Here is a 52,306-nt window from a genome sequence, read left to right as displayed (position 1 = left end):
ACAGTCCCCCCCCCCCTCCACACACACACACACACACACCATTAAATAATTTCTAGCTCCCGTTGCCCCATCACTAGTAAATTGCATACAAGGTAAAGCCATTCCCCTGTCTTTGACGTTTGGTCCCTGCCTCCTCTTTGCCTGTCATCCTACCTATTCTGCCCCATTAGATCCTGCTGTCTACTGAAGTGGCTGTGAATGGGCCAGTGGTGTTTCGCATAATGGAAAACAAATCCTGGTGAATCAATAGTGAGAGTACGTCTGCAGTGGACCCGGGGCATTGGGGGTAGACTGGGATCAATAGGAGCACAAACACAGTGATAAGTGATCCATTTCTTAGTTTACTCTGGAAGAGATGTAGATAAAAGCTCTTGTGTGTCTGTTCTGCAGCGATCTTTTAGGTTCTATTCCATCACAGTCACCTCTCTTCCTTGGATTGAACTGTTCATATGTTCAGGGCATATGTGCATTGTTGAGGAGACAATATAGGGTGACAGCAGTTCACCATGATTTCATGTGATCTGTGAGTGCTTCATATGAATCTTAAGACTCGCATTGCCACATTGTGTCACTGTTAGACAGTGACTGTTTCCACATTTGAATAATGAATGATGTTGAAGTAGAATGTAGAAAACAGGATATGATTCATATTGGTCATTACAGTGCAGCTGTTGTATTAGGTGCCATCTTTGCAGTCGTCTCCAGATGAATTCGAGGATGTTTCTATGCATACCAGCAATCTGCAAGTCTTCTATTTTAATGTTTACTCAGTGTGCATTGTCTACATTCACTAGTTAATTACTCTGAATTTGTTTCAAATTAGTGAACCTTGCGAAAGAATGCTTTCAAGAGAAGCTTCTTATTTAGGGCCCCGCTGATGCATTAAATAGAAAAGCAACATAATTGATTCCTCAGCATTTAAGGTTCAGGCTGACACTAATTTGCTTCTCCCTGAGATTCTGCAGCATTTAGACCCAAACAAGCCTTTAGAGGAATTAAGTTGACTGCTGTCTCTACAAATGAAAACACAGCAATTAAGAATAATGAAAACCCAGGCCAATGAGAACCACACGCGCGGTGAACGAAACCACTTTCACACGGGGTCAGACACAGAGGTCTTCGTATAGCAAATATGTTTGTGGGTCATCTTGTGCGGAGTAGGATCTGGATTTAAAAAACGAATTCATTGCCTAGTAGACGGAAATTCATTTCGAATCACACAGCTGTCTTATTCTTCCACAGAGACAAGCTATAATCCTGGATGGGTGACCTGTACTCCAACCCCCTTGGCCAGTGAAGCCCTCCTTCCCATCTCGCAGTGTGCCCAGGCAGGGTCCCCCAGCTGAGCTGCAGACATGTACCAGGAGGTGGCCTTTCTGGCTGGCAGCACAGAGCACCAGTTCACCACCTACCATTTCAACCCCCTGGAGAGCACCCAGGAGGTCTCCTCTGCCAAGGGCCTGTTCTACAAGCGTGTCCAGTTGCTGCCCCAGCCCTGGCCACGGCCCCAGCCCCAGCCTCAGCCCCAGCCCCAGCCCCAGCCCCAACTCAAGCAGGAGGACCAGGATCTGGATCATGCCGACAGCGCCGCCATCATCAACGTGGGAGGAATCAAGTACCGCATCCCCTGGTCCACGCTGGAGGAGTTCCCCCTGACCCGCCTGGGCAAGCTGCGCGGCTGCAGCAACCTGGAGGAGATCATGGACGTGTGCGACGACTACGACGGCGCCCGCAACGAGTACTTCTTCGACCGCAGCCCGTCCGCCTTCCGCACCATCGTGACCTTCCTGGCGGCGGGGAAGCTGCGTCTGCTGCGGGAGATGTGCGCCCTGTCCTTCCAGGAGGAGCTGGCGTACTGGGGCGTGGAGGAGGCCAGCCTGGAGTGGTGCTGCCTCAGGAAGCTGAGGCTGAGGCAGGAGGAGCAGCGCGCGCAGCAGAGGCTGGAGGACGAGGAGGCGGAGCTGACCTCGCCGCAGTCCTGCGAGGAGTCCCAGCAGCCGCCCGGGGTCGGGGGCCCGGAGGAGAGCCGTAAGGCGGGCTGCATGCGCAGGCTGAGGGACATGGTGGAGAACCCTCAGTCGGGGCTGCCGGGGAAGATCTTCGCCTGTCTGTCGGTGGTGTTTGTGGCCATCACGGCCGTGACGCTTTGCGTCAGCACCATGCCCGACCTGAGGGAGGAGGAGGAGAGGGTGAGTTACCACTAACAACCTCCCCTTCTCTTTCGTGATCTATGGGGGAAGCCTGAGTCTGGTGCACAGAGCAGCCATATTCACTTAAGGGTCATTACAAACTGTGATTACATTGAACAAAACCATCAATAGGCGTTCTGTCCTTTTGTCTTTTTCTTCAGTACTGTAGTAGTTTGTTAGTGACAATGGAACTCCCCATCCTGCCAGTCTACATTTGCGATATTTTCAATATTCTACATTAAAGTGACTGAGAGAGCAGCAATGGCACACAGCGCAGTCTCAAGTTCCAGTCTTAGGAATGCAAACTTGAGTGTTGTCTTTATAGGACTAAAACGTTTTGTACATGGCTACGCAAGGTTTATAAATTAGGGCCGAGGTCCTTCCTTTGTATCAGCCACCTAAGCGCTCAAATGGGTTCAAGATATTATAGATACAGTAAGAGGGCAAAATATTAATTGTATCTAAATATATCTTCAAAACCGTTTACTTCTTGTGATTAGAAAGTTTTCCAATTACACCTCCTCCTAGCTACTTATGATTATAACACTAATCTGGCTAACAGCAGTGCATCCTGTGGTTCCTGGTCCTGTATTAATGATTAGAGAGAAGACTTCCTCTTGAGAGTCTGTCTCAGAGGAACTGAACCTTGCTACCTAGTGCTATTGATCTAACAACTGTAGTTTACCAAATTAAACTGAAAGATATCTTCTTCTAAGCCTCTTTATGTTTAGAATAAATATGGTTGGAGTTTGGAAAGAGAGAGAGTAAAAGAGAGAGAGAGAGACTGAGACCTTGAGCAACCTCTGAGTTGTAGCTCACTAGTGTCTTTGTGTGGGGTCGATTCACCTCCTGAATGACATCAATAAAGCTTAGGATGATTAAAGTAAGCCCTGTGGTTGCTCCCACTATCAAAGGAACACATCCAAATCAGAGAGGCTCGGGGAGAAAGAGTGAGGAAGTGCACCGTCTTCAAAGACAAATCCGTCACAGAGCGCTGGGGGGTGAAGCCCAAAGCCAGACCCTCTCATGGACGCAACTGTCTCATCTCCTGTTAGAACACCTCACATCTTCAGAGAACTGGGAACAATCCTTGTTTCCACGCCATATCAGAATCACACCCAAATAACCATTGATCTCACACGCACGAAGAGCTCGAGTTCATAAAGTAATCGTTCCACTTCAAAGGGATCGATTGAAACAAGAAACTAATGGTTTTCCCAAACCTGCAGAGGCTACAGAGGTATGAGCTGTCATATGAGCACTTAGCTTGTCTACTTTGTCCACACTCTTGGTGAGGTATTAAGAAGCTACACTTTCACAGGCCCCCATACACAAAATATCTCTACCTTCGACCTCGTGAGTTTATGTACCAGCATCCTGGCACACTGTGGAGAAATAGGACAAATCCGACAGCACTGAGTCTCTGTGGTGTACTTTCACACCTCGATATAAACGGGTCTGCTGTGAGACAGTGTCCATGTCCCAGAAGGGTTCGGGGTCCGAGCTCTCTGCTCCTGTGTACCCTTCTGTACTTTCTTGCCCAGGGTTCCTGCCCGGCCAGGGCCATAAATCCTGGCACTCCGAATGAAGATGGAGCCGTAAATATAGGTCTCCCTTGATTAATGGGGGGTTCTGGATCTGAGGTACAGTCAATAGGGTCAACTGAAGAGGAGAGAGGGTCTGTGTTATTTGCAGTGGTATTACTAAAGTGCAGGGATCTGATCATCATTTGTGATCAGGTTTCAGAATCCGGTGTTTGACTGTTGTAAACTGTGTGGTATACTGTTGTGGCGATGACAATCCTGCTCAATCAGTTCTAGGTCCAGTGTATATCCAAAGCTTCACACAGTGTGAGAGATTTGGGGTGTAAGTGAATAGCTCATTTATAGTAACACATGGCTTCAACTGTTCCCAGGTGCTAAAATGAGTGGAACTGCACATTCTTGTAAACAGCAACCATAATTCTGCCTCTCTTTCTTGCCGGATTTGATGTAAGCGCTACTGTAGTCATATATATTGCTCTCTACCTCCCTCTCTTTCTTTCTATGAACACACACAAACACCCAGTGTCAGCGAGCAGCAGTGTTGTCTGTCCGTCATGGTGCAGGAGCACAGCTCGGGGAGCTGAGATAGGCCTGGGATGCCCAAGCAGCTGACCACAGCCAGAATACTTCTGGCTGAATAGAACCTCAGAGGGCAGCAGCCAGTTTGACTTGACTGTAAGCTTGGCTGGCTGGCAGGCTGGCAGGCTGGCAGGCTGGCTGGCAGGCTGGCAGGCTGGCTGGCTGGCTGGCAGGCTGGCAGGCTGGCTGGCTGGCTGGCAGGCTGGCAGGCTGGCTGGCTGGCTGGCTGGCTGGCTGGCAGGCTGGCAGGCTGGCAGGCAGGCTGGCTGGCTGGCTGGCTGGCTGGCTGCAGAGGGATGCACGGGACAGGCCTTCCTCCAGCCCCCCACCCCCCCGGGCCAAAATCCAACCCTTGTAAATAAAAGTTGACAGGCAGAAAGACTGCTTGGACCAGAGCCAATGTCCTGAATAATGGAATTTAGTATGAGTTCTATAAGTTATTTCAGTGTATTGAGAAACGAATAAATGAGGACAAACAGAATGCATATTGGAATGGATTTGAAGAGATGCTCCTAAATTCATTTATCCTTCGTGGTTGCATATTAAGCCTCTTCCAAAGAAAATATCCATGATTTAGAGAATGATAGAAACAGATTCTCATGAGAATTTCTAAGACAGATTAGACTTCTCTGGCAGGGTCATTTTAAACACAGGAAACCACACGCATGCGCATACCCACTCACACACAAGACAGTGAAATGAGGCGTTCGTACGCAGTGGTGTGCTGAACCTCCAGTGTTGTGGAAAAAACATCACACTGTTGTAATTATGAAGATGGGTAATGATTATGGAGTTATATGATTGAAAATGAACCTCTTAATCAATTTTTCTTTACTTGTATATGCTATATTACTGAAAACCAGATGCAAAGCTGTTGACTGATGAGTATTACCACTAAAATGTAGAAGATATTAAGCCCAAAATGTGAAAATCTGGATAATTAGGGTCTGAGTGCGAGAGAAGTATATATGCTTCTTTCATAGAAAACTACAAGGTCCAGCTATCAGCAAGCATAGTTATGGCCCCATGCCCAGAACCTAGCAGCTGGTCTTCAAGGCAAGAGCAGGCCTAAAGAAGTGGGAGAGTTTTCTATGTAAAAAGGCACCTGCAATCATAATGTATTCTGTGACCAACAAGTATTGTACCAATGGCAGAACCTCATCAAATAATTGGGAAAATAGATGAGACGAATGTCCGGAGAAACATTCCAGTGTGATCCCGGGATCTTGCTCATGTTTGTCGGAGTCTCCGTCATTCTGAATTCTCACAAACACTTTGCTTCAAACTTTGCTGAGTTTCAGTGCTGTTTCAAACTTTGAGAAATTGGTAAAAAACCTAGAATATTTTAACCACTTCACCAGTGTCAACTCTGTCTGACACAGCTCAGGTTGCTTCTACACTCACACTTGCAGCTGGGCTGGTTGTACAGAACTGTTTACCAACATGCTGTTATATGGATGTAGCTGTCTGCTGAAAATGAATCATCTATGCGAGGCTCTGAATGATGAGGATTGGATTTATTTCAGGCTTCATTGATTAACACTGAAGTACTGGTGGTAGAAATATTTACAGCAGTGGTAGAAATATTTACAGCAGTGCTGAAAAGCTGTTAGCTCTGAACTCTTCCTGGTTGATGAGACGATAAATGATGAAAAGAGAGAAAAGCCATGAAATCCAATATGGCTGCCAGAGTAATATTACCACTCACACTCGGCCATCTCCCAGTAAAGGCCAGTGAGGTGAATAAAATGGGAGTGGTAAATAGGGTAAATCCATTAAAAGCTTCTTTGTTCCATGGAAAGAGCCTGCACTAAGCACAAAGCCTGTTTGTAAATCATGCCCACTCACCCATCTTGAAGATCAGAGGTTGCTGGTATCCTTCCGGCTGTTTGGGTGTGCTTGTCTACAGAGCAGTGGGGGTCAGAGTCCTGTTCTCGCCGGAACGGATAATTGTGTGTTTTTAATTTGATTTACAAGAGCTCAGTGTACAGCAGAACATTTGTTATGGAACCTAGCATACAAACAATACTCGGCTAGAAAGCTCTCCTATCAAAGGACGGCAGTAGTGAACCACTAAACTAAATGTTCCATGTTCTGACCAAATTTGACTTAGCCATACTGCTTCATTTACTTCTATTATAAATGTCACATGGACATACACACATATTGTACACACATAAATACACAAACACGTAGCCCACACATTCTATTTGGTGACATACTTTGTACCTATAAAGCACTGGCAGTCTGTTGGATGAACAGACGTGGAAGGCTTGTGCTGTGAGTCGGGATACAACTCCTTGGCTCTTTTGTGAATTATCATTTCGCTGATGTCTTCTGCCAACACAGCTTCGCTCATACAGCGCTGCCTAAATCACATTTAGTGAAATAAAAACAGTCCCCAAGCTCTGTTTTCTTTTCTTCTGTCTTAGAATACAGATGCAGCCTACTTAATTTCTCTGGGTATGCACACAGTGTATACAGTAGCCTACAGTACATATGCAATATAGTGTATGAGATTGTGTGGGCTTTCTGTTTAGCATCTTTTAATGGTAGTAATTTTGTATTAATATTCATCAGTTTTTTCTTTGTTCTTTAGCAGAGCAACATATGCTTACCATGCAGAGAACATATTGAAAAAGAAATGTTCTCAAAAAAATTCATAACAAAGACTGTAGACAATAAGTTAACAATAAGTTGTTACAGAGGACTGGGGACAAATGGATGTAAAACACTGAACCTCTATGGACACACACGCACACGCACACACACGCATGCCTGCTCACACAACACTCTTAATCTTCTGGGACTGTTCAAATCATAACCCATTAATCACATGTAATTAGACTTTCAAAAATTGATGATGCTCGTTTCACACAGGCTGGAAAATTGCTTACATTAAAGGGATTGGTGCTGATTCAGTGCGTCCGAAGTAAATGAAAGATTTGATCATATGGCAATAGTTTTCTTATCCCCAAAATCTCTTAATGAGCTGTGAATACCAGTCACTCAGACAAGGCATGACATGAGGGCTCTCCCCAAAATTGTTCTTAATGCATCGGCCCATTTTAAACCCCATTTCCTTCAACAACGCTCACATTCACTTTCAGCAATACTACCACCATATAGAATAGCAGACATGTACCCTGTTGCAACGTGGGCCCGTTAAAGTTGACTCGTCATCGCCTAACTCAGCGCTGTCTGTTGTTTGTGTGTCGTCCCTCCCAGGGCGAGTGCTCTCAGAGATGTCGCAACATCTTCGTCCTGGAGACGGTGTGCGTGGCCTGGTTCTCCCTGGAGTTCCTGCTCCGCTTCATCCAGACGCCGAGCAAGTGCGTGTTCCTGCGAACGCCCCTCAACATCATCGACGTCATGGCCATCCTGCCCTACTACGTCACCCTCATCGTGGACTCTCTGTCCGTGGGAGAGAAGCCCAGCGGCTCCGGGAACAACTACCTGGAGAAGGTGGGCTTGGTGCTGAGGGTGCTGCGAGCCTTGAGGATCTTCTATGTCATGCGCCTGGCCAGACACTCCCTGGGCCTGCAGACGCTGGGCCTGACCGTCAGGAGATGCACGCGCGAGTTCGGCCTGCTCCTCCTGTTCCTGTGTGTCGCCATGGCGCTGTTCTCGCCGCTGGTGTTCCTGGCCGAGAGCGAGCTGGGGGCCAAGCAGGAGTTCACCAGCATCCCGGGAAGCTACTGGTGGGCGGTCATCTCCATGACGACGGTGGGCTACGGGGACATGGTGCCGCGCAGCATCCCCGGCCAGGTGGTGGCGCTGTCCAGCATCCTGAGCGGCATCCTGCTCATGGCGTTCCCCGTCACCTCCATCTTCCACACCTTCTCCCGCTCCTACCTGGAGCTGAAGGAGGAGCAGATGCGCTCGCTGAGGCAGAAGCCCGACTCGCAGGACAGCACCAAGTCCCAGAACAGCGAGGACTCCCAGGACACGGACAGCTTCCACGGCATCACGGAGGCTGTCGCCATATCCGCCGCGCAGCGCAGGAAGTCGATGGCCCTCGCGTCTCAGAGGGCCTCCGAGATCGGAAGGTCCGTTCAAACTTCGAGTTGAAGTCTGTGTCTCGAGTCCATCGTGCTTGGCTGGACGAATGTTTGTAAGACTTGGTATGGAGTTATCTTCACAGGTGGCCACTCCCTTTAATATTTGTAATCTCCGTGCATGAGGGTTCATAAAATGAGAGGTTTTTAAGATTTTATAAGAAAGCCGCTAGCGTCTTTTTAAAGACGTCTGTGGTACAAAGTTGACCGGATGACAAGACTGTCGGAGGACAACACAGTATTTGACCAATGACAATAGCCTGACAATGAAGGATTATCCACACAGGATACAGACGGTGACTGAAGCCCTCCACAAAGCATGGGGACCAAGCAGAGAGAATGAAAATATATATTACTAGTATGCGCTCATTTAGGTTGGGGGGGGTAACTCTGGGACAGGTTATTTGGCTGTATTAGTATTTGACATTTTTAGTATTCTTTGCTTTTAGACTCAGGTTTAGCATCTTTTAATAAATGGCATTAAACCCTGCTTGTCAGGGCCCCAGGGTGATCCAATCTACACTTTGTTACATCCAAAGATGCATGGTGTTTGAGAAAGTTTCAGGGAACTGAAAGCTTCCACAACATAACCAAATTGTTTCTCTCTGCAAATCTGTCCAGGGTCTCTCTAGCTACACATCTGTTATGATGATAATGAGATGGCTTCTGTTTTCAGGAATGGTCCTGGACCAAGACAAGATGTAATCCGATAAAGGCTGAGTGAACCCATATGAATTGTAGAGCAGATATCAGGGGAGGACCCTTTTAACCCTTGTGCTGCCTTCGGGTCACATGACCCAAAGGTTCATAACGAACCATCGTTGTGTTTACCCAATTTTACTCAATTCATAAAGAAATAAAAATAATTTTCTTTTAACTCTCGCAATGTGGGGGGTCTGAGACAGCCCAACGGTTATAAGAAAATGCTTCACTTTGTTTTTGTATGCGGTAAAGTTGTCGCAATACGACGGTGGGTCACAACGACTGATGGGTCAGAATGACCCGAATATAACACAAGGGTTAAAGGGACCTCCTGGGAGCCAAACCACCTTCCAGCTGCTTCTGGACGCTACAGGCAGAGGAAGACACGCTCCTAAAAGACCAGAGAGCATCCCAATCATGTTCTCTAGGAGCACAACAGCCATACGGTATTATGTCATGTATTTGGGAAACCCTACTTGAAACCATTCCGCCAATATTCAATGATCATATATCTCACCAGTCATGGTTCCCTTCGTTGGTTATGTTTGACCCATTTCCTTTCAGGGCCGCTGCTGCTGTTTGTTGTGGAACATCTTCCCTCAAACCATTTGAATAATGCAGTCAGTCGGTGCCAACACACTGGTTATTGTGAAAGCACAGTGCATTACCATTTATGTGGTGTTGATTTCTCTGAGTGGCACAATGCCCTAACAAGGAGCCTTGAACAGAGCCCCCTTGACAATGGTGGCTCAGCAGGAACAATTCCAGCCTGGTCGCTCCTGTGCTGTTGAACCCATCACTCACACAAACATCACCACACGACACTGATGGGACAATAGCTTGTTCATCTTTATTGAGACAATGCCACAAAAGCTCTCATTGGCTTGTACTGATTCTAACCTGTTCAGTTTGACACCTTGTGGTAAAAAAGGAAAAGACAAAATAATGTTTATGACATCTAAAAACTAAACTGGCATCATCCTAGAAAAGATTTATACGTGAAAAATACAAATGAGAAAAATATATCAAGTTGAACATAAAATGTATTTTTTGTGTGTTTGTTTTGTGATAACGTTGAAAGGAATCGTTTTGGTGCATTAATTAGAAAGACGTGTCACAGTGTGTCATATACATCAGGATAAGAAAGGAAATTGGCTTTTCACCAAGGTTTACAGAACATTGAAATAATTTGGCTGATTTAACTTTTAAATATAACAAAATAAAAATTAAAAGGAATACATCAGAAATCTGAAATGGAATGGTTAATTGCGAGGGAGCTGTCATCATTCTGGCCCTGATTAACACTAGGGACATTCTGCACCTTCATACTGTTAAAACCTCAGTCTTCATTTGACAACATGCCTCATCTTTATCCTCACCATCATTATAATGATACAAATTGTCTGATATATACAGTAGCAGATGTGTAAAATGTTATTATACAGGCTTGTTCAAGATTATAAAAATAAAACTTGATAGAATTGCTCCATCCAGATTTATAACATTACCACAAGAGCAACCACAGCAGCTGATAACAGCACTAGCTGGTGTAATCTTGGTAGGCTTCAACAGTGACCAACCAGAACCTACTCACATGGTCGCATGTTCCTGGTAACTCAAGGTAGAGTCTAGACATGATTGTTCGTCATGTAATAGAATAGGGACTCATCACTCGGTAATCTTCCTTAGTAACCAACAGCAGACATCTACAACATTCTACAGCTGAGGAATAAATATTTGTATAAAATTCAAAAGAGAGATTGTTTACAACTGGCAAGAGGGAACATCTGACTAGTGATTGCCACAGATAACGCACACTCCTGAAGGGTTACTGTGGCCCTTACACATTATGAAATACAGACAAAAAAAGAAAGAAAAATGAAGGAACAAAGAAAAATGGTTGGAGAACATGGCCGCCAACCCCCCTGAACAGTAACGTAGGTCTTCCCCTTCCCTAAGAGCACCTTAAAAGAGATCTACTGCATCCAGTCATAAACCTGTCCCCCAGTCATGAGAGTCGCTTGGTCATTTCCCAGCACACTGGCCCAGACAATGGCACTTTTCCTCTCTGAGTTAAGGCCATTGATCCTTTGCTCAGAGACTGACATCCCCAAGCCAGTCTCTACTGTTCCCTCCCACCCCCTGCTGACGGGTCCTCTGGCAGAGCACCCAGAAGTCATGTCCTCTGGCAGCCAGTATCAGCTAAAACGGGAGGTTTTGGGTCCAGACAGACAGCCTCAGGAGGAGTCCCAGCAGTGTGCAGCAGTCTGCCAGACCAGTGGACGACCAACCAGTGTCTCTTAAATACAATTAAAATAAAACGCTGATCTAAATGCAAAAATAACATTGTCATTTTGTACATTCAGTGTTTGGTTGCTTTGAGACTTTCATAAATGTTTATCACTGGTGAGATGACCAACTCATTTTGAATGTCTTTTAAGGCATAGGTTTGTCATGCAACAATCGTTGCACATTTCCTGGAATGTGTTTCCTACACATTTGATGGCTCTGCATTTAGCATACATGTGCATACGTTTGTGTACATGCACAGGTACATGGATATATATTTATATATCAAATCGGGAGACTAGAATACACAAGCATACGGTATACAGACTAATAAATAACACCCCAAAGTCCCATTTGAAATAACATGTAACAAGTAATTGTTTCTTTAGGCAATCGAACACAAACACCTGTGTGTACTCATGCCAGATGAATTATGTTCAGATTGAGAATGTGTGTGGACAACCTTGGCATCGGTGATGTTGACTGTGTGTGTGTGAGTGATGGTTGTGTGTACAATCTCCTCAGAGAGCTTTGGCGCTGGTGGTGTGTGACACAGTGTGGGAGGCAGGTTTCTGGGGGTAGCGGCTGTAGTAGTAGACCTGGAACAGGATGGCTATGTCCACGGCCACCTGCAGCAGGCCACAGGTCCAGAACTGCACAGGAGCCTGGGTAAGCAGGAAGTAGACCGTCTTAAAGGTGTCTCCGCTGGTCCACATAAGCACCATCTTAATACTGGAGGGGGGAGAGGAGAGAGGAGGGGGGAGAAGGAAAAAAGAGGGAAAAGAATTGAAGAGAAGAATGAAGGGTAAGGAAATGGACAGTGAGAACACTGGTTATGGTTATGGGAGGGTTAAGATGCTGGTCTATGAGCCCTCTGTGACATTGCTTGTAAAAAGGGCTAAACAAATCACATGATATTTGATTTAAAGCACGGCTGTAGGAAGGTCAGCTGGGATATACGGGTCGTGGTTTTCCTCCACAGGTTTTATGTTGACAAAACCGAGGGACTAACAAACCAAACTCACATGGATGTACACACAGCCATCAATTTACAAGCGCCTACTGTAACACTAAAGCACTCTGAAAGCTGAGCCATTTCCCTACAAAATGTGGTGTTCTCAATCCAGTTTCCCTGTGTGGTCATGGCCCAGAGTGCTGTCCTGTGGTGCGTCAGCAGAAACGACACAGGGGCTTTCATTACCTTTCAGGCGAAGCGCTAATCTGAATTTAAATGCACAAATTTAGAGGGTATAAGCAAAAGAGTGAGGGCGAGTGAGACGAGGGCCAATCTAATCTAGTTGCCAGACACAGCTTGGGTAAAATGGTTGTCCCTTTGTGTTCGTTTGTTCAGAATGATAAATGAATTATTCAAACATGGCATTTTTCTCTTGACATACCTTAATTTTTGTGTGTGTGTATGGGTGTGTGTGTGTGTGTGTGTGTGTGAATGCGGTGGATTAAGTGCTTTGTGCTCTAAGCAAATCTCCCAAAGCCATATTCATCATGCTACTGAAAAATCCAATAAACAGTCAATGAATATTCTATTGGGACGGGATGTGGATTGACCACTGGGTTCCCATTCTTCTGCCTTTGAAATTACGCAGACACACGTCTGCCCGGTGTACAAGGACACGCAGAAAGCCTGGAAGTGAGCAGAGTCCATTTCCAGAAAGCCACTTAGAGGCTGGTTTAAAAGGAGGTTTTGAAAGGCATTAAGGAGCTTCCTTCTCCCAGGCAACCTTGCTGATTGCTGGGTAAGGTCTGGCCTCTGAGCCAAGGCAAAGCCTGTTATCGCCTGACTGCTAGCTCAGCGCCTGTTAGAGGCGTGGTGGGGTGGGGTGCATTATTATTTCACGACCCCACCGTCACCTCAGACCTTTCGTTAGGAAGAGCCGTTCTTATGGAACCCCTTAAGGTATCTACTCACACTCCCTGCTTTTCTCCTTTTCCATTTCTCACTTGACATCTCTCTCTTTTTTACCCATCCTCATACCCTTTCCTTTCTCTCCCACACAATCTTCTCCCCCCCTACCTGCCTTTCCACACCTATGCCCCCCCCCCCCCCCCCCCCCCACACACACACACACACACACACACACACACACACACACAATCTTCTCCCCCCCCTACCTGCCTTCTCCACACCTATGCCAGTCCTATCTCCAGTCCGGCTGGTCAGGGTAGAGCTTGAAGGGTTGGCCAGGTAATCAAAGCTTTAAAAGCTCAGTGGGAGAGAGACCGCAGGGTGGACAGCCTCTATCATAGTCAGCTGTAGATATGGCCCTTCACGCTGGGCATATCTCCCAGTGTGTGTGTGTAGGAGAGACCTGGCAGTGTTGTCAGGTCTGTAGGGAGGCAGGAGCCTTATGAAAGGCACCATCGGAGGTCTGCGTGGTTCATCTCTCAGAGAGTGTTCCGTTAGCTGTACTGCGGGGGCAGGTAGCCAGCACCTCAGGCTCCCACCACCACTGATCTAACCCAACAGCTGGGTAGGCACGCTCATACAACCAAAACAATCATCCTCAATGCTGCACACACACACACACGCATGCATGCATGCACTGACAGGGAAAAGATCACCATGAAGGGTCTGGAGTGCTTTGCTGTCACAACACAATGGTTGCTTTAGGTGCAAACAGGAGCCATGCAGAAGGATTTGAAAAACACGCAGCAGACCCGACAGACGGAGCCAGGGGAAGAGATGGATGGCTGTTTGCGTGCCTGAATATGCAAGCACACCACGCTCCAAGAGACACACGCACACGCTTAAACTGTTATCTAAGTCAAAGCAGGGGAGAGGGGTGGAGGAGGGGGGGGGGAGGGGGGGGGGGGGGAGCAGGCATAATTGGAAGAGCTCGGATCCCAAAACTTTTCCACCCCCGGTAGCGGCGCTAGTTATGAAACAACAAGGGCGGGCTGGGATTGGTCCCTTGTTCGAAAGGAACACCAAAAGGCACTATGCTCTGCTGGTCCTGTCAGTTTAGCTTTATGCCACCCTGCTACACACCCGCGCACACACACATCGTTTCAGGCAGCAAGCTTTAGAGTTTAAAGATGGCGTTCTATGCTTATGCTTCCTGAACTGCTGTGCCAGCAGGTAGGCAGAGAGCAGGGTGGGCCCCACACACACAAGCAGAGAAAGGAGAGGAGCGCCCACTGTCACCATGACTAACGACCCCTCTTAAAAACCCACTGGTCACACAAAACATTATCGTCAAGGACGGGAATAAAATAGATTTCCTGCAGAGCAAAACGGCTCACAGTGAGATAGGGAAGGAGACATGCAAGGAGTCAAGGATAGAGGAACAGACAGGAAGGGAGGTGTTACAGACAGGAAGAGAGGTGTTACAGACAGGAAGTGAGGAGGAACAGACAGGAAGGGAGGAGGAACAGACAGGAAGGGTGGAGGAACAGACAGGAAGAGAGGTGTTACAGACAGGATGGGAGGTGCTACAGACAGAAAGTGAGGAGGAACAGACAGGAAGGGAGGTGTTACAGACAGGAAGGGAGGTGTTACAGACAGGAAGTGAGGAGGAACAGACAGGAAGACATGCCGATGGCATGCACGGAGAGGTGCTGGTCTGGCCAGTGATGAGTAGAGACACGCCCAGCATGGACCCTCTCCTGCCTGGATGTCTTTGCAGGACAGGAGGCCCTGTTACAGGGCTATCGTGACAGAGCCTCAACAAAGTGCAGCAAATAAGACAACCACAGGCGCACCTCGACACACTGGTGGGAGGTGGACAAACTTAGACAACCTCTGTTCTGTTTGTTCTTGTGAAAATGCACCCACACCAACGCACCACAGCAGGAGAACAGCTAGTGATCAGGCTACTGCAGAGTTAAAGTGCTCTGGGGCCATGAAAGGTAGCATTGAAGGCCATTACACCCTTTGCTCATTAATAAATCCATTTGAACTCATTATAACGGTCTTTGAATTGTCACAGCACATCACTAGTATGGGCAAAATGATAAAGTACCCAAAATGTAAAGACACATCGCCCTCATTACCATATCGATCGTCAAAGAAACTTGCTACGACATGTCGTTATGTGTCACACGTTAGCATAAAAAATTGCTTCTGAAAGCCCCGGGGATCAAAAGCACCTGTGTGCAAGACAAACCTAGAAACGGTTAATAAGCACGTGTCAACGTTAATGATATGGCGGGCTGCTTCTCATCACTTCCTGCTTTAACGAGCTGTCAGAGGCGGGTTGCCGGCCCCCTCTCCTGCAGACGGGGCTCTGACAGCCCCTGGCCATTACTCCTCCGGGGGGTCAGCATGAAGAGAGCGGGGACCGCGGACCTCGACACGCCTGGCCGCTAGCTGGGAACGCCGACGCGGACGCTAGCACGCTCGACGCGAGAGAGGGAGAAGGGAAGCTCGCAGACACGGAGAGGGTGCTGTTGGGTCACCGCATGACGGGAAGTGGGGAACGGAGCTGGCACAGATGTTGGGCTCTTCATCTGGGGCTGCTCTACGCCAAAAGCGGCACGCCTCGTGTCGCTTCCGTGGCTGTGTGGGTCAGTATGTGTGGGTGTACTACATGAGTGTGTGTGTGTGTGGCTCCAGTACCTCATCCCCTGGGTAGACTTGTTCTGGTAGTTGCAGTAGAGCTGCGGCGTGCCCAGCATGGCCTCCGTGAACACGGCCAGGAAGCCCAGCGTCTCCACAAACACCGAGGAGTCCAGGAAGAGGTAGGTGATGTAGGCCGCCAGCAGGGTGAAGGCCAGCACGCACTGCAGGTAGTCCACGAACCGGCTCCACGACCAAAAGTGGCTCCAGTCAAAGTCTAGTACACACACACACACACACAGCCAAATATAAATTGAAACTGCTCAAGTTGAGTGTTACCTTTCTGTTTTTGTTCCATCGCCGTGTTGCGTGGATTTGAAGAGTCACCGCTGAACTTTTGTGAGACAGCGCGCCATAGCGGCGAGTGCCAATAGTAGATGAGCTGCCTGAAGTGGTTCACAGACCAATTCAGCAGTCTAGTGCTCGGCAACGGCATAATGTTAACTCAGGACATATCCCAGAATCTTTTGAGAGGTAGTTGGCTGAAACGTCCTTCCTGTTGACAGTTTTTGGGATGTTAACACTAGCACAGGGCTCACTGGAAACACGATGAATGATTTCAACTGTCTCACTGAGAACCCAAATGTTTACTCCTTGTCTGGTCTGTTTTGCAGTAAGCCCTTCAAATGGGCACTTTAAAAAAATTAATAGCTAAACTGACTCACCACGCAAGTGAGCTGCACACTAGAATATTCTTTTAGGTTAGAAGTTAATCGTTTAATGGGAGTGTAGCCATTGTGAGAGCATCAGGGATATTGTAAAGCTAATGGCATCACACAGTCAAATTGTTTTGCCCTCACTGCCACATTAGTGTCAGCCCCACTGCACAAAGGTTGAATATATCATTGAGAGGAGAGAAAATGAGTCCCATTTTGTTATCTCTTTGACAACAATCAACCAAGTAAAAGGAACCCCTGTTGAGATGAGGAGATGCTACAACACAGTGCTGCATTGATCTGATCCAAGAAGACACACTACATTTCCTCTTGTTGAAATACGTTCCTGCATATCTGGAGGGCCGATCCAAAACACAGCTCTCTAAGGAGGCCACTGCATTACTTATGATGTGATAACACTGCATGACGGGTTTTCCGAGGATAGAACCACCACTTAGTTAGCAGACTAACTTTCCCTCATGACAATTCATATTTATAGTGATGACAGGGAGCAGTCTGCAAAAACTCTTCCAGTTTATCGTTGGAGTCATGGTCAACTTTGTAAACGATGGAGACGCCCACGTTGCTCCTCACACGGTCTCGCTACGCACGACACCGCACACGGGACCCAAAACAACGTTAACACGTATGACATTTGGATTTTGAACGTAATTCATTCGAAATATTGATGGACAATGGATTTGACATTTGCATGACATTTCTGACGAGCGTGCACACACAGACAGGCGTAAGTCCTGCCTCAGAGTTGTATCTATGATCATAAAAAACTGCCTTGTGACCGACAATGGAAGTCTAACACAGCCTATCCTATCCTTTTTTTTAACACAGCCTATCCTCATTGATGCGTGTCACCTACAAGCAGAGCATCCACCCGCAGAAAACACTGCCTCCATAGCCTGTGGCTCCTCCGGTGCATCCACCCCCACCCCTCCACGCTCACAGCAGGATGGAGGCAGGGTGGGTTTGGTGGTGGTGGGCTGTCCACCTGGTCCTCACTGATAACATCCAGACCCTGAGGGGATGCGAGGGTTAAGGTCACAGCAAACCCATCTGGAACGCCCAGCTTAGCTTTCAGTCAACAGTGACCGCTAGGCTACATGTCACAGCTTCGTGGCTGGCACCATGCTGACCTTTCCAGGTTTCCTGGCTGGAGGGAAACCCTTTATCCGGCTACTCGGTTTTGTTCTCAAATAATGATCTGCATCCAAGTAAGCGCAAAGGGGAAAAAGTATTTTAGTCCTGCTTGAATACAGTTTCTTAAAAACACGACAGTAGTGAACAGACCTGAGGTAAAAAGTGCCTGATGGTGGCTCTGAACGGGGTCTGCCACGAGGTGTTTATTGTCGTACCTTCGTGCTATACCCCACCGTGCCCGTCCAACTCCCTGCCACTCAGTTACTCCGGGGGGGGGGGGGGGGGGGGGGGGGGGGGCTCTCGTCCTCCTCTACCCCCGCTTCAGTTGCAGCCACAGGGCCAGTGTGTGGGAGCGAGCTGGCACCGCTGCCAACAGACTCCCTGCGGTGCTCATCGGTGCCCTGTGCTCTGTGCTCGCGCTCCGCGGCCACGCTGAGCGGCGACACACGTGTGGGCAGGAGGAGCCACGAGCAGCTTCCTGTGGCTTTGCCGTTCTCAGCCAAACGGCCTGTTGCAGGGCTGTCTGTCAAAACTGGGGTGTAATTGCTAGCTGTCAATTCACAGTCCATATGCATGGCAGGAGAAACGAGGGCTTTGGCTAGAAGACGCCTGGATGAAATAATTCCTTGTACTTCGGAAGGAATAGTTTCCCATCTGTACAATTTATATTAAGATGTTACTGCATGAAACTGCATGCCTCTTTGTATGCATATATGTCCCATATATCCCTGTCTCTCTAATAGCCAAACAATGGGACTTAAGAGAACTTCCAACTGAGGATGAAGATATGCGTCAGTGTCACCTGTCAGAAAACACACACAGTACAAATGGCTATTGGAACAACACAACGGTACAACCTCACACACAGGGATTATGACAGGACATCGGCCATTTCAGCAAGCTGGGCCACCCTTCTAACACCGTTACCTACACCTGAATAATCGGATGAATTTCTCACTTTAACGGTCTGATCTTTAAATCTGTCTAATCCCTTTTGAGACATCCACTTCAGCCTTTAAACTCCCTTATACACCCGATTAGGATGCTCTTAGCGCCAGCCATTAAAACCGCCACCGTGTAAGACTACTTTCCAACACGGAGGGCAAAATGACAGGGAATGGAGGCATAATTGCGTTCTGAAGTCTAAACAGGGTTCACAGTATATCGAACCTCGGGTCAAACGCACCAGTCTGATGGCAGAAAAATACTGTCTTCTTTGTTTGTGCGTTTGAATGCACCTGTGCATTTGAGTTGTTTTTCTGGAACAATTACGGCAGCTGTAATTGAGTTGGATGTAAGAGCCTGCCGTGATAATGGCACTGAGAATTGGTGTCATGGAGAGGATAACAGCCGTTTCTGTGCGTCACAGAACAAGCCGAGAACACTCAACGAGGAAAGGAACCGACAGGCTGAATACAGATCGAAGTATTTGGAATTCTATTCTGGTACTGAACCTGCACCGGAACCATGGTCATGGACAGTGAGAATGTGCGCCTTTTGAAACATCGAATCCACTTCTTCTCTACCACCTGGATATATCCTTCCTCTCACTCCCTCCTTTCATCCCTCCTTCCTTTACTCTCTCCATTGAGAGCGGATTACTACATGCCCTTTCTGACCTGCCCTCATATTTTCCTCTTGCAAATCAATGGCATGCACAGACTCCCAAAGCTGCAATTAAGGAACACGGTGTGCTGTCAATTCTAATGAGGCTTGGTCGAGCTCTCTGATCGATGACCAGAGACCCAGAGAGAAACAAGGCCAGGATCCAGCCAGAGCCCTTGCCAGCCAAAGCCTGCACTATGGGACCTCCATTAGAGGCAGCACCCTTTCATTTCTTACAGCTACAGATCAGCATCACTGCTGTTACCTCCTTCAAGGACCATATGTCTGCTGGCATTGATCATTTTTGCTGAAACTGTGGGGGAACCAAACTTTTAAAATGCAATCTCGATGACAGGATCAATTCCATATCCCCTTGATTCATCAAAATCCTTGCAGTTTCTGCGTAACTGAACTGCATTACATTATAGATGTACAATGCCATCATATTCATATAAAGGTTGACAACGTCAGTGCATGTTAAATGTGTGGCCAGTGTTTACTACCGTGTATTTCATACCAAAAATAGTTTCTCAGTGCCATCTATTGTTCACAAAGAGGATTACAACGATTTTCTGGCATGTTAAAAAGACTAGTATCCATTTACATATCTATGTCCATGATAGCCAAGGGAAATCTGAACCTAATCTGAACAAAAGGTTATACTTGAGATTCACACTAACTCCATGGTTACACATGGATGGGATTGGTTCCCATTCTTACAATGGATGGTATTATAACCCTTAAGTTAAACCTTTAACCCTTCTCACAGTGAGGAACATGTTAAGGCAAGGCAAAGGGGACCAGAGATTGCAGAAATGTTAATCTGTTAGAAAGCACCTTGTAGGCACCATTATCATTCACATTCCCAGATATTGTTTTTAAATATTTATCAGTAAATTCAGCATGCTGGTTTAACTTAAGTAATGTCACTATTTTACCTTGGCAGCACATCTTTAGAGTGCGAGCAAGCAAATTGAGCAAGCAAATTGAACCTGAACATTCATTGTCATAACATAGAGCAATAAGTTGATTCAAACCATGTCATTACTTTTCCATCCACATTGCAAAGTAGAATTACCATTAGTAAGTTACCAAAACAAACTACCCTCACACTAAATACATGCAAAATCACTGCAACAGACATGCCATACACTTATAATAGTTGGATTAAGATTTTTTTTTTTAAGCATACTACTTCAAAACACATGACATGCAAAGTAAACTAAAGACTCTAGTACATAATTTGTCTTAATGTGGGGGCATTCATGAATCACAAATGGATACACAATCAGTGACATGCGAAGGAGATGGCAACATGTCCGGTAAGTGCAGGATATTGGCACATTTATCGTCCAGTTAGTCATCAATGAGGGGAGGGAGTGTCATGCCATGCGGTTAGAAACAGAGAGGGAGGTGAGAGGGAGGAAGGCAGATGAGCTACAACTGATGCTTTGTGGCAGACAGAGCAAGTACTGTACATACCCAGAAAGAGCTTCTTGGGAACTTTGATCTCCTCCTCCTTAATATCAGTTGCTACAGACAACAAAACAAAGTAAAAAAGAGAAAAGGAGAAGAAAACAGAAGGTGGCTTCTCTTGTTTTAAACCACAATTTGGTGGACTCCCTGTTTACCTGGCTTGGTACAAACTCAAGCGTATCTAAAATAACCTGCAAGGATATCCTGGACACGTGGCCACACCAATTTACGGGCAAGCAGACAAACTTAGACACTGGAGATGAGACAGGAGGAAGGCTGGTAACCGTTTGAGGGCTACAAATCGGGGCGTACAATCGCAGACGAGTATAGGAGAGCAAGCGATGACTAGCACACGTCACACGCACATGACAGATTCCTCAAACTGGCTCCAGGAGAAGGAGGAGTTGAGGCTTTGTTACTGCAAAGTCTTGATTACCGCAGAGCAAATCCTCTGTGAGCCTCGCCACACCTGCTAACTGAAGACCACCAGGTACAGGTCTTCACAAACACATAGGTCCATTGTGGACAAAAAAAAACAATGCTACATATGTGTGGAGCACTTGGACTTTCAGTCATACTGATAATGAGGGTGGTGACCCAGAAAAGCAACACCCTGTTGTCACAAACAAAAGCTATTTTATCAGAACGGTTGATAGGCAGCTGTGAACTAACTACACTCATATCAAATTGTATAAAAGAGAGCCTTTGAAACTAAATGGCCTTGTACAACCTCTGTGGGAAAAAAGCCTCAATCTAACTTGAAAAACCGGTTATTCACCCCAACTTTAAATTACACCCAATGAACTGCATAGTGAGAAGGAAAGAGAGTGTGCAAAGAGAGAGAACAAATAAGGCAAACAGAACAACTGACTGTGAAACTCAAATACAACAGTCAAACAACAGACCTCACGTGTGGTTTACACAGCCATGGTCTGTGCGGTAAAACCATAAAAAAGGTCATTTGAGAAGGAGTCTACGAACCTGTAAAGGAGCGCCTCTTGGTGTTGAGTTCAGTGGCCATGCGGACGTTGGTGCACAGGTTGAGCATGATCAGCATGGTCGCGATCATGATGATACTCTGCCACAGGAGCGGCGTTTCAAAGTACCGTCCAAACCTGAGCGACAGAACAACATGCCCGATCAGTGCATTTTTTTCAGTGCAGTTGTAGTAGGCCTGCTGGTTTTAATGTGTGTGGTTAGGCTGGGATAGTGGAAAAAACAACAATTTATTTCACAGTCTAATGTTTTATCTGGGAACCTAACTCTAACTTCTGATCTCTGGCCTCAAATAACTGGTTAATCTCTCTAACACAATGTACAGTAGGCCCACAGGCATTTGACATGGCCATGCTTACCTAAAGAGTATGCGCAAAATATTGGCCACAAGCAAGACCAAGCATACATAGGTAGAGAATCCTTCAGCATTCTGTGTCCTTCGTATATCTCTATATTGTGGGATGTATGGGACGACTCCACCGAACACCATTGCACCGGCGGCGACCCACAACACCAGTTGATTGAGAACATACATGATCTGGTCCGTGACCTCATCTTCCATCTTTTAAGTGTCGACAAAGCTACAGTTGACGAAAGAACATGAATAGCTCCCAAGTCGTGTGCCACTGCCTCTACTGACACCTTGAATATCTTGACAGTTTGGGACGAGGTTGTCTGTCCCCTAAGAATTGTTAGCTACAATGTGGTGTTTCGTTTTTTTCCACGACCACAAAACACATCCCAGCCCCGATTGAGAACGTTGCTATCGGAAATGCCGAGTTGTAAAACCCCAAGCTATCACGCGATACTGTTCTTGGGGAAGAACAGTGGAAGTTACAGTGTAACAAGTTGAATGTAGCAACACATTTAAAATGTAAATCAACCGACACTTAAACATTCAATAATCTAATGTTCTAGACTCCTGATCGGACATCTGCAAATGAGGGTGTATCGATCATTTACGTAGACTGACTCAGTCATTAAACTGATAAAGACGGACAACCCAAACATGCTGTCCAGTTTTACCAATTCCAAGTAACTTTCTCTACTTAATCTGCAGCCGGTGATTTGAGGCAAAAGCACAGAGGAATAAAAAAATAGTAAACACTTGAGCTCTTGTATGACGAAAACGTTAGAGTATTCAAAGTATTAAACACAAAATCCAGAAGATCCAGATCCCCTGGTTGTCATCTCTCTCGCCTCAAAACAAATAAGACATTGCACTTCCTCATACGTTCATCCTACGTCCTCGTGTCAACATAAAGCAGGCTGCAGGGTCCTAAAGCAATCCGGTTGGAGTGCGAAATTGAAAAGGCCTAAAAGTACGCCTTCTTGTGTAGCCTAAATCCACATTTTCTCATAATGACTTGTCTATATTTGAGTGAAATAACATTGGAAAAGGGTTATATAACCTTTTCTGATGGAGACTGTCATCTGTCACTCTAAACCTCGGGCATAATCTCTTACGTAAGACTGGGTTTTTCGCCAATGTGTGATTCAGTCAAACCCAAATGGATATGCCTACACATTACTCCCCTCACTTCACAGAAGCATAGAGCATTACACAACTGTGTGTTAAAGGGTTAACGGATATTATAAAAACCAGTTGGCTTGACTTTTCTGAAAAGTCAAGATAAAGTAGAATTCTGCGTAGCATGGCAAAAAAATGGGACTGTTGTAACGTCAGCGACTGTCCCTGATTTCAGTTGAAACACTTTTGCCAAAAAAGCTAGAAACAAGGCAGACAACCATGACAGAAACAGACTCGAAGGCGAAAAGAGAATTGACGGAAAAAGTAAGTTGTGTAAGAAGTTTGTTATAGCAATTCAACACAATACAGTAAACAGGTTTTTCTGTTACATATTTTTGCAGATGGAAGCAACAATGCAGAATCTCCAAAGTAAATTTCAAGACCTGTCTGACCAGCTCGTCTCTAAAAATATCCTTTAAACCTTAAAGGCCGAATTATACTACTCCGCTATCTCTAACAATTCTCTAACAATTCTCGGGGCTGGCACCTGGTGGAATGTTGACAGTTCACTAATCATGTTCATTTAATTACAACATCTGTGAAGTCTCACACAATCCAATCGACCATTAGACAGTTTATCTGCCTTAACACGCTTACCAGACGAGATGGGAACACGTATAGAAGACCTTGGACAAAATGTTGCAGATCTGATGGCACAAGCAGGTATGGGGGAGCATCAAAGTCCTAAATGAAACAACCACAGTAATACATCCAAAGTTCAGTAACCAGACGGGGGCGATGATGTGAACATTGCATCGGAGATGCTGTCAACTCTAAATCTGAAGGAAAATTAAATTGATGGACTTTGTAACTATAACATCCATTTTTTTATATCTAACTTTTACAATGGGTATTACAAACGTGTTTATTGAAGCACATCCGACTACTCTATGCTTGTTTAATTAACAAAATGTGTGTCAAGACCTGTCCTGTCCCAGTCTATAAAGTATTGATAACTGCTTAGACATTCATGCCTGCATATCTCAAGCATTCCACATTATGACCTACAGACAACTATCAAATGAACACAAATCAGCTTTACAACATCTTTATTAATGCGATTTATTCATCCTGAGAATGTAAATTGTCAAACTCATCAATTGCTGAATACAAGTAGAAAACATTTGATAAAAACAATGATTACTAGGCAAACATGGTTGCAATACATGTATTGAATCAAAGATGTGTTTTGCTTCTGCCTGGGGTAACTTTAGACTGAGTAAAACATAACTTGGATCACGTAGATAAAAAACAAAAAACACCTTCCAAGCTCTTTGTCCATTTGTCAAATGTCTCAAAGGACAGCCACCACACATGGGCCTGCTGCAAAAATTGTATCAGTATCTGTATTTTGTAGAGTAGTCCTTTGGTGATACAACCAGACCTCTTCCTTTTCGTGCACCTCGATACACAGTTTCAACTATGTCTATCATCTCCTGCTTGTCCTCCATGGTCCAGTTGATCTTATTATTGTTACCCGTTCCAAGATCAATCATTATGTGTTTGTTCCTGAGGGAAAAAATGGTATGTCAGTCACTAATCAGTGCTGAGATTTTATGCTGATTCCAGGAGTTTGAATGGAGGAGCACTCAGTTCAGGGGATTGTCTAGAGGGCAATGGAGATCCTACATGACACATTAGGGCATTTAAGTCCACCATACCTTGAGTAAATCCTCAGTCATGATTAATTATAAATACAATGATGATTTTTTGCTTGCTTAATCACAGGGTAGCAAGTACCATACAATGATATAACCATTTAGAGTCATGACTGTAACAGAAGCAGAAAAAGTGGGCCAGCACTGACCTGAAGAAGAACATGACTGTGCAGGGATCATATAACTCGTACATCTTGTTGAAGTCTGGAACCTCGGTAATGTCCACCAGATAAATTACTGCAAAGTTCTTCACCTAAAAAGTAGAGTATTTCAGTCATCAGGGACAGCAGTAAGATATCTAGTAAAGACAACTTCATAGACAATAAATGCATTGGCCAACCAATGCCACAATGGCTCAACGGATGTCTTGCCAATAACTTGATCTGGGTGCAGGCAGTGGGTTATTGGTAGATGTGCAAAATGTTTAAGTTTACATTTACCCCTGGGATAGCGTTTCGATTCTGACAGGAGTGAATATGTTGTAAAGGGCATCCTAAATGAACACACGCACACAAACACATTTGGTAAAATAAGCTATCTAGCTACCTTTTCTGCAATGCTGTATAGAACTTCGTCCATTTTCATACAGGTTGGGTCCCAATCATGTCCAAATCGAATAACAAGAACTCGGTCTTCCTCGGATAGTATAGCTTGGTCAACCTGCCAGCCGTTGTGAAGATGGGGTAGCATGTACGACATTTTGATCTCGTACTGTCAAACCTCACCCTGGTTAAAAGGAAACATGATTAAAACACTAATGATGATGATAATTTGGAGCCATAGTTAACTAGTTATCTTAGTTGCTAGCTGCCTAGACAGATCAACCCAGCGCATGCCTACAGTAGCCTACTAGTTCTAATGTAGTGGCTAGACTAGCTACATGTGTGGCTATATAAACGATAACAAGCTAGCATGCTAATGTTTTACGTTGACTTATCACAAGAGGAACGTTATCAATAGTTATATTGCATTTTTAACTATTCTTACCGTGAGAGAATGTGCTTATCCCTTGATGGAATATTTAATCAAACAAAATGATGTATATTCAGAATGCGATGAGGATAAACGTTGAGAAACGTTCTTCACTCTTTAGGCTGTTTTATTAAGTAGTACGTCATTAACATGGGACCGACCCTTACTAACTGCGTCACGACCTCCGTGCTATCAGAGCCTGTTATAGGATATTAGACATTCTCTGGTGCTATCTAGTGATACATTTTATTTGTACAACCGTCTTATATTAATATTAACGTAAACCCCTTTGGCTATTAACACATTTTATTAGGTGCACTCAGGAACGAGTGTACACAATACTATTTGGCCAGCAACAGTTTTACAATTGCAAAATGATTTATTTGAATGCTCTCTGATTTGTGTCTAAACGTCTTGTGAAAATGTAAACGATAATCAAAGTAACAACTTTTTTGCAAATGTACTTTTTATTTAAGGTTTTAAGAATCTTTACAACAACATAAATTTTTGCTACTTAAAACACATTGAATTATTATGGTTTGGTTATTATTGTACACAATTTACAAAGAATACAAATTAGGAAAATAAAAGCATGATTGAGATTAATTAACATAGAATACCTTTCACAAGTATGGCCACAAACACACAACTACACACATTACAAAATGGTTGTTCGTTTGAGGCATTGGACTAAAGACATGTAGGCCTATCTAACAAGATGACACAATGACAGGCAAGGAGAGCTGGTCTGTTCTTACATAGTAGGGTAAATAGCAAAGTTGCTGATGCCACAAAGGTTCCCCTGGTTTCTGCCAATTCGGATAAACCCCTTTTCTCCCCATCCAGTTCCCCAGCTGTAAGCATCAAACACTCAAAGTTAAACATGATTTATTACAATTCAGTAACCAAATCAATTGATTTTGAACTATTGATATGGATGAATGTTTGCGGATCATACATATTTATTTTCTTACTTCCATTATCAAGCTAAGTTCCAAGATATTTTTGTCAGCATTTTTTAGCATTACCTGTTCTTCACAAGCCAGAAGTCTTGCCCCTTGTCGCTGCCATAGCCCACCACTAACACCGCATGATTGGTTATTTTGGGACTACACGCTGGATCATTATATAAACCTGCATAGATATAAGAGCAGAATTCACAAACTGATCAAAATATGTGTACATATGTGTCCTAACTAGTGAATGTCATCATTCAGGTGTCAGTCTGTACTGGACTGTCACCATGACTACCTCCTCTATAATGGTGGAAAGACGGTAGCATGGCATTGATGCCCACGGCCACAGGTCCCACAGTGGCTACAGCCACCTGCAGGGCTCCCTCCATGCCCTGAGGCAGGATGTGAAAGCCAAAGCAGACTCCAGCTTTTCCCTGTGTGGAGTAGCGGCATTGTCCATCCTTTTAAGAGGGAGAAAAAATTGACACATCCTCCATGTCATTGTTTTAAAGAGTTTGAAATTCTCTTTTACAATTATAGGCACCACGATGACCCTTAAACGGTGTGCACAAACCTTGTGCTCATAAGGATAAAAGCTTTCAGAATCAATGCCTCTGTTGCTGATGACATATAAGTAGGACTTGGAGAGGTAGCCCCCCTTGCAGCCATGGTTGCCAAACCTGGTGCTACAATCCACCAGGTTCTGGGGGCTGAGAGGAACTAGGCTTCCATTTCTTCTCTTCATCTGTCCTTCAAGTGCACCTATGGAACTGAATGCCCAGCAGGATCCACACATTCCCTTGGTGTGTGTGGGTGTGTGTGAAAGAGAAAGATAGATGAAAAGAGAAAGAGGGAGAGAGAAAGATGAATAGAGCGAAATTGAGGGAGACAGTAAACACTAGACAGGACTCTGATTTAGGACTCACATTATTGTAACCGTAGAGAATCACACAAAACGGTAACATTGAAATGATTGAATTTACAGTATGTTATTTTCATTTGATCTCTGTTTGTAGTGAATGTGTGGTCTTCTGTGGATAATGGTGACCCCTTTTGATCCCAGCAGCATATGTACTGTACCTGATTTTGGACCGGACTGACCATGCCTCTCTCCCTCCAGTCCACACTCATTGGCAGTGGTATGTCCATCAAAGGGTTTGATATCCAGTTGTCATGGTTCAGGTCCTCTTGTTTCAGGCCATTCAACAAAATGTTAACTTCCTCAGCTGTCTGAATGTACAAAAAAAACATGAGAGTGTTAAAACATTAGATTGCAGTCCACAGGTCTAATTCAGGTAGCCTTCCATACATGTTATAGTATAAGGCTGATGGTATAAAGAACAGACTTTTAAACATGTGGTTGAGGGGTTGAATCCTCTTTTTAGTTAGCAGGTGGTAGGTTTCCACGTTCATCAGAGCGTTCAGCGCTAAACAGCTACATGTTTGGCCACAGAGTGAACATGTTTAGAGTTAAGTACCATATCAGTCAAATGGTTTACTCCCATGGCGAAGGAGTGTTGTCCAGTGGAGGTTTCTTCATTATGTTTATGCACCAGTCTCAAATTTTTTTCCCACACTATTCTCCGGTGTAAATCCTCTACCTGAAACATACAGTCACAAACGCATCAACACTACACAAACACATTGCTTCCCCTAAATTATGCACGGTCAGGAACATCAATGTGGTAATCCTACTGCACCTTATTGCCATAAGACTTCTGATACTTGTCTTTCCATTTTTCCCATTGCTCATTGAGGTCAGAGATGTAATGCCCAGCGACCACAAAGATCAAAAGATGCCACGCAAACAGACACAACACCCTGGTCAACCAAAAAGAGGTTATTAGAATATTATTAATAATGCCAAGACATTTCTGTTTACTGTAGTGAAAAAAACAACACACAAACCACAGCCTGTTTCACCGTCAGCAGAAAATGCAAGTTCCCTTGACTGTGCCTTGTCAAATAGGCCTACCTCATCAGTTCTACAAACTGTTGTTTGTACTAATATTTATTATATACGAATTACATATTTCAATACAGTTGTTTACTTGAACAGTACAAAATGCAAATGTTTTATTCCATGCAAATCTACAAATAGTAATTTGATGAAGCCTGCTAAACTACAAACTGAAGCAGAACTCAAGATCAATAATACTACTTCTTTAGTATACAAAAAATCTAAATTATTCGGCAGTAATGTTTTCAGTACTGAAATATTATTTTGATAGGATGAACAGAATGCATTAAATTTGACTATCTTCGGTCTGGGTTTTCAATTATTTGTTATCTATAGTGACGTACAACATCATCTTCCTCTGTTTCCTCTGTTTCCATTTACTTCCTTCACCTTAGAAATCAAAGCAGGAGAAAGTTTTGCCTTACCTTAGCTGCATGTGTGTATGTTCAGAGACCAAGTGTCCCTTGTTCCGAAAAAGAGAATTAAGTTCTCAGCTTTAACATTCCTGTCAGAGCACTGATGCAAGCATAAAGAGGAAGTTGGGTTTCCTGCAAGTAACTGTTTACTTTGACTGTATTTCACAGTCTCTCCCATGTCATGTGGATCCAATTTGAACTCTTTATGTTTGATTATCAAACATGCAGTAGCCAATGATAATTATTTACTCTGTAATTATTTACTCTGTAACAACTATATGCACCATAACCAAAGCCCATAACATTGTATTAAAAAGGGATTTTATATTATTATTATATTATTTACAATGTGATATTGGTTTTGGATTCAGATATGGCTGGCAAACTAAGAACAATATGTACTACATTTTGTTTTGTATATTTTTGGGCTTTTAAAATTATATCTGTTTCAACTTTATTTTGATTCTTTATTATCCTCTACCAATGTGGAACGTAATGATCAATGATTTTGAATTCCAACATTTTGGGCAGCAGAATATTTACCTGAACTACATTTCCCGAATGCAAACTCCGTGAACAGGAAAATCGTCACCAACATTTTCATAAAGCATGCTGGGAACATTTTCTCTTCCTTTCCGGCTGGTACGCCATCATGTAAGCGAACATTTTCATGCAATTCACTGTGTACAATCCAACTAAAATCAACGATGGATTGAATCATCTAACTGATTGACTGTATTTGTAGTGTATCGGTTGTTCATATAAGGGTGTGCCATAACTCATTTTTGAATTTTTATATTTGGATATGTGATGTATAGTCTAAACATTCAAAGGCGCTGAGGTGGTATCGGCTCCCTGGCTATTGCTGTGGCCTAGACGGGCACGTCTTCTTTTGTGATGTGACCAGTACTTGTATTATAAAACCTGAAATCGGAAATATATTGGTGTAATTGTTATCCTTTTTTGTTCTTACCATAAACCTGCTGTATGAGCTAGCGTCAGTTGACCCATGTACATAGTGCCTGTGCATGCATCATGGCACTTACGATTGTTTCACTCGGAACTCTTGCTGTAGTTTGTAGCCTAGTTCTTAAACAACTTTGTGTTCTGGAGATAAGTCATCAGTCATGCAGATGTAGCTGGTTTGCAAAGCATATGTACACTAAAAAATGACAGGCTAACAGGGTAGTCATGTTGTAAACACACAGCCATCTCCACGGAAGCTAACTAGCTGACCAGGTTCTTGTTGTGATAGTGGATCACATTTGTAGCATGCTTAATGTCAAATTGTATTTCAGATAATCCAACATGGGAGCGTACAAGTATATGCAGGAGTTATGGCGCAAGAAGCAGTCCGATGTGATGCGCTTCCTTCTCCGCGTCCGTTGCTGGCAGTACCGTCAGCTTTCCGGTCTCCACCGTGCGCCCAGACCAACCAGACCCGATAAGGCCCGCAGGCTGGGATACAAGGCAAAACAAGGTGGGTTCTGGATTGTTAGTCATGGCTAGCAGCACGTTATGACAAGTGCAATCTTATCCCAATGCTTTAAGCATAGGTGAGTGTGTATGGATACAATAATGGCTTAAATTCAAGATGCTCATCTCAACACCTGTTAACTTTATTGTGTGTAAGTCTCCTGTTGCAAGCTATGAAGTTTCTTAGTTCCAAGTCCCTTCTCCTCTTTTCTGCCAGGCTACGTCATCTACCGTGTCCGTGTGCGCCGTGGAGGTCGTAAACGCCCCGTGCCAAAGGGTGCTACCTATGGCAAGCCAGTGCATCATGGTGTCAACCAGATCAAGTTTGCACGCAGTCTGCAGTCCACTGCTGAGGTAAGACATCCACAGTTGCACCCTCCCAGTTTGTGTACCACCTGCACCATTTCCTTTTGAATGGACCCATGTGCCTTGGGAAAAGTAGCTTGGGTGTATAATTGCCGCAAACCTTTGCATAGACTCCAGGCTGTGTGCAGTTATGTATATTGATTGGAGTCCAATGTTGCAGTTTGGTAACCAATTTAATTTGAATTGACCTTTTTTATTAAAAAATATTACATTTGACTAAATGCAATTGTCTTTGTCCAAGACTGAAGGAGGAGTGTTGGTAATATATCAAAGTAACCTTTGAATAATCCCCTAACTCCTTTAGCTTCCAGCTGATCTTCCTACAATAGTTAAATCTGTGTCGCAAAGTATTGTGACACGTTCCCATGTTGACTTCCAGTGCTGACCCTCTCTTTACTGTGTAGGAGCGTGCTGGCCGTCACTGCGGAGGCCTGAGGGTCCTTGCCTCATACTGGGTGGGTGAAGACTCGACCTACAAGTTCTTTGAGGTGATCCTGGTGGACATCTTCCACAAGGCCATCAGGCGCAACCCTGAAACCCAATGGGTCACCAAACCAGTGCACAAGCACAGGGAGATGCGTGGCCTGACATCTGCAGGCAAGAAGAGCAGAGGCTTGGGCAAGGGCCACAAGTTCCACCTGACCATCGGTGGCTCCCGCCGTGCAGCCTGGAGGAGACGCAACACTCTGCAGCTGCACCGTTACCGCTAGGGAGCGTTCTAAATGTCTGTACATTCAAAAGAATAAACAACCTTTTTATGGTGCTGCTTGTGTTGCGTGATCAGTTTACTTTTGAGAGGTCATTTAAAAAGTGTTTGATTTCAATGTTAAATGCCACACCACCTAGTTTGCACTGTTATGATGAATCTAAAAGGACGTTCAAAGATAATATCTAATAATATATAAAATTGTGAAAATGTATACAGACTGACCCCCTTGAAAGTCATGGGCATTTAATTAAGAGTTGGTTCCCACTATCAACCACAAACTCAACCAAACATTTCCCCATGCACAAGGTTTTTTTCCATTAAAAAGGCTTAGTTTGAAAGGAAAGGTCATGTTGGAGCAGTGACAATGTGATGGTCATGAATGTAGTAGGTTTTCCTCACATTTCATCCCCATTCACCAATATGTCACCATAACCCTGGTGGCCATGACCCTCCAAATAAAATGATCTAGATGGTCAAAGTACACAATTGGCTATAGCTGGTGGACATCAGTTTCCACAAAGAAAAAAATGTAAATGGATAAAGTAAACAATTGGAGCTATTGTTGCCTTGTAAAAGCTTTTAGTGCTGTTGTCAAAGAAATAGTAAAAACACTGCCTGGGTTGAAATAGCCAAAATGCACTGTGCTGTTTCTGTAACTATAATAAGTACATTTGGAACTGTCCTTAATTCTTAAATGGCTTCAGATTGTGTTCATTTCTTAGTCTGTGGTTTTCACATGGATTATTTGTTGACAAATTTTGTTCAGAATAATTTAGGATGACATTCTTACTGTCTAAAAGACGTTGGAATCTGTAAAAAAAGATGTCTGCCTATAATTTGCTTTGGATTTGTGATTATCACCGTTAAACCCCCCCCCCCCCCCCAAAAAAAAAGTGCTATCATTAACTATTGATAAATGGCCGTTTTTTTTTATTTTTTATATAACAACCTTCATTAACTTTACATTGTAAAAGTGTGTCAGTGACACTAGTGGTAGGCTGTATGAAGGAGGAGTCACTGAAATGGGTCACATGGTTGCCGAGTGCGCCTCTCTAGTCAGTTGTAGTACAAGCGAGTATTTAAGACTGTGTTTTTGGAATGGTAAACATCGAATACGGAATGGGCCAGGTTCGATTCTTTCGACGAAATTAGATTCATTCTGTGGTTGGATGTAAACATCTTATCTTAGGTTACTGAGTAACTGCTTGAAAGTTTCTTAATAGAATAGTACAATAGCCTACTTATCGATTCGATGTTGCCTTTGATGTTATTGTAGCTTACTGTACGCGACGTTAAAGGAAAACACGGCAGTTTTGACAGCTAGTTAGCCTACTAATCTAAAACCAACCAGCGACTTCTCAAGTTGCTGAAATAATAATAAAAACGGCATCCAAATTCAGGTAGCAACGGAGGGTCTCTGTCAAGAGGACATGGAATCGACAAAAGCTGGTAAGGTCTTTATCCCTCAGCTTAGTTTTACATGTGTGGTTAGGCTACCAGTCTAACGGCCTTATTTGCTGATGGCAATTCAAGTAAAATTTTAGTGTATCGTATAACCAATGTTTATGGAATTTTAGTAACATGTAATTAAAACTGGGTTACAAGTGCCATAGAGGATGTTGATATTGTAGAACTATTTGGCTCAAGCGGCACTGCAGCGTCCTTCTCACATGGACCGGGTAGCCTAGCCATGTGCACCTGTGTTTACGTTCCATGTGCGTCTTTTCTGATTGGATGAGAAACGATGTGACGTTGGTATTGCATAATCTTTCTCTGCTAGCTGCTGTGTTGACCAGCTGCACATACACGTGAGGCTCTTGCAGCAAAGACTGCTGACCCACTTTCTCCTCTCGGTTACTGTAGGAAACATGCCTGGTCCACGTGGAGGCGTGTTCTAAAAAATTAAGGCCTACATTTTGGCATTTCACCTGCAAAAACATAAGCATAGTTTTCACTTGAAGGCTTATGTAATTTGAATTGCATAACTATCTTTGAAACGAGAATATAATAATTCTCTGACTTGTTGCTTAGACACGATGCCGTCATTCCCAGATCATTTATTTTCAGTTTAGCTATATAATATTTGGTATGATTTTAAGATCCAGTGATTTTGAATTTACAAATATATCCCAATATTTTTCATTTCAGCACCAGTTATCTTGCCGGTTTCTGAATTTGGTCACATAACTGATTTAGTTGGCTACATTTCTTTATGTATTGCACCCCACCATATTGTTTTCTTAAATCTAAAATCTTATTCCATGTTTATTTTCAAAATAAGGTGACTATTTAAAACCTCAATGAGAAAATAATAGCCTAAATTGCTTCAATCTATTTATTTTTGTATCATTTATTTTGGGTTCTGCTCCCCCATACAACTGGGCTACTTCCATTAACTATTGAATAAGTTAATGTAGTTTCTTGAATATTTAATAGTTTTATTGTGTAACAGAATAGACAACACACCCTTCTGAAACCATGTTATGTAATAGGTGTTATCTAAGCATTGAGAATGGAGAGGGAGAATGGAGAGGGAGAAATCAGGTCAGCCTGTGTTAAAAAACAGGGCTGAATGGTTTTATTTTCACAGGCTCAGGAAACTCAGAGCTGAATAGACTAAGATACTATGAACTTCCCTTTTCAAAAGTGTAACTACTGTTGCTGTCGAAAATGCATAACAGAATGTATCGTTTCGATCACCCAGTCACCTGTGTATTTCTTCTTGCTATCCACCAGGTGGCGTTATAGCCTACATCAGCTCTACGAGCTCTTCTTCAAGCCCAGAGTCTTGTCACAGCGACAGCTCCAATGGCAGCTACCAGTCCTCCTCTCCGCCTCGTACCTCCTCCCCGAGCCGTCGCCAGGGCCAACCGGCAAACACGCTCCTAACGACAGCAGGCCAACCCCGCGCTCCTTCTCAGAAGGCAGGACGCTCGTCCTCCACTGTCAAATGTGGCATTGCGAGTGAGTGGTTTACCTACCTTTTGTGAACTTCCGTGAATTAGTGCTTGGTGACTGCAGGTGTGTCATGTTGCCTATGGTTTCTGTTCCTTGCAGAGATCAACGGCCTGGTGTTGTTGTGTAAGGTCTGTGGGGACGTTGCCTCAGGCTTCCACTATGGGGTCCATGCCTGCGAGGGCTGCAAGGTGAGGGTGATTTATGTGCGTGTGTTAGAGAGATACTGTTGGAGGGCATGGACTTGCACTTGATCTGGGTCACCTGCATGATATCCACACTGTTTAAAATGGTTCAGCTGGATGTATTTATATCACCCGGCGCCGCAGTCTCATGGCCTACTTTAATGTTCGAGAGATTCTTGGTGAAAACAATGCGCAGTCACCCCCCGCCCCCTCAGAAGACATTCAGCCCCTTTTATGTTTGACCCCTCAAGTGTGTCAGTGACCATTGACTCCTAAACTCTGGGATGTTTGTGTGTCAACCTCCAGGGCTTCTTCAGAAGGAGTATCCAGCAGAACATCCAGTATAAGAAATGCCTTAAGAACGAGAGCTGCCCCATCATGAGGATCAACAGGAACCGTTGCCAGCAGTGCCGCTTCAAGAAATGTCTCATTGTGGGGATGTCCAGAGACTGTGAGTGGCCCGTTTAACACCTCCTTCATTGGCACAAAAACAATAGTGTTTTGTAGTAGCGTGACCATATAGCGTTAAAGCACGCCTGTTTTGACAAAAAAACAAAACTATTTTCTTTCCTCAGCTGTGCGTTTCGGCCGCATCCCCAAGCGAGAGAAGCAGCGCATGCTGCTGGAGATGCAGAGTGCCATGAACAACATGATGAACAACAGTCAACTCAACAGCCAGCTCCATGACAACCAGTCCCTCCCCCTGGTCAGCCAGGCCCTGGCCTTCCCAGTGGAGTCGACCCCAGAAAACACAGGTCCCCCCTCAAGCTCCTGCTCTCTGGCCTCCCCTCCCCAGTCCAACAAATCAGGGACCAGCTCTGATCCCAAGCCTCCAGTTGCCATGGATACCAGTCCAAGCTTGGCATCGTCTAGCGCGTCCGACAGCGGGGAGGAGGAGGTCATCGGCAAGGTGACCAGGGCTCACCAGGAGACCTTCATGTACAACCAGGAACAGGCCAGCCCCCCTGCCGAGGCCCCGCCCTCCCCAGTGGCAGAAGAGCATGTGATTGGACGAAGCAGCATGTGGATGGAGGAGAAGGAAGCCTGGAACTACCAGAACGACATGTGCTCAATGGAAGTGCCGGAGAGACCGACCAACACTGGACCACAACATCCTGAGACCCATCGACAGGACGACAGCGCCCCCAGCCAGTGCCCCTACAGGCCACCCAACAACAACAACAACAACAGCACCAGTGGCCAGCATCCTGCCCGTGCATTTGGCTGTCCAAGAGGCCACAACGCAGGGGAAGCAGCCTTCCACGGGGGCTTCACCGGGCCGTTGTGGAGCGGGGGCAACAGAATGCATCTGGTGAACAATAAAAAAAATAAAAAAAAATATATATATAGATGAATAAATGACTAAATCTATGTACGTGAGTGTGAGCATCATGGTAACCAAGGTCTTTATGCGTCTCCACCCTCAGGTGTGTCCTATGAACATGTCCCCTCATGTGGATCCTCACAAGTCAGGCCACGGCATCTGGGAGGAGTTCTCCCAGAGCTTCACCCCGGCCGTCAGGGAGGTGGTGGAGTTTGCCAAGCGCATCCCTGGCTTCAGGGAGCTCTCTCAGCATGACCAGGTCAGCCTGCTGAAGGCTGGCACCTTTGAGGTACACTAGTATTTTATTAACATACCCCTCCCCTCCCCACCCCCTTCTCTTCCTTCTCCTCTTACCAACCGCCTTGGTTTTAGTCTTTTTATCGACTCAGTGTGGAAGCCGTATAAATGACTGAACTAAGCTTTAAGTACCTGGACATCCAATGGCTGCATTCTTCTTTGAAGTAGTGATTATTGGTCAAGGCAAAGTTTCCTCCAGACTTACGGTGTGCTGCGTTGACTTTGGCAGGTGTTAGTTGTGCGCTTTGCATCGCTGTTTGAAGTCAAGGACCGCACAGTGACCTTCCTGGGTGGTAAGAAGTACAGCGTGGAGGCACTGAGGGCCATGGGAGCCGGAGACCTGCAGAACTCCATGTTTGACTTCAGTGAGAAGCTCACAGGCCTGGGGCTCAACGAGGAGGAGATGAGCCTGTTCACTGCTGTGGTTCTGGTCTCCGCCGGTGCGTCCTGCTCCATCACCTGCTCTATTAGTTTGTTTTTTTTGTTCCGTTTTTTTTCTTTATTTTTTGGTCGAAACACTCGCTGTGCACAAGCTAGGCCTTGTAATTGTACTGTTTTGGTTTTGCTCAGTGTTGTGTCAGCTGTACAGAAGCATTGTAGCACCATTTTCCTGTCCTTTCTCCTGTCTGTGCTAACTCTTTAGACCCATCTCACTAGAGCTACAGAAGTTGGCAGAGAGTGAATGGTGAGACTGTGAGACCGAGCCTGATCCTGGTGCCTTGTGTTTCCTCCTCCAGACCGCTCAGGGATCGAGAACGCCAACTCGGTGGAGGCTCTCCAGGAGACACTGATCCGAGCACTACGGAGCCTCATCACCAAGAACCACCCCAACGAGTCGGCCATCTTTACCAAGCTGCTGCTCAAGTTGCCCGACCTGCGCTCCCTCAACAATATGCACTCCGAGCAGCTGCTGGCTTTCAAGGTCCACCCCTGAGCCTGGACCCTCCCCCCCCAAGGGCCTGGGCATTTGCCAGAGACCCCCCAGGGGGTCTCTAACCCCCCCCCCCCCCCCCCCCATCCAGGGCTCAAGAAAACTCTCATTCCAGACCCTCACTTCATGTGACATTTTTTCCCCAAACAAACTAATGGGCAAACGTGTCATGGTAGAATGGGGGAGGGGCTTCAAAGTTATCGTACTGTAGGGCCGGAAGGCCTCATATGTGGTAATGCACACATTTACAGAAACAGAAAGGATGTTTATGTTTATTTGTGTTTGGGTCTTTAGACAATGTTCTCTCAACGAGGCACCTTATTTTATTTTATAGTGTAGACTTTTTGCACTTGTTAGTGCAATATGTGACTGCTCATAGCAGAGGTTCTACAATTTCTTTACCTGAAGTGTATGTTAACCATTTGGGAACATGCCAGTATAGGATGAGATCACAGTTGCTGTATTATTCTTAGGGAGTTGGTCTTAAATCTAAGCTCTAGGCTTAAACTGACAATGCATGACCACATTGGAAGTGCATAGCACCTCTCTAAAATGAAAAGCTGAAAACAATTTGTAGAATGTTAGAAGCTGCAAAATGATGGCCTGCGGAGTCTGTAAAGTGGGAAAGACATACGAATGTCCTTTTGAGAATGCTTGTTCAAAACAAACCAGAATGGATTCCAATCAGAGGCAATATTGTATTTCAGTTATTTAGCTCATGCTGTGTACTTAGTGCTATACTATAAGTTGTCTTTGGGAGAGGGGGGACTGATTTTGTAAATGTCTGTAGGGTTTTGTTTCCCCCTCAAGATTTTCAACAAACTGAAGTCCATGGGCACTGATCCATTGCAAGACGTTAATGTTGATACTCATGGTCATTACACAACATGACATGGGACAGTATACCTGGACTTAATCAGGTCCAAGAGATCGATATCGAATCTCAAGACCGGAATGTGGACGACTTATTCATGTTTATCACCGTTATGTCAGATGAGGATTTCAATCACATGTAATTGTTGTACACATCATATTGCTGTGAAGAGCAGGGATGGGGAAGGGAAACATTGCAGGACAACTGTTCAGCGGTTGTTCTCCAGAATGTGATCCCCTACTATAAGGAAAGTTAACTATAACTGTCCAAATGTCCTTGATTTACCAGTATCTATGTTCTATAGATGATTTCTGAAATAGCTAGATTGTATTGACATTCAGTATGATTGTAATATTGCAAGTATGTGATTGTAATTTGATGAACTACAGATGCTACCAATGCTGTAGGTGGATTTGCATGTGAAGGACATCACCATGCCATGTGTTTAGTGTCATGTCAGGGGCTGACTTCAGTCAGTTTCTCTCCTCCAGCTTTTATGCCTATCTTAAGTTATTGAGAGCTTCTGTCCATGTGTGCGTTACATTGCTGCCCTGTGGTTCTGCACCCTGCTTTTCTCTGTAAGATCATTGCAGTATAGATTTCTATATAAATAATATAAATACATCCAAATAAATAAAACATAAGCGTATTCCTGTCTGTTCTTTAACTAGTTTGTGTAGCAAGCAGAAATGAATAACCTACTGTAAGTGTATAAAATAAGAATGAAATGCATAACATCAGGCTACGGTCTTTTACTTCATACTTCTGCTTAACTGTACTCGAAATATGGTTTGTTACACAACCATCTGGGAAGTCATCATTGGAAACACAGGCACTTTCAAGATTAACTAGGCAGGTGACTGGATAAACATCCATGGTCTATCATGGGCTAACTTCACTGATTGGTCCAAACCATTTTGGTTTGGGCAAAAACAAATAACTTAGGAGCTTGGCAAGATGGATTTTCACGTGGCCGTAATCTTGCAAATCCAGCTGTCTAGTTATGTTAATGGTTAATGGTGTACATTTTATTTCAATGTGAAAAAAAACACCTATTGCACCTGTAAGAAAATACTCCTTGGGTCACTAAATAGGCATGGCAAAATTTGTTTACAGCCAAAAAGGTCACACACTCCAGAAATAAACTGTTCCATCCTTTATTAAACATAGCTTGCAAGAGATAAATATTACAAAGTTATTTCCTCAAAAATTAGCTTATTTTTTCAGTCAATGCATAATTGTTATTAATCAATTGGCAGTATTCAAACAGCATTTAGTTTTTTTTTCTTATCCTTTTTTTTTTTTTTTTTTTAAGACAGTTAAATACCAAGGAACATGTGCAAAAGGTCAGGATTGACTAAATCAAAACAAAACAAAAACTTCATTTAATCTCTTATCATATTAATTTTAATATTTTCCATTCCTACCCCATATCTCATTCAATTGATACAGTTTAAAGACTCTGAGTAATTTTTTCCACAAACTCAATTTACAATATCGACATTATGCAAATGTTTAAACTGAGGATTTGTTGTTTATTTAATAAAAAACCTTCAACATGTCAATTTGAAATTTAGAAAATGATTTGCGATTATATTACCCACCCACCCCTTCAAAAACGTTCCCTGTATTTGCAACAATAGCTAATATGTCATTAGGAAATGATATCACTAATACAACGTAATACATTTGTATAGCCAGGAAATGTGATCAGTCCCCCAGGTCATGTTTGACACCCCATGCAGGTTAACAACTTTAACAGTGTCAGTATTGTCAAATTATTAAAATCTCATTGAAGCAGGCAGCAAGCAATAATTAATTTAGATCCATCTGCTTCAAGATCAAAATATTTATGGTGGCAGAACCTTTCATAAACATTTACCATCCATTTTCATGTTGACAACTGGTGCAAGAAAATGTAATACAATGGGACATTCGTGCAGGTTGCACTGCAGCCCAATTTATAGCTGAAAAAGCATTCACCGTTTGTATACAAAAGTGAATTCTCTCACAATGAGATGCGGATAATACTGACAGTAGTTTGATCCATGCCACATCCATTTTGGAAAGTGGGGGTGGGCTTGTGTAACAAAACAAAAAGAAAAGACAGAAAAAAACCCTCTGTTCACAAAAAACACCAAAGTAAACCTGTGGAATAGATCAAACTTTTCACCGGAACAAAGATCACTTTTCCTGCAGACACTAATCACAAAAAAATTACAAAGAAAAAAAAGGAAAGAAAATGTGTATAAAAAAAAATGCATCTAAAGAAAGTATAGAACAATAATCCCATACATTTTGCACATTTGTTACACAATAATACACAGTGATCACAAAACGAAATGACAAGCTTCACAATATTCATGGCTTTTTGTTTGCTTTTCTACACAATATACAACCATTTAAATGTCTTTTTTTTCAATCCAAGGGAGGAAAAAAGCTTATGTACAAGTCATTATTACTTTTGACATAGCAAATAGTGTCATTTTTCTTTTAGTCGATACAATTTTGTTTGAATATGTTTGATTTTTTTTTTTACTTCATAACAAACAAAATAACTTTTAAGATTAACTTAATATTGACATCAGAAAAAAATGACATTTGAAAATTCTAAGAGTTGACATTTGAAAAACTAAACAAATTGAAGTTACAAATATGCATCTCAGTCTGCAAGAGAGAGTAAGAGAGAGAAATGATTTTGATATACAATTCCAGTTTTGAAGCAAATAATCAAATCATATATGTGGATAAGGTGACATACGTTACATCAATTACACATTTGCACCTGCAAATACAATCCAAGGTAGTATCGTAATTTATTTTCCTGTATTCTACAGTATTTAACCTGTATTACCTGCAACATTGTCCTATAACATTGTTTTTTAGTTGTTTTTTCTGGTTGCAAAACAATGACAAAACACTATTAGCACACCAGCAGACTAGTTCATTTGACTGGGGGTCTTCAAAAGGTACAGTATGTGAGTGAGTAGACATTAAGTGCCAATATTATTGCAGTTTCCATGAACCTTTCCATAGTCCTTTGGTTTTACATCTGCGCCTAAGTGATCGTCAGAAGTTGTGTTCCAGATTCAACAATCGTAAGTACCAAAAACATTTTTGAGCCCAAAAAGGTTTCATTGATTCCATAACAAAAAGATGAAGTGTTTAGAGCCAATACAACCGCTGAAAACAACTGAATGAACAACTAAATCTACAATGCTAAATTTAGAACAAACTAATAGCCTTGTCTAGCCTTAAAGCATATCCTTCTAACTTCCTCTGGTATGTCTCTCGATGTAATACTGCACATTGACTGAACACTGCTTAAACATAACCTGTAGATCCAAGAGACTCCATAAGAGACTTCCAAAAAGATGAAAGAAATGAACATTCATTGCTTTTAAGTAGCAGGGATGTGTTAACATTGACAAGGTTATTAAATCATGCTTTTGTCAAATGTCAAAAAAGTGAATGGGGGTAAAAAAATAAAACATAAAAACAGATACTTCTGAAAGCATGAAGCAGTTACTGTCATAGGAAATGTTTTCTTGTACATTTAAAAATCTTATATCGATATCTCTCCCAACTCTCTCTTGAACAACCGTTTTTAATTGATACTAAAAAGTGCTCCTCGAGAATGAGGCAACTCATTGCCTATACACGGTGATTGATCCATGTCTCTCCCATTATAGATATTATCCATGTCCATCTAATTTCTTCTCAAGCTAGGCATCTATATATTATCCATATAGATATTTGAATAGTTTTCATCTGTTTTTGCAATTTTCATCATTATCGTCTCCAGGGGCAAGTACCTCTCAGATATGCCACCGATTCAACAAGAGACGCCGCAAAAAAGAAAACGTCATTTAGGAAAGCCCTAAAACAAATAAAATGAAAACAAAAAATGTTACCCAGTCTGTGGTCAGGGGCAGTTTCACATGCCCTCTTAAAAATACATGGTACCACAAGGAACAGTTGAGTAGAAAGGGTTCAAGTCTCTGCATACTCTGAAAGCGAAGGCATTGAGGGGGCAACAAGGGATATTGGGGACAGCTTTCGTGGCCCCATTATGCAGTCAGTGCTGAGTAGCGAGATGGGACAATAGGGGCAGAAATCTCCTCGCTTATCTCTGCAAGCCAAGGCCATGGCCCCTCCGGTACCTCAGCAGGTCCCACTGTGGAGAACAGGAGACTTTCCTGGGCTTAGTTCATTGATTTTTTTTTTCATTTTCTAACTGCTCCTTAGTGCCCACTTATCCACTCAGGTGTCAATTCTGTCTTCAAGTTGAAATTCAATTAACACTGTCAAACTAAGTTAGACTATCTAGCTAGGATCCATCCTGGTGGTTGGTCCGCTCAAATGTTTTAGACCAGTTCAATCCGGTTCTTTTGGATGTTTCTGTAATAGAAGTGTGTTTGTCTCTTTCCTGTGTAAAAATGTCATTAGAAACCAGTCCATTACAGGAGTTGATGACTTTAAAAATCCTGACAATAAAGAACCCTTATGGAGAGTATTAAGGGTTGAGACCCTAAAAGAAAAGAAAACCAAACCTAAAGCAATCCTGCAATTTTGTAACCCCTCCTTTAAAAAAGAAAAAGAAACACTACTAAGCATAACAATAAGCATAATAGTAAGAGTAACTGAATCAATAATGGTAGTTATAATAATAAGAATGAGCACTAACAACTTCAACAATAGTAGCACTAATCAATACGATTGCTGCGAGAAGAGAAATTTGCTATAGAAAGTTTTAGATGCACTGACAGCGCGGTGTCTTTTGTCTGGCTGATTGTGTGGTTCTCACGGGTCAGTTAGGTAGGCACACGGACAGGCACTGCATGCGATGGGGGAGGGTGTGTCAGGGGTGTTTTCTTGTGAGGGCAGGTGAGGGGTGTCCTTGGAGGGCGGGGATTTGGGGGAGTAAGGGCATTGTGGCGGGGGCTCATTTCTGTCCAGAGATGGACTGTGATATGGAGCGTGGAGGGATCATGTCTAGCAGGTACTCCCGCTGCCGGTCCGCTAAGCTGGAGCCCTTGTGGGCCCCAACCGCTCCTGGGTTCAGGTAGGCAATATTCAACCCTGAGAGCAAGAGATTAAGTAAGACAGAGAGAGAAAGATAGAGAGAGAAAGTGGGATTGGCAAAGAGAAAGAGAGAGAGAGAAACCGCAACGATATTAAAACCCACGTATATAACATACCTCACAAACAAACACCACCAGGGTAACCCTCCACAGTTTACACTCTCGACTCACCGGGGATGTTGTAGATCTGGCGCCGGCCGTCATGCTGGGCTCTGCTGCTGCTACTGCTGCCCCCGCCTCCTCCGCTGCCACAGCGCTTCCCCGCCATACCCAGCAGGCCGCTAGCGACCGAGAGCTGGGAGGCCTGGGCGAAGTTGGAGAGGACGCCCCGCGCAGAGCTGGAGAGCCCCCGCTGAAGCGAGGCCTGCGGCTGGGGAGCCTGCGTGACGAGAGGGACACCGCTGATATAACCAGGTATCCATGTCTTTGCGGTATAAATCTACATCCGACAGGCCTATGTATGTTTACAGGATATGTTTCTGTTTATATCTCTTATACAGTTTATGTACTGTAATAAATAAATACATATATAGCCTGAGTATGAGATATTTGAACTGTGCCATCCATAGCCACACGGCTGCAGCGCGGCTGCTTGGTACCTGACGCAGGGCGTGGTGACGGATCATGGTCTCGGCCTTGCTGACGTTGGGGACCGTGTGGGCCGTGCTGGGGGACAAGGCAGCCTGCTGCTGCAGCCTCTGCTCGATCTCCTGCGAGGGGAGGAGGGAGAACGGGAGGGTTAAGGGACCGACGGGACTGAAAACACAGACGAGAACATTCCGGTCCAAAATGACCAACAACTCCCAATGTCTACAGTGGAGCTCAATATTGTAACCATCGGTCCAAATGGTTTGCAGACATCTACTACAAGATCCTGTCAAATAATACTTGTCTATGCACATTGTCATAGACCTTGTAATTCAATCCAAGTGCCATGTAAAAGGTGGGTGAACACGATGACAGGGACAAGTGGAAGGTCAGAAGACAAAACAACAAACCCACCAGCAATTCCACACACAATCAACCACAAACAACAACAAAAAATGCAGAGAAACAAAAGTCTAATAGATGATGTGCGGCAGTGATGAGGAACTTCTATAGGACAACTCTGGGAATTAGAGCAAGAATGAGGGCATGGCCTACAGCAGCTGTCAAAAGAGGTCACCAGCAAATGCATAGATATTAAGCATGTCCATGTCGATGGTACGTACCAGATTGAATACTATTATACCTAGTATTTATTATGTTAAAATAATAAGGTATATTAGTGCCATAATCATAAATAATATGTTTGAAAAAAAGGAATGAATCTCTGGGGCTATCTTGTTGTTATGATCAGTGACCTACGCACTTTGTAAAGCTCTCTCTTGGAAGTCGCTTTGGAGAAAAGCGTCTGCTAAATGAATAAATGTAAATCTAAGCTGCGTAGTTTGTGTGTCTAGTATACAAAAAGGGAGATTGCTAACCTGTTCCTGTTGCAGGGCTTTGACAAATGCATTCTTCAGCCTATTGGTGTGTTCGGCCTTCAGAGCCTTCTTCTGATTGGACGTCATGCACTGTTCACACAGGATGCGCCCGCCCTTCTCTTGCTTCCAGTGGGGGGTAAAGTCAGTCCTGCACTGGGCACAGAAGAATGGTTCCATGCGTGAGAGCGCCCCCCGCAGTTTACCTAAGGCAAGAAAGAAGGCCAAGTTAATGCTTGAGCTGTATTCACATATGATACAAGTGTTTGGAGCATTTTTATTATTTTATAAATGCCCCCCCCCCCCCCCCCCCCCCCCCCCCCGGCCACCTCACCTTGGCTGTCAATCACACTCTGGACTACTTCCTCCAGGCCCACCATGTAGATGAACTCGCTGTTGGCCGCGGAGGGCAGGAAGTGAAGCAGCGGCGCCGGAGGCTTGGGAGGCGGGATCTCCAGCAGCGTCTTCTCCAGCTGCTTACGCAACGCCAGCTTGGCGGCCGCCTGGCTGCTGGCCTGGTCGGCCATGGAGCTGCCTCCGCCGGTGCTGGACATGGTGGAGGGGCTGACAGCCCCCACGCCCCCGCTGGCCCCCAGGCCCACGCCGCCCGCCACGCCGCCGGCAGCCGCCGCCGCCTGCATGTGGGCGAGGTTCATGTAGATGGCGGAGGAGCCTGAGCGCTGGGAGGCTGCCATCTGCTGGCTGGCGGCCTGTGGGGGTTCAGCAAAAGGGGGGGGAATGAGGACGAGAGGTAGGTGGAGGTGGAGCGGTAAACGCGAGTCACAAACATCACGGGTGGGGGATGGGAACCGTTGCGAGACAGCTGGATCCGCGAGATCACGACCGCTTGGAGCATCCATCGTGCTCCCAATTTATTTGTTTGTGACCGAACCATAGTGGTTCGTACCAATCAGCATCCTATGAGGTTCTACTGGCAGATTTACTACGGGCATGGTTGGCCTCCCATAATAGATTGTGAAAGACAGATGGTTCAACCCAATCACCTGCCAACACATATTTTACGCCTGCCCTTTTCCAAGCAGTTTCCAAAGACGACTTCCCAGATGGTCATGTGTAACAAACCATCTGGCGAGTCAGGTTACGGGAATGGGACTAGAGCATTGAAATTGGAAGCAAGAACGCAGGATTGGGGCTCTGTACCTGTTGGTAGCTGACAGTGTTGCCCATGCTGCCAGAGATGCTGCGGCCCATGCCAGGCTTGGAGGGCAGCCTCTGGCCCTGCAGCTGGGACGGGTTGGGGGCAATGACTCTCTGCGACATCATCATCGAAGGCAGGGAGGCGTTTGCCCCTGACCTGATGACTGTGTGACCCTGTGGAGGAGAGACGGCCAAAGAGAGCGAGACATGGTTAAGATGCACGCAGGGAGAAAAAAGACATTTGCATAGGAATGTACAAGGCAGTAGAGATGCAGGAACACAAATCAAGAGAACCAGTCAGCCACGTAATACTGTCTTTATGAATGGGCCAAGCGAGTACCATGTGTGAACGCTAGATGGCAGCATATACTTTTGAGTCTACGGAGAACTGCCAGTTTCAACCGTATTTGAGACAAAGAATGCATCCAGCTCACAAAACAAGAAGATCTGCCCAGCTGATGTTGCCGTGTAATGTCAGCCATGTGCCGTGTCAGCCACGGCCTCATCTTATCCAGAGCCATGTGGTTTCCAATAACCAACCCCCCCCCCCTCACACACACACACACCACACACACACACACACACACACACTGCTGGGCGTACACACACCACACACACACACACACTGCTGGGCGTACACACACCACACACACACACCTGTGCGGTACGCAGGTTCTGGGCCTCGGGGGCGTGTAGGCCAGGGCGTACAGGGAGCTTGCCCATCCCCTGAGAGCTGTGGATGGGGGACGGCTGCACGGACGAGGGGGTATTCTGGACCACCGGCACCTGGACAAGAAGGAACAGCAGGACGTGTCAGGGCTGGAACACAAGCCTCCCGCCAATAACGAAACAGCAGTCGCCGCTGACACGGCCCCCGTGAAGTTCCACCGGGGTACGTGCGACGACGACGACGATAGCGGTGCAGACGTCGCGTTCTAATTGCTGAGCCGGCAAACGTGGCTTGAAGGTCACACGCGTGACGGTAACTGATATGGTATCTGCTCTGTGTTTACTTTTGCTCGGCAACATTGAGATGTTTCGTCTGCCTAAATCTCGCTGTTATCACAGGAACAGACCCTGGAGCTGTGGGTGTGGGGAGCTGTGACCCTGATGGCGAGCTAGGTCAAACACACGCGCCGCCTTTCGTTTGTATGAAGTTGAACCTAAAAGGTACAGCTCAATGTCCTGATCAATATCGCTGTCATTGTATACTAATGATACACGTTCCATTACAGCTCCTGCATTGGCACGGCCTTGTTAACCACAGTAATGACCTCAGCGCCGAAACCCGTGCGGCTGTAACATCCCTTCTCGAAAACGCAACAAACAGCCGACGCTTGGGAACCGCCGCGGCGGGTCGGAGTCGCGGCGGTTGTTATGGCAGCGAGAGCGCGGGGGCGGGCGGGCGCTAAGCTCACCTTCTGGACGACGTTCTCCTTCTGGATCTGGCTCTGCCGGAGCTTCTTCAGCAGCACCAGACGGGCCTCCTCCAGGCGCAGCTCCTCCCGCAGCGCCTTGATCATCTGCTGACGCTCCTCGCCAGTCTTCCCCTGGGAAAGAACGCCCCCACACACACACACACACACACACACACACACACACACACACACACACAGCGCACGCACGCATTCGGGCACACGGAGAAATACGAGGCAAATCCTTAAACGGCTCCTGATGTGAACGAGACTCACACATTTGACAGAAACGGACAAATGTTCGGCTTCCCGTACGTGGAAGGTGACGCGCGCGACACAACGCGTCGTCATAACATCCTGCATATTCAAGTCCCTCCCGACACAACTCATCCATTAAAGCCTCACATCAACCCACAAATTGTTCATGGTCTTATCAGGATTGTGGCCCCTAAGTTAAGACTTCTGTTGCCCCAAAGCAGATCCGTGTGTTGGCAGGCTGGTGGCATAGGAGAGCGGGTCGCACCTTGAACATCTCCAGGTTGGCTTGATGGAGCCTCTCCTCGGGGCGAGGCGTGCCCCGCGGACTGGAGGCCTCGTTGTCCGATAGGATGATGCAGTCTGGGGACGGCGTGCGTCGCTCGCGGTCCATATCACTGAAGCATCGGGCGGAATCAGTGGTTAGTGATACAGCACAGCCAAAAGGTGGGAAGCTATATTTAGGGAGGGGGTGGGGGGGGGGGGGGGGGAGTTAGTCAATGAGGAACTTTCTGTTTTAATGATGGGTCACTGTGAGGTCATTTGTTTACACTAGTTCCCTTTTATGTTCAGCTTTATGTTTGGTGTAACTGTGCCAAGCAGGACTGAAAGTTTACACAGCCCCTAAACGAACATCAAGCAAGCCTTACAAAATCACTGCACGCACGCACACAGACTTCTAAACCGCTGGTCTGCCTTCGAAAGCAGGCTCGTCTCAGTGTCATGGTGAACCCTCCATGACCCCTCACAGAGAGGACAGCTAATGGCGATGGGGACGATAGACGACGACGCGCTCCCCCTTCTCACCATCTCCTGGAGGTCATGTCCACAGGCTCATCCAGCATGTTCTCCTTCCCGTTCTTGCTGGGTCCGCCGTGGCCCCCCTGCCTCAGGCTCCCGTTCACCTTCTCCTCGTAGGCCGACGCGGGCCCCATCGCCAGGCCCCCGTGGCTCACCCCGGGGCCCTTCCCCTCCCCCAGGGCCCCGGCCGCTGCCACGGCGGCGGCCGCCGCCCCCTCCAAGGCGGCCAGGTCCTTGCGCTTGAGCAGCGCCAGCATCTTGAGGCGCTCCATGGCCTCGTGGCCCTCCATCTTGAGGCGCTTGGCGAGGGCCTCCTCGCGCTCGTCGGACGCCTCCAGGCCCCGCTTCAGCAGGTTGAGCCTCAGAGCCTCCTCAGACATCCTCTGGAGGGTGGGGGAGGAGAAAGGAGGGAGGGAGGGAGGGAGGGAAGGGCATGGTAAGGTTCCATGGCTTAAGCATAGTACGCATTACCACGCGTAGACATCGAATAACTCAAAAGGTCCTGCTACTTTAAGAGTTCACGTGTACACCTTGTGTTTCTTCTGATGTGTCCGAGGGACTGTGTGAACACATGCGTGTGTGTGTGTGTGGAAGCGGGAGGAGAGCAACAGTATCATTCGCCACCACATCCTCACCACCTACTGCCTTGGATAAGCAACCCAGCCTGTCAGAGGTCCACCAGATGATTAACTACAGAACCATTCTGTCTCGATAACGCTCACATTCCCCCGCTTGATAGCGGTCCACATTCCCTCCTTGAGCGACACACGGCTTGGGACGCCAAACACAGGAGAGCCCAGGGTCTGCGATAACGGGATTCTCCTGCCAGACACCCCTCCCCCCATTTGAGTGAAATGGCGCATGCCTATTAGCCGACGTCACTTTGAATCAGATGACAGTCACTGAGCACTGACCCGAGAAACTGTAACAAAGATGACTAAATAGCATCGGTGGCGGGTAAGTAGGCTACATTTGAGAGAAAGTGGGTTAAACACTGAGTCAGCTATAGCACACGAAGCAGTAATCCTACTGATACCTAATTGGGGAAAAGCATTCCTGCCTGCTTCCACTGTGCGTGCATAGCAACTATTAGTACCCACGAGGAAGACTTGGGTTGGATGGCAACCAGGGAACTCTTACCCCAAACACATCAGCTCCCGTCATGTGACTGGTTGGAGTCGGTAGGACGACCGAGCGACGGACCAATCAGATGCCGTTGGCAGAAATGCCAGCTCAATGGGGAAATGACGAAGCAAAAAAGGCCCTCATAACAGCACAGTAATAGGTGGAACACTTGAGTACGGCAGGATTATGCATGAGGCTCTCTATTCATGCGAGAGCAGCTTCTCCATCTGCACAATGCTGGCTGAGTTAGTGGCTTCTAAAGCAGGTTGCTGTGGACCCTTCACCAAGTCCTCCGTGACTGGGATTTGGGATCCTACAACCGGATGTATGTTTGGGTTTGTGGGGAACATATGACTGAGGTCACATGACCTCCCCAGTTCAATTGTTTGCACACGAGTGTCAGCTTGGGTTTGACCATGTGCCACGTACAAGCATCTAAACGGTCGTGTGTGTGTGTGTGTGTTTGTGCTAGTCGCTTTAGGTTACGTACGCTTGGATGGGTAGTTACACGGCCCGGGGCGAGGTGTGGGGGTATTGGCTACACACACACACACACACACACACACACAGACCAGAAAGACAGCCCTGGCTTTTGTCTGCTGTGGCAACTGCTTGTCAACTGGATCCATTTGTATTCCAGTCAGAGCGAATGGCCAGCTTCAGATTAAGTGCATTACTATCAGGTGGGGCTGTGCGCAAACGTCTGCATCGGTTAGCCCACTGGAGATCGTGTCTCACTGCAGACAGAGCCTTTTTCCTCTCAGGTAAAAACAAAAAGGCGCCATGCAGTGTGGTTAACAAAAAAAAAAGGTCACCACAGACTGCTTGACAAACGTATCACAACATATCATGGTCAAAACAGGACATGACACAGACATGAACTGAACAACAGCCACAACATCCCTACTTGACACGCTAACTCAGCAGGGATCCAAATACATAGGAACAGATGAAATGTGTCAAATGTTCATGTAAATACCGGCGCCTACCTTTACAGCGCATACCTTTATAATGGGTTTTTTCATTTTATTGTAGGACCAGGTCATTGCTGTTAATATGCTGACTGTGTTCTCCCCTTCGGACGTATTGCAGTGTCATAAATCTGTAATAAACCTTTGGTTCGAGACCCATTTTACGAAGACGTGTTTCCCCATGCAGTGCATCAGAGCAGATCTTAAAGCGTTGATAAGGCAGTGGTCTGAGGAACAGCCTTCCCAAGATGATTTCTCTCTCTCTCCATGTTCAGACAATGTGCACCACCAGCCAATCTTGTTCTCACTTAGCAGAGGACAGAGGAGCGTCTGGGTGATGCGCGTGCGAGCACACTGCACCAACAGTCCGACGAGGCTGAGACCAGCAGAGGATGCCCACGGCCTCACTTCAAACACACGCAAAGGCACATCGCCGGCATATCTGCCGTTAAATGTTGACGTTCTCTTCAAGTTGGCGGATGCTGACACCTTGTTCCAGCGTTAGCCAGTCTTGAGTTACTCGTCTGTTCGCGAATGTTGTAGACCGTGTTGTGCCAGGCCGTAGGGGTTAATATGCCGGTACGGAATAGAATCTTTTTAAGCTACGTTTTCTGATGCTGTTTGTGGTTGAACAACGTTCTGTATCCCACCTGATATTCTTGACCCGGTTCATCTGGAAGTGGAGAAAGGCTAGCAGGCGCTAGACTGTAAACGCTGTCTTCTGTCAGTTTGAGCGATGGAGTCTGTTGCGTACCTGACTGCACAAAGATGGTGTCTATGCTCCTGATGGGATGAAAGGGGTAGGAACTCCTGACAGTCTTCTGGAGGAGGACCTCTGACCGCACGTCACCGCAGAGCCACCCTACAGAACAGGCTGTTACACAGCGTGGGTCTGGGCCTCGCCGCCCGCACATACCCGTGATCTCATTTCCTTGCACCAGAATTCTATTTCACACTGTTTAAGCACCTTCACAGGTCTATGAAGACAAGGAACATTAACCGATTCAGATCATCAGACGGTCCTTGGTACATTGTCTAGTAACATAGCTGGTCATGCCCAGGATATGATTGGGGTGCTAGTGTTGTTGACATTGGCTGGTTTGGTTAAAGTATGTGGAGTTTAGTCTACGTATTGTACAGTGGGACCCCTATTCTGTTTCTCCAGTCGATTTGATCAAGCTGGGAATAAGCAACATCCTTTCGACACTTCAAATGTCACGGTTCTAGTTTGACCACACTGTCAAAACAGCAACATTTGATAGGTCATTTTGCGGTGTTGTAGTTATTTTCTCCACTTCCGGCACACTTTAGGAAAAGCTGAGCCATCAAAAAACAGCTCACCTGAACCACGTGTGGTGACTGAACAACAATTAATGAAGCCCGTAGGACTCGCTTCTAACTCGGCATAAATGTCATGTAGCAGCATGAGCATGCGCTACTGGAATTCTAAGAGATTTAATTGGCCCCTTTATTGCTTAATCACTTTCCTATTAACGGATTATTCCTAGTGGTGTCGTTCTATCATTTCCCCTCATCTCTCGTATTATCTAACTCTTGCTGGCACATTTTAATCTATTTCCAGACCGTCATTTTGCTACA

At 45.3% G+C, this 52,306-nt stretch overlaps 8 protein-coding genes across 12 annotated transcripts; 4 read left to right on the top strand and 4 right to left on the bottom strand.

Moving 5' to 3' along the window:
* The first annotated feature begins 1,355 nt into the window (after nt 1–1,355).
* Nucleotides 1,356–8,702, top strand: kcng2 (potassium voltage-gated channel, subfamily G, member 2). 2 transcript variants are annotated; one of them, XM_067256129.1, is made up of 3 exons: nt 1,356–1,475; nt 1,524–2,189; nt 7,541–8,702. In XM_067256129.1, the coding sequence occupies exons 1-3, from the start codon at nt 1,356–1,358 to the stop codon at nt 8,381–8,383; spliced, it is 1,629 nt and encodes a 542-aa protein (XP_067112230.1). In that variant the 3' UTR covers nt 8,384–8,702. The 2 variants fall into 2 exon arrangements, with proteins under 2 accessions (XP_067112230.1, XP_067112229.1); XM_067256128.1 differs by having other exon boundaries at nt 1,356–2,189.
* Nucleotides 8,703–9,905: 1,203 nt separating this feature from the next.
* On the bottom strand, nt 9,906–23,013 carry LOC136962150 (solute carrier family 66 member 2). 2 transcript variants are annotated; one of them, XM_067255819.1, is made up of 5 exons: nt 22,185–23,013; nt 21,811–21,944; nt 20,836–20,886; nt 15,938–16,154; nt 9,906–12,093 (listed from the first exon to the last, which is right to left on the bottom strand). In XM_067255819.1, exons 1-5 carry the CDS (start codon nt 22,385–22,387, stop codon nt 11,883–11,885), a joined length of 816 nt encoding a protein of 271 aa, XP_067111920.1. In that variant the 5' UTR covers nt 22,388–23,013; the 3' UTR covers nt 9,906–11,882. The 2 variants fall into 2 exon arrangements, with proteins under 2 accessions (XP_067111920.1, XP_067111921.1); XM_067255820.1 differs by lacking the exon at nt 20,836–20,886.
* A 510-nt stretch (nt 23,014–23,523) lies between these two features.
* On the top strand, nt 23,524–24,395 carry LOC136962152 (heat shock factor-binding protein 1). The gene is made up of 3 exons (XM_067255822.1): nt 23,524–23,620; nt 23,698–23,758; nt 23,948–24,395. Exons 1-3 carry the CDS (start codon nt 23,576–23,578, stop codon nt 24,046–24,048), a joined length of 207 nt encoding a protein of 68 aa, XP_067111923.1. The 5' UTR covers nt 23,524–23,575; the 3' UTR covers nt 24,049–24,395.
* txnl4a (thioredoxin-like 4A) lies at nt 24,389–26,142 on the bottom strand. The gene is made up of 4 exons (XM_067255821.1): nt 26,002–26,142; nt 25,561–25,740; nt 25,164–25,267; nt 24,389–24,865 (listed from the first exon to the last, which is right to left on the bottom strand). The coding sequence occupies exons 2-4, from the start codon at nt 25,711–25,713 to the stop codon at nt 24,694–24,696; spliced, it is 429 nt and encodes a 142-aa protein (XP_067111922.1). The 5' UTR covers nt 25,714–25,740; nt 26,002–26,142; the 3' UTR covers nt 24,389–24,693.
* A 298-nt stretch (nt 26,143–26,440) lies between these two features.
* LOC136961770 (cathepsin K-like) lies at nt 26,441–29,447 on the bottom strand. Of its 2 annotated transcripts, XM_067255190.1 has the most exons (9): nt 29,328–29,447; nt 28,643–28,763; nt 28,421–28,543; nt 28,023–28,172; nt 27,517–27,741; nt 27,238–27,403; nt 27,015–27,120; nt 26,703–26,840; nt 26,496–26,615 (listed from the first exon to the last, which is right to left on the bottom strand). In XM_067255190.1, the coding sequence occupies exons 1-8, from the start codon at nt 29,336–29,338 to the stop codon at nt 26,741–26,743; spliced, it is 1,002 nt and encodes a 333-aa protein (XP_067111291.1). In that variant the 5' UTR covers nt 29,339–29,447; the 3' UTR covers nt 26,496–26,615; nt 26,703–26,740. The 2 variants fall into 2 exon arrangements, with proteins under 2 accessions (XP_067111290.1, XP_067111291.1); XM_067255189.1 differs by having other exon boundaries at nt 26,441–26,840.
* Nucleotides 29,448–29,944: 497 nt separating this feature from the next.
* On the top strand, nt 29,945–31,923 carry rpl15 (ribosomal protein L15). The gene is made up of 4 exons (XM_067256087.1): nt 29,945–29,972; nt 30,617–30,798; nt 31,012–31,148; nt 31,565–31,923. The coding sequence occupies exons 2-4, from the start codon at nt 30,627–30,629 to the stop codon at nt 31,868–31,870; spliced, it is 615 nt and encodes a 204-aa protein (XP_067112188.1). The 5' UTR covers nt 29,945–29,972; nt 30,617–30,626; the 3' UTR covers nt 31,871–31,923.
* A 1,016-nt stretch (nt 31,924–32,939) lies between these two features.
* nr1d2b (nuclear receptor subfamily 1, group D, member 2b) lies at nt 32,940–39,084 on the top strand. 2 transcript variants are annotated; one of them, XM_067255947.1, is made up of 8 exons: nt 32,940–33,318; nt 34,606–34,833; nt 34,927–35,015; nt 35,316–35,460; nt 35,585–36,321; nt 36,437–36,622; nt 36,860–37,070; nt 37,368–39,084. In XM_067255947.1, the coding sequence occupies exons 1-8, from the start codon at nt 33,300–33,302 to the stop codon at nt 37,562–37,564; spliced, it is 1,812 nt and encodes a 603-aa protein (XP_067112048.1). In that variant the 5' UTR covers nt 32,940–33,299; the 3' UTR covers nt 37,565–39,084. The 2 variants fall into 2 exon arrangements, with proteins under 2 accessions (XP_067112048.1, XP_067112049.1); XM_067255948.1 differs by lacking the exon at nt 36,860–37,070 and having other exon boundaries at nt 37,368–37,563.
* A 504-nt stretch (nt 39,085–39,588) lies between these two features.
* Nucleotides 39,589–49,456, bottom strand: gatad2b (GATA zinc finger domain containing 2B). Its single transcript, XM_067256260.1, has 11 exons — nt 49,334–49,456; nt 48,618–48,994; nt 48,079–48,208; nt 47,559–47,690; nt 46,798–46,926; nt 46,144–46,314; nt 45,317–45,692; nt 44,986–45,188; nt 44,119–44,229; nt 43,691–43,898; nt 39,589–43,517 (listed from the first exon to the last, which is right to left on the bottom strand). Exons 1-11 carry the CDS (start codon nt 49,454–49,456, stop codon nt 43,381–43,383), a joined length of 2,097 nt encoding a protein of 698 aa, XP_067112361.1. The 3' UTR covers nt 39,589–43,380.
* Nucleotides 49,457–52,306: the final 2,850 nt, after the last annotated feature.

This window comes from Osmerus mordax, chromosome 18, assembly GCF_038355195.1.
Source record: "Osmerus mordax isolate fOsmMor3 chromosome 18, fOsmMor3.pri, whole genome shotgun sequence".
NCBI classification, from domain to species: Eukaryota; Metazoa; Chordata; class Actinopteri; order Osmeriformes; family Osmeridae; genus Osmerus; species Osmerus mordax.
This window is presented reverse-complemented; position numbering and strand designations above follow the sequence as displayed.

Coding starts and splice junctions, on each gene's coding strand:
- LOC136962152 (XM_067255822.1), top strand. CDS start 23,576: ATGACAGAAACAGACTCGAAGGCGAAAAGAGAATTGACGGAAAAA. Junction 23,621..23,697: donor AAAGAGAATTGACGGAAAAA/GTAAGTTGTGTA, acceptor ATATTTTTGCAG/ATGGAAGCAACAATGCAGAA. Junction 23,759..23,947: donor CCTGTCTGACCAGCTCGTCT/CTAAAAATATCC, acceptor CTGCCTTAACAC/GCTTACCAGACGAGATGGGA.
- gatad2b (XM_067256260.1), bottom strand. CDS start 49,456: ATGGGGGGAGGGGTGTCTGGCAGGAGAATCCCGTTATCGCAGACCCTG. Junction 48,995..49,333: donor CCGCTATCAAGCGGGGGAAT/GTGAGCGTTATC, acceptor CCCACCCTCCAG/AGGATGTCTGAGGAGGCTCT. Junction 45,693..46,143: donor ACACTGTCAGCTACCAACAG/GTACAGAGCCCC, acceptor GAACCCCCACAG/GCCGCCAGCCAGCAGATGGC.
- txnl4a (XM_067255821.1), bottom strand. CDS start 25,713: ATGTCGTACATGCTACCCCATCTTCACAACGGCTGGCAGGTTGACCAA. Junction 25,268..25,560: donor TATACAGCATTGCAGAAAAG/GTAGCTAGATAG, acceptor TCTACTTTTTAG/GTGAAGAACTTTGCAGTAAT. Junction 24,866..25,163: donor ACAGTCATGTTCTTCTTCAG/GTCAGTGCTGGC, acceptor TTTTTCCCTCAG/GAACAAACACATAATGATTG.
- LOC136962150 (XM_067255819.1), bottom strand. CDS start 22,387: ATGGAAGATGAGGTCACGGACCAGATCATGTATGTTCTCAATCAACTG. Junction 21,945..22,184: donor ATTTTGCGCATACTCTTTAG/GTAAGCATGGCC, acceptor TCTGTCGCTCAG/GTTTGGACGGTACTTTGAAA. Junction 16,155..20,835: donor TCCCAAGAAGCTCTTTCTGG/GTATGTACAGTA, acceptor TGTGTGTACTAG/ACTTTGACTGGAGCCACTTT.
- rpl15 (XM_067256087.1), top strand. CDS start 30,627: ATGGGAGCGTACAAGTATATGCAGGAGTTATGGCGCAAGAAGCAGTCC. Junction 30,799..31,011: donor GGGATACAAGGCAAAACAAG/GTGGGTTCTGGA, acceptor CTTTTCTGCCAG/GCTACGTCATCTACCGTGTC. Junction 31,149..31,564: donor GTCTGCAGTCCACTGCTGAG/GTAAGACATCCA, acceptor TTTACTGTGTAG/GAGCGTGCTGGCCGTCACTG.
- nr1d2b (XM_067255947.1), top strand. Junction 34,834..34,926: donor TGTCAAATGTGGCATTGCGA/GTGAGTGGTTTA, acceptor TGTTCCTTGCAG/AGATCAACGGCCTGGTGTTG. Junction 37,071..37,367: donor TGTGGTTCTGGTCTCCGCCG/GTGCGTCCTGCT, acceptor TTCCTCCTCCAG/ACCGCTCAGGGATCGAGAAC.
- kcng2 (XM_067256128.1), top strand. CDS start 1,356: ATGTACCAGGAGGTGGCCTTTCTGGCTGGCAGCACAGAGCACCAGTTC. Junction 2,190..7,540: donor TGAGGGAGGAGGAGGAGAGG/GTGAGTTACCAC, acceptor CGTCCCTCCCAG/GGCGAGTGCTCTCAGAGATG.
- LOC136961770 (XM_067255189.1), bottom strand. Junction 28,173..28,420: donor TAAACCATTTGACTGATATG/GTACTTAACTCT, acceptor TTGTACATTCAG/ACAGCTGAGGAAGTTAACAT. Junction 27,742..28,022: donor TCAGTCCGGTCCAAAATCAG/GTACAGTACATA, acceptor ACACACACCAAG/GGAATGTGTGGATCCTGCTG.